This window comes from Corvus moneduloides, chromosome 10, assembly GCF_009650955.1.
Source record: "Corvus moneduloides isolate bCorMon1 chromosome 10, bCorMon1.pri, whole genome shotgun sequence".
NCBI classification, from domain to species: domain Eukaryota; kingdom Metazoa; phylum Chordata; class Aves; order Passeriformes; family Corvidae; genus Corvus; species Corvus moneduloides.
The window spans coordinates 17,909,350-17,970,297 of NC_045485.1; the positions used below are offsets into that span (position 1 = coordinate 17,909,350).

General features: G+C 52.1%; 3 protein-coding genes across 3 annotated transcripts; 1 reads left to right on the plus strand and 2 right to left on the minus strand.

Moving 5' to 3' along the window:
- Positions 1-15,066: 15,066 nt before the first annotated feature.
- MASP1 (mannan binding lectin serine peptidase 1) lies at positions 15,067-40,982 on the plus strand. The gene is given in 13 exon segments (XM_032119932.1): positions 15,067-15,102; positions 15,104-15,202; positions 15,205-15,341; positions 17,316-17,541; positions 24,311-24,488; positions 24,749-24,880; positions 25,357-25,553; positions 25,859-26,006; positions 26,502-26,620; positions 27,471-27,549; positions 34,735-34,872; positions 35,862-35,936; positions 38,404-40,982. Coding segments are annotated over 13 exon segments (2,445 nt in total). The 5' UTR covers positions 15,067-15,081; the 3' UTR covers positions 39,300-40,982.
- Positions 40,983-45,544: 4,562 nt separating this feature from the next.
- On the minus strand, positions 45,545-48,084 carry LOC116448960. The gene is made up of 2 exons (XM_032120028.1): positions 47,873-48,084; positions 45,545-46,807 (listed from the first exon to the last, which is right to left on the minus strand). Exons 1-2 carry the CDS (start codon positions 48,016-48,018, stop codon positions 45,847-45,849), a joined length of 1,107 nt encoding a protein of 368 aa, XP_031975919.1. The 5' UTR covers positions 48,019-48,084; the 3' UTR covers positions 45,545-45,846.
- A 6,868-nt stretch (positions 48,085-54,952) lies between these two features.
- On the minus strand, positions 54,953-60,228 carry PDCD1 (programmed cell death 1). Its single transcript, XM_032120230.1, has 5 exons — positions 59,942-60,228; positions 57,672-58,004; positions 57,222-57,374; positions 56,630-56,664; positions 54,953-55,806 (listed from the first exon to the last, which is right to left on the minus strand). The coding sequence occupies exons 1-5, from the start codon at positions 60,048-60,050 to the stop codon at positions 55,588-55,590; spliced, it is 849 nt and encodes a 282-aa protein (XP_031976121.1). The 5' UTR covers positions 60,051-60,228; the 3' UTR covers positions 54,953-55,587.
- Positions 60,229-60,948: the final 720 nt, after the last annotated feature.

A 60,948-nucleotide genomic window follows, 5' to 3' on the forward strand; every position in this document is an offset into this window, starting at 1 on the left:
AGGACAGCAGCTGAGTGGAGTGGGAGATATTTTCAGCCAGACTTTTGCCTCCAGGAACACTCAGCGTGTCCTGTGCTGGCTCCTCAACACCAAGGCAATGGCAAAATTAATGTCTGTGCTTCTGAAAGGGATTTAAACATTATAATGAAGAGGGGACACAGCTCTGCAAGGCACATTAGCAGCCATTCAGGGCTTCACTTGGCTCAGACGGTTATGAAATGGTGTGTATAACACCAGGGTCCTCTTGTGATGGGCATCCATCTATTGGGAGCGGGATGGAGATGTGAGAGAGCCTGGCATAATCTTACCTTAACTGTACCACGCTGATCCTGTCTCCCCTTCACTCCCTTCCCCTAAAGCCATAGTGGGTTGAGGTATTTGGTTTCTCAAGAGCATGGAAAGATTGTGCTAGACCCACATCTCCCCTGATGTTGCACTGCTTTCCAACTCATGCAGAGATTACCTGATCTGCCCCTAAAATTTACTGTCCTTCCAAGACTATGTTTGGCTGTTTGAAAGTACAAAAACATTTGTCTTGATCAAAACAGGAGAGGGGCCAATGCAGTTTTGTTTCCATCAGAGGAGCTGTCAAAGCTGTTCAGAGGAGGAGCACAATTTGAATCCAACTCACCCCGTTCATCTGACAACAGCATTGGGGCATAATAAAATCAGAAATTTGGTGGTCAGAGGGTCTGGCAGCTCCCACAACATCGTCCCCTGACGTCAGTGCCGAGTCCTTCCCCCATTCAGTGACACAAATAACCCACGCACCCCGTTCCCCTGCTCCCAGTAAGTTCAGGCTGCAGAGATGCTGCAGACAAATGAGCTCCCCAGGAGGCTGGTTCAGTCACAACCAGCTCACACCTCCATGTCCCCAGACATTGAGACACATTCATTATCTATACTGCACTGTGGCAGAGGTGTCCAAAGGCAAGGCCTCCTGGCCTGAATCTGACAAAGTGTCCTCTGAGTTCTCCTTACTCACATTCTGGTTGCTGAGCTTCTGAAGTCAATCTCAGGCCACAATTTTCAAGCTGTGTTCTATGATTATGAGGCATAAAACATCCTTTTTTTCTACTAAAAAGTTCTCTGAAAAATTGAAAGACTTTTGAAACTTCGGGCTCTTGTGGGACAGGAGGGTGAGTTCCCAGAAACCACTTGCTACCTTCCCATCCTGCATGGCATTCCCGTGCCTGTGGTACCGGAAGAACAGGAGCACTGCCCTTCCACCTTTCCTTCCCAAAACCTTCCCACCACTGAACTCAACACTGACAGCCTCAAAGTCTAGCAAGATTTACCTGACACATTTAAAATGTAAATAGCAAATAAACCGCCTCAGCATCACACGGTGTGCTATGGGGTGGCAGTGGAGGCTTGCAAGCCCTTACTCCTGCTGTGTAACCCTGACCACTGCCAGGACACAGCCACAGAGCCTCATTTACCCACTGGAAATTAAAGAGGACAGAGTCTTTCACCTCATCCTGAGGAATACCCTCGCACCCTTGGTCTCAAGCTTCTTGATTTGCTTTTCAAGGTGACTGCACCCGGTGATGGAGCAGTCCAAGGACTGTGGAACCTCTCCCTTCTCCCGACCTTTGGCTATTTTCCTCCCTCCAATAGGTTTGTGCTGCAAACAGGAGCCTATTGCCCTTGCCAGGAGCTTAATCATATCTCAGAGCCAAAACTGGCACTGAGCACCACTTTCCACACCTGCAGGAGCAGCCCTCCATATCTCCAGCCAAGGAGGCACTTGAAAACCTCATTCTCCTCTCCCAAATCCTCAGCACTTCTTTTCACCTTTGCAGCAGCAACCACACTCTCACACAAAGTCTTGCCTGGTCCCACAAGGAGATGTGGCCAATTTTGCATTATAATGAATGTACGTACATAAAAGTTCTGATTCAAACACTTTCATTAGATTTAGTCACTGGCTCCCAAATACAAAATGATGGTGACACCAATTCCTCCTCAGCCTGAGTGACTAATTGTGTCACAGAGGCAATTAGGCTTGGTTAAATGATCCATGTCCCTTCAAAATAATGGTCTGTCAGACTGCATTCGCCCAAAATAATCTGGGATTGACTTGACAATCAAAATATCTATTTCTTCAAAATTAATACAAGCCCAGAGTTCCTTTTTTCTCTGCGGTGCAGCTGCAAAAGGAAAGGGCTTCCTCACTGTGCTTTGGGGGAGGGTGGGCCACACCAGGGAGGTGGGAACAGGCAGTAGAAGGCAAGATAAAACAGCTATCACAAACTACTTGCTGCAGGCAGAATACAGCTGGAATAGAGCTGGATAGACTGCTTTGGCCTTTAGAAAACCTTTGTCCAAAGTCTCCAGCACAAAAAAGAGCAGGAACGCAGGAAGATGGAACAGGCAGGCATCTCTGGTCACCTCCACCAGACTGTTACAGAGCCCCCAAGCCACCAACATGAGCTTTGCTGGTTGCAGCAAACTCCATTTCTGGGAGTTTCCCTCTAAAGAAGGCCTGCAAATAAAAAAAACTGTGGCCCATGAGGTGATCCTGCAAAATCCAGAGCCCCTTCAGTCCTGGTAAGTGCATGGGACACCTCATGGAAACATCTTGCAGAGAATACAGTGCTGACAGGGACTGTGTGACACTGCCTGCCTTGGGAACAGGGACACTCAGGAGGTGGGAGCAGAGTCTCTCCAGGATTCAGACAGCAAATTCCGGAGCAACCCGCACTTCCTCATCCAATATCCTAACCCAGAGTTAATAAGGACCAACCCTCAAGTTTGTTACCTGTCAGCCTCCACAGGGAGCTCTTACTAATTAAGTATAGTGGGCTCATTGGAAGAACCCACACAGACCTCCCTAAGAAGCAAGCGCCAGGAATGAGCTTCCCCCTATCCCTGTGATTCCACACCATCCCATAAGACAGTTTTTTAGCACACCCACCAGAGGGGAGGCACCCACCTCCACAGGACCCCAGTGAAGGATGTCCTGGCAGTTTAACTAAGTTCAGCATCGCCCCCAAATTGTGCCAGTGCAATTTCCATCTGCTCTGCACAGCTCACTGCACCCAGCTCTGGAAAGAGAATGACAAAGTAATTACCCATGTTAATGGGAGCAAATATTCCATCCTTCCTGTTTTACTCCCCCTCCCCACCCCCGAGGGCCAATGGCAGAAGGTGCCACAGAGCCATCTAAGCACAGCTTTTAACTTGTCTGCATCTGCATCCCACTCGCTCACACCTAGTCTTCCACAGACAGCAGAGACATGAGGGTGGCTTTTCAGGGACTTTCCCAAGTGGATTCTCAAGTCTGATGCTGTTGAGTTCACCCCTTGGAGACAACAATTTAAGTCTTTCTCTTCCACCTTTCATTGAACTGAAGAGGAATTTAACATCTTTGAGACTATCAACTGGCTAAAGGTGCCTGGTGCTGGGGTGAGAGACAGGAGGCCAAGCCCCTTATCTCATTCCTGGGACATGAAGCTGGAAATGAGAGATTTCACACTCAGAGCAAATTATCACCTGGGAGGTAAAAAGAGTCACTGCTTCCTCCTGAAACATTGCTCCATCCCACACAACTTCCTCCTCCACACAACTGCTTAAATCAGTGTGGACTGAGGACTGATGTCCCAGGGGAGACTGACCCTTATGTTTGTGTGCTGGATGAGCCTTTGCCAGCAGCAGAAGATGGGGGAGGGACCCCTGAAGTCTTTGTGATGTTGTGCATGTGACAGAAGGGAGTCAGACCTGATGATGCCACAGGTCTCCAACTCCTGTTCTTTACAGTGAACTCAGCAGCACAGTCAGTAATGCACAGAAATAGCAACTTACTACTGGGAGAGATTTTTCACCAAACTGTCATTTCATCTGTGACTGTCTGGGCTGATCTGCAAATTATGAGTGTAAAATACCTCTGAAGAGATGTGGGAATAGAAACAGTTCTCCACTCTAAAACTAAAACTCACTGACCTTTTACGGGATAGTGGGGTATTCATGCTAGTGCTCATAGCATATTATAATCACTCTCCCCCAGCATCCCTTCCATGTCACAAGGAGATTAGTTACTTGTATTCCTCATTTTTCTATGAAGAAAATTGGCCTATTACTTCTGCTTTAACTAAGTCTCTCTGCTCCACAGGTACTAGCAGCTTTAGTTCTTAGGCTAAATGGATCAACATTTCCACTTCAGCTCAGGATGGTTGCTTTCAATTTATTCCTAACTCCAAGGCTTCCTTGTGACACACAGCGACTCAGCCAGGCCTCCTAGCTTTGGGTCTCCAGCTCCTGACACCCTGGGGCTCCTACAAGTTCCCAGACTTCTGCAAGGAGAATAACCACAGCTCCAAGCACAAATGGAGGTGGGCAGGAAGGTGTTAAATCGGGAGCTGCACTAGCTCTCCCCCTCCTGCAGTGGAGACTTCATCCTTTATTTATGGGCCAGCCTTCTCTGGATACAAGACACTTAAATTTTTCAGCAAGGTCTATGTCCCATCACCCAGGGCAGTTTAAATTTTCACTCATTATGCACAGACATCGGCGCAGGCATCAGCAGGGGGATAGTAATTACAGCAGGAAAAGGATGAAAATAAGAGTCAGTTTTGCAATGATTATCCCCTAAGTAAAATGGAATGATGTATATTTTACAGGCTGAAAATGATCGGCCTGTTGCACTCAGCCCAGCCTGAACGCAGCAGAGCAGAGACTTTAAAGGAGCTCCTCACTAAGGTGTTGTCTCAGCCAAAGGACATCGCTGCTGGAATCACCCACTGAACGTGAGAAAGCCCCGGGGAGGGGGAGCACTCAGCTGGTTGTGAGCAGGATGTGACCAACAACGTCTGATTCCTCACCCAAAGGCAGCCCGAGCACAGAAAGTTGTTTGGCACAGCAGTCTCCAAACAGAGCTGTAACATGGGATGCTCCCACATAGGGTGCTGACATCTAACTCTTAAGGGCTCAGATTTTCAAAGACTTGTGAAAACCCAGCTCTGAGACAGCAAGAGAGTTGTTGCAGTCCACAGGAAGTCCTCGGGCTTGCTGTCTTCTGTCACCAGCCACACCAAGAGCAGAAGCCACCACTGCCCCAGCTGCCAAGAGAGATGCTTGTAGCCAGACCATGTCTGATCATTAGGCACGCTCAGACAGATTCTGGCTTTATGTGTCAGAAAAGGTTCAGGCTCCCAGCAGAAGCTCCTGGGCAATTTTCACAGCTCAATACAACAATTTGCTCATGGATAATGTAACGGGAGAGAGAAGCAATGCTGTCTGAGTGCTGCAGAGGAGAGCTGGCCATTGCCTTGCCATCAAGTCATCACTCCACGGTCATTTTCCCAGATTTGATTTAAGTGGCTGTTACTGCTGGGGGAGAAGAGGCAGACTCTCTGAGCTGCACAAGGACACGTGTCCAGCCAGAAGGGAGGGGAGAGAGCACAAGGGTTCCAATTCCCACACACAGAGCGGGGCTGCTGCAAGGATAGAAGTGGAACTCCCACATCACAACCCCCCACCTGGGAAAGCCCGGCTGCTTTTGCTTCCATTCACAGCCACCTACTCCCATCCAATGGAGCTGCACATTTGCCTCCTTCCCATCTCTTCTGGACACTGTCCCACATTAGAGGCCTGCAAAAGTTATGGACTCCCTAATAGCACAGCCCAGAGGAGTCCTAGACAGAAGCTTCTGCTCACAGGCCACCATAGCAGAGGGAAAGGGGATGCCCCTGGGAACCCCACTTGGCACTTCCGGAAGTGGAGGCAAAAACACTGTTTTTCTTTCATGCACTGGAAGCCCTCTAATTGAGCTAGACTGTTTCTATGAGAAGAATGTAATTAAAAGTGAATGGCTCCAAGTCTTTTATTACCATGAATATTAAATAAAGATAAACACTACATCAATAATAATTTAAAAAGAAACAGAAAATGAAAGGCAGGACTTGAACCCAGCTGACACTTCAGCATTTTATAGATGAAATTACACAACCAGGGGGTGAAAAAAAGACTCCAAAAACCAATCAAACAGAAAAACCACAAAACATTTATGACCTTGGCATAAAACAGATGGGACAGGCTGGAAGTGACAGCCGCTCTATGCTGTACCCTCCTTCATTACCCTGTCCCCAGAGTTAGTTGCTTCAGAGGAAGGTACAGGACATTCCCAGGCTGACAGTTCCAGCACTAAGTGGTCCAGGAGCTGGGATTCAGCTCAGCTTTGCTCACAGTGCTGGTGCACAAGTGTGTGCTGGAGTCACTCCACAGATGCACAGTCCAAACTGGATGCTCTTATTGTCTATACCAGCAGCTCCAGTGCTGCTATGGGGTGATCCAAACCCTTCCGGGGCAAAAACTCCTCCCCTCACAGTCCTCTAATGTGTTCAAGATTTTTCTCACTTGGAAATGGATCTAAAGTCACATTTTCCATCCAGCTTCTTCTTCTCCATCCCTGCTCACACATTTTGCTTCTCTTTTCAGCACTTCCCCAGGACTGATGAGACGCGAAGCACATCTCACCACCAGCACCTGCTGCAGGCAGCTGGACGGTTTCTCAGTCTCTTGTTAAGGCTGCTGGAGTCTCATCAGTGGCCTGACTGTGTGGGTTTGGTATCTTTACTACTGTTTATAGCATGCTAGCACACAGAATCTTCACCCACCTACGCCAGCTATAGACACAGCTTATCCCCTGCACATTGTACCCTCTGGCCTCCAGCCATCACAGACTGGCTTTCCCCAGGGAACCCAGACTGCGAGCTGAACAAATGTTTGTGAGTCCCAGCTCAGCCCCCACAAGTACTAAAAGACACCATTAAGGAAAAATCGGACATAGCTGGCTTGGAGGGAAGTCCTCCTTGGCAAGCCAAGGCTACATCCTTCTCCTGTACAAGGTCACAGGTGCCCCCACCCTCATCACCAGGTTTCCTAAGGACCAGGCACACCACACCTCACCCAAACTGCTTCCCTCCACTTCCTGAGCAGCTTCTCACACCCCTGTGTGCCCTAAGCCTGATGGAAACAGCAGAGGAGGGAGACAGAGCAAAGGAATCATGGGGAAAGAAAGTCTTCCCGAGGTTCAGGATACCAACACGGTGCCCAGCTTCTCTGTAGCTATTTATGCTGTTTCTAACTGGTCTGAAGGCAAAACCAGTGCACCTGTGTCAGACCAGTGAGCACCATTAACCCCCCTCTTCCAGCCATGCTCAGCACCCTGTTCTGAGATGGGAGCACAGTCCCGAGCCATGCCCTGAGGCTACAGAGCTTTCCGTGAGGTGTAAAACTGATGTTTACATTTCTTCTGCCTGTAAGGAAGGGCACAGTGTGTCTGGGCCACTGCCTGATGGTGTCTCAGACAGACACTGGCTTCAGGCTTCTTCCTGCCTCAGTCTACCCCTGCCTCTCCCCTGCCCCAGTACCCTGCTCTGGGTACCTGTCCTCTGCCCCAGAAGTGGCCACGTCGTGACAGCAACTGAAATCACCTGTGTGCAATCTATTTGTGACACTAAAAATGTTCAATATCAATTTTTGTGCTCAAATACATCCCCAAAGAGCTCACTCGTGAATGAATAATGCAGAAATTGCTCTCCACAAATTCAGCCCAGGATACCATCCCTCTCTGCCCACTGCTGCCCCCAGGACTAACAACCTTCTGCTTTTCCCAAACCCATGGCTCATCATCAGCTGAATTTGTATGTCTTGGAGGGGTCGGCCAGGACATGAGTAAGAACCAAGATGTGATTTGAATGGCATTGTAAATGTGGTTGTCCATAAAAGCACAAGCCACAGCAGATTCTAAAGATAACTAACGGCCCATTGCTGGGTCTCATATATCCAGGTGAGTTGTTGAAACACCCTTGTCCCCCGGCACCCCTGTCTCCAGCTGTGTGATCCATAAGCTCTGTTCACCTCCAGCCAAGGAACACGTTATGCATTGCCTGCCACTCCGCACACCTCCGAACGACCCGCGGCAGGTGATTAACGGGTTGTAATGGGGGCAGAGCTGCTGCCTGTCGATAATCCTCCACAGCAAGACTCACAAAGCCCTCACGAAGAATGACTGCTCCCGAGCTGGTTCAGAGCAGTGCACAGAGGCAGGGAAACAGCTCACAGCCCTCTCCTGCATCCCTCAATCCCTGAGTCCTCCTCTACTCCCCTGTCTGCACATAGCCACGCGTTTCCAGTCTTCCTATCACTGCTCCAAGGGATGGCCAGTGGAAGGGATAAATATCCGAACCTTCCTTGAGTGGGAGTGCCCGGAGGGCTGGGACAGCTGGCCAGTTGGCCACATGGAAGGCAGCAGTTTGGGAAGCACATTTACCAGTAAGTGGCACAATGACCTCAACATTTTTATTGTCATTGTGTCCAAAGGCTCAGCCCTGGACAGTCGTCCTCACCAAGAGAAATTGAGGTAGGTGACATCAGGTCTCTGCCATGGATGTCACACTGTGTGAGAGGTGCAAGGTACACACCCAGCTGTGGCTGTGGGGGGCTGGCGGTCTCCTCAGCAGTAACATGGTGTGCACCAGTGTCAAAGGACTTGTCTGAGACACCTTCTTCTTTTTGCAACATCCCCATACTCCTGCCTTGCCTTCCAGCCTTAGCAGCTCTTCAGCAACCCAGCTGCCATGTCCCACCCTATGGGAAATGGGAAGCAAGAGGGATGATTCCTGGAGTGACTGGAAGGCCCTGCAAAGATGTGGGTTTCCATGCTGGCAGCAGCAGTTTCCCCTTGTGGCCAGGAGGAAATGAGTCACTTGGCACAGATGTCTGTACGAGCTGCCTCACCACTGAACCAGCCCCAGCACCAGGGCTTTCCCATTGGTTTTGGCCTCACCAAGTCCAGAGGCACTGGATGGCACCACGACACTTCTCCATACACCAGACCTTCTTTGGGTCATTTTCTTTGCAGGCTGGGTTGCTTGAGAGAGCAAACACTGTGAGGACAACATCACCAGCCTTAAAAATGCTTCCAACCAGAGGCACAGACGGGGCCTGAAGCATAAATTTGCATTGGTCATGGCACACATGGGCAGTGTCCCCAGCACCAGTGACACACAGCAGATTGCCAGCCTACCCCAGCTCCACCAAGGACCAAATGGCACCACCAGGAGTCACCATTCATGACAGATTGCTCCCCGGTCACCATCCTACCTGGTGGCACCACAACCTAGACCCCATGGAGCAGGTGGACCCAACACAACACTCTCAGGGATGGGATTGTTCATTGCTGCAGCTAACAAAGACCTGCAGGTTTCCACATCCATCACATCCTCACCACCACCATGTCTAGAAGTAACTACAGCCATCCAGGAGAGAGGGCTTCCCCTTGGGTGAGCTTTGGTCCTGAGAAAAAACAGACACTCTGTGGCAGGAAGCTTTGGGTTCCCCAGGACATTGATTTTCAGGCTTCCCAAGAGGAGAAATAGGCTGCATTTAGGGTAGAGAGCTACACACCTGCAGCAGGGGCTGCAGACCTGAATGCTGGGAACCACGAGCTACAGGGAATTGCAGTGAGCCCTGGGCATGTGAGCAGGGGCTGGTGCTATCAGGACCAGCAATGACTCACATCATGGTCCAATACCCACCAGCCTCAGCGAGGTCAAGCTTTTGGAAGTGAAAAAAAGAGAAGGAAACAATGCTCTGAGATTTTTCTGTGCCTTTTTTTTTTTCCCAGTGAAGCAAGGTCCTGCAGTCAAACTGTTGACTGAACTCAGTAAACTCATGTTATCTGTGCTTGGGAGCACAGCTCAGCCCCCTCCAGCGCCATGGATTTGTTATCATCCCCTGCCACCCACATAATCACTTCAGTCACACCACGCTCTGTCCCAATGCAATTTCACAGCTGCTCTGTCAGGGCAAAATCACAGTGATTTGGGCTTGTCTGAAAGCGCTACAACTGTGCGCTGCCTCTTAAGAGGACACTGGTTTGCACAGAGAGGGATTGGTTGTGGTGTGACCCTTAGAGGGTCCAGAGCTCCCCAGTGACTCACTTGTCACTAAGAAAAGTGCTTGGAGAGACAAAGGATGCTGAGTCTGGGAACCTGAGGATGGAAAACAGGGCCCTTCTCATGCCAAGTGCTCCCCTGGACTGGGGAGGGTGTGGGGCATCAGGCTATGAGTCAGGACCAGGTTTCAAAGCCTGTCCCTACCCCACATTTTCTTTGGATTGCTCAAAATAAATTTCAGAGGTCTTTTTCTCTCAAAGGTGTGGAAGAGATGCACTGCTGCTTGCTTCTGTGGGTACTAAGTGCCTCAACCCTTCACAAGTCCTGTGCCTGTCCTTTAACTGTGGTGTAGGCTCAGCCAAGCCTGTACTCCATCAGGTGGATGATGCCTCAGCACCTCAGCTCTCACACTCTCAAAAGCACTCATGGGCTTCCCTTCCGGTGGAATACAAAGGGGAGCAATGACAAAACGTCCATCAAAGTCAGGTCCAGCACACACGGTTACACAGCAGCACAAAGTCACAGCTCTGGCAGCTGTCAGGAGCCAGGCATGCAACAGCTGGGATCAGAGGAGAAGTGATATGTTTGACTTGGCCAATATATGACAAAACATCCTGATTTCTTTGGTTCTATTTCAGTGTTGCATGCATTTTTTTCCTCTTGCACCCTTTTGGGGTCACCCAAGCATCCCTCAGTTTCAGCAGAGAGGGGAATGGCTGGTTGCTGAAACAATCCTAATCTTCTCATGCCAGTCGTGAACACACTGTGATAGTCAGGGTGCCTCCTGTGACCTCACGGTGTGCATGTAGAGGCAGAGGACAGGGCTGAAAATGGGGAAAAGGGCTCAATATTTCCATCCACAGCACTATGGATCTGATTTTCTGTCACAGCCGAACAAAGCATCAATTTATTGAATAACCACTGGGCTGTGCTGAGAGTGCACTAGATTTTTTTGAGGTACCTTCCGGTGGATGCTGTGTGATACCTCAGCAGGTCATCACTGCAAAGGGCTGTGGCATGAGCCTCTCTGCAGGGCAAGTGCCGGAGGAGGGCCAGCACAGCCCGGGGACGGGAGGGAAGTATCTGTCCCAAAAACCATCTCACCTCTACGTTTTCTCCCCATCCAGCCCCCAGGGCAGAATCACCCGTGGGAACTGCTGCCAGGAGCATTTTGAGAGCCCCCGGAGCGCAGCGCATCCCCGGGACCCCCGCGCAGCTCCGCGCCGCTGCCCCGCGCAGAGGTTCAAGTGCCATCTAGTGGCACTCGGGGCCCCGGGGGACACACGGGCAGCGAGCCTTGCCCTGCCCACAGCCTCCGCACGCCGCCTCCCAGCCACTCTCCCCTCTTCTCTACAGAGACACCCTTTGCCATCACCCCACAGCCCTTTTTCCCCACCTTTCTGTAGCCTCCTCCCCCGACCTCCACTTTCCTTCTTTTCCCCACTGTTTTACCCTTGCCCCCTTTCCCATGCCCCTACATCCTCCCCTTCCTCCACGCCGGATCTGGGCTGTGGCCACCGCCCCCTGGGACTGTCACACGGTGCAGCAGGCTCCAAGGGCAGGGACTGCAAAGCCACTGAAGGACTCATCTCCCTCACAAAGCAGGGAGATGGCTTTGCAATGGGACAGTCTGCCCTATTCAGACTCCTGAGCGTCTCTGTTGTCACCTCCACGCCCTGTCCCCCCAGTAACATCCCCAAGGTGACTTTTGCTGCCTCCTGAGCACTGGAGCTGCAAGGACCCGCAGCAAGGATGCTGTGGGCCTCCCAGCAGCTCCCCAAGGGTGACTTCGGTGGGACCTTGTCCGTGGTAGGAACCACGAGGGGGCTCCAGGAACCCGTCAGAGGTGGAGGAGAAATGCCAGGAGCAGAACCTGCATCTCCTGCAGGATGGAAGAGAGATGCTAAGAGCAGAGCTCAGATCTCCTGGAGAATGAAGTCTTCTCTAGCACCCCGGGTGGAGGAGAGAAGAGGAGATGTCACAGCTCAGACCAGGAGCAGGATCTGCCAGCACTTTGGTCCCTGACACATACATCATCATGACAAGGAGTGGTGCACATGTTGCAGTGTGCCTAACACAGAGCCTGAGAGAGGCTGTGGTGTGGGCTGGCCTGACCCAGAGGGCAGCAGGGTCACAAACATTTGCAGGCTACGGGCTTTCAGTGTATGACCATTTACACCAGTCATAGATTCACCCCCCAGTCTTATTCCTGTGGGTCCACACTTATCCCTCACATCTGTTTTATCCCTAACTCCACTCAGTGTTGGAGAATTATTTCAAGGAGGTGAATTTGCCCCCAGCATTAAAGAAATGCTTCAGACAACACTGCTGATCTCAGTCCTTGATGAGCATCATGGACAGGTAGAAGTAACTCCAGGAATGGCCTCTCTAAGCATGGGAGATATTGGTGAGAAAGCAGATCCAAGCCTGTTTGCTGATCTGTCACAGTCTAACTCCACTGTTCCACCAGCACCTGTAGAAGGAAACACTCCTTCCTAAAAACACAGCATGCCCACTCCGGTCACTGCATGGTGGGAGCTCAGATAATATTTTTCAAGTGCCCCAGTAAGGTCGGACAAGGCTCCACACCCCTGGCATCACTGGTAGCTGAGAGGCAGCTGGATGTTTCAGGTAAAGAGCAGGTAACAGCACACATGAGACAAGGTGCCCCTCACCTGGCACCCTCCCTGGACAGCACCAGATCCTCCTCTGGTGACCTTTTTTGCCTTTACTCTTCACTGACACTTCACAAAGCCGTGTGAGTGGCCAGGCCTGGCTGTGGTGAACCCTCCTCTCTAACAGATGGGAGTAACACTGGAGGAGGCATTGCAGCCAGAGCAGATCCTCATCTGCCTCCTCACCAGCAGACTCTGCAGCATAGGGTCTATATTGCTACAGAGAACAATCAGAGCTGATCTGCTGTAACCCAGGGAGGCAGTACAATTAGACAGGCCAGACCATTAGGGCTCCAACAGGACTCATTTGGAGACCTGAGTCCCTTACTAGAGGATTCAGCAATGCAGGTGTCGGGGCTGGAGTTTGGAGCATGAGGCAATGGGGATGCAGGAGGCTGCAGGTAATTTTAGGCACTTGGGTACAGCAGAATTGAAGTTGTGGCCATGCAGCCACTGCCTCTCGAGTTTCTTTAGGGGGCCACAATGTCTCAGGTAAGATTTGGCCAGGAAAAAACTGAGTCCTGAGCTGGTCAGCATGAGTTTTCAGGGAGATATGATTCTGCACACCAATGGGGTTGTGGGATGGGGACAAGCATGGGGTCAATGAAAACCCCCAGGATTCAGCAACCTGGCAGGGAAATCAGCTCAGAGGGCTGCTGGTGGAATCTGCAGAGTCCTGCCTCTTGGGCATCGTCTCCTGCCTTCCAGAGCCTACACAGTCAGCATGGATGCTCTAAGCCCATGCTGCATCCACCAACATGTTCCAAAACCATGCAGAGCTTCTGTTAACACTTTACATTTCCCAGCCTTGAAGCATAAACACTGACTTTAACCTGAGGTGATCTGTCTTGAAAGAAGCACCAGCAGGCAAAGAAAATCTCACTTCAGAATTAACATTGCCCCTGAATTAGAGAAGCCATTCCAAAAAGTTATAGAAGGCTGCCTTGATGGAAAAACGAATGCATGAAGGACCCACCCTGCAGAACAGGCAGGGAAAAAATAGATCACAGTGTATTCAGGGCTCAGACAAGACCACACTTGCCTTCAAAAATAAATCCTTGCGTTTGACACATTGCTTACATATTAATTAGTTTGATCAGCTTGCCTGGGTGTGTTAGCATGAGTGAGAGCTCATGTGTGCTTAGTGATAAGCTGTTAAAACTTCCCAAATACAGCTACAAATTATGGCAGACTGAGATCTTCCCTGTACTCAGGGCCTTTCTCCTGTTTTTCTGGTGCTTTTCCACCCATATTTTTCTATTTTATTTCACTGTGTCTCTTAGGTACCATTTCTTTCTCAGTGCAAAATGAGAGACTCATGGGAACGAGAGAAGCAGCTTCTGCACGGGAAGCCAAGGAACCATAAACCCCCAAAACACAAAGACAAGAAATGGAAAAAGAAAATTCTACCTTTTTTTCACTCTGTCCCCTTTCCTCCCAGCTTCTCCAGGACTGCTGGAGGGGCAAAGCCCGTGCAGAGGCTGGAGGTACCATCGCCCCTTTAACAGCAGTGCCACAGCCTGACATCAGCGAGCTGTGGAGTCCGGGAGGGCTGGGAGCTGCTGCTCCAGGAGTGGTGCCAGCACATCCCTGTTTCCCTGCCTCTTCCCGGCTCTTGTTTTTGTGTGCCTTTTAACATGCCGCCTGTGTATCCGTGCCTGCCAGTGGATGTCTGCGGGGTTTACATTAACCAGCTCAAGCTGAAGTTGGTAAACAGCTATTAAAGTTTTGCTCCTCATGTGTCCAAGGCGATTTCTGAATGAGGGAGTCGCTTGCATCCTTTGACGTCCTACATGCTATTATTCCTTTATTTGCAGCCCAGATAGATCTTCTTCCCACTTAGCTATGCAGACAGGAGAGTTTGGGTTGGTTTGTGCCTGGCACAGGGAGGGGAGATAAATCTCCTGTGGCTTGGCGGGGAGTGTTCATGTTTTTACCTGTTTCCTGAAAGGGAGGGAATCAGGCTCAAAACCGGGAACTTAAGTGTTTAAAGTTCTCACTCCTGAGCAGAGTCCACATCTAAAGCTGCTCTTTTGCCCTGGGACAAAATACTGAATCCGGCAGTTCCTCAATTCTAGAGGAGGATGCAAATTAGGGCTTGATTTTATTTGGACTGTCACAACTCCAAAGTTTCTTGGAAGCCAGATCCCCATCCCAAACGCTGCTCAGCACTAAGCAGAGATGCTGAAAGCAATTCCCGAGCGCCGATCCCAGCGGCAGCACCGCCACTAAAGCTATTTATCCCCGCACAGGTTTTTTTTTCACACATTCTTGCCTTCTGTTTTTGCTGGAGCCTCAGACCCTATTGAGAGGCAAATTTTTGCCATCTGGCAAAGCAGGCAGTGAGGGGGGAAAAGAGAGAGAGAAAACACAATGTGCATGGGCATACACACACACACACAAAACTCTGGAGATTAGGGAAGACAAAAACTCCGCTGAATGCTGGAGCGCAGGGCAGCCCCGCGGCGGAGAGGAGGGAGAGGCGGGCGGGGAGGAGGGCTCGGATGCGGGCAGGTCTGCCTGCCTGCCTGCTGCCTGCCTGGATGTGGGGAACGGCTGCAGGCACGGGAAGGCGTGACCTGCATGGAAAATGCCAGACAGCTCCAGACGCACACACACATAGGCGCACACACGCTCGCAAATCTCCGGACAGAGATAAGGCGGACAGCGGAGCGCTAGGGAAGAGGCAAAGCCGTCCCCCGCGAGCGAGCCATCAATCCTCCGCACCAAACCCGCCGGGAAACTCTCCCAGCAGCAAAATGAGGTGAGTACCTCCGCGACGGGCTGACCCCGGGCTCCTGCACCCCGTGGTCCCAGGGCACGGCCGAGCAAGGGGGGCCGTCCTGCTGAGGAAGGTTTCTCGATGATGACCGCGGCTCCAGTTCCCGTATCCGTGAGCGAATAAGGCGTTGCTCATGCCCCAGCTTCGTGCCGCAGCCCAGCTTGCACGCCGGCATCCCGGCAAAGGCAAAGGGACATCCTGGCGTGGGCACCGCTCTCCCACGGCCGAGGGGAAAAGGTGCGAGCGAGGACGGACCTGCTGCACGGGCTTCAGGTTTCTGTGCACGCCACGGTCATTTATCACTTTCACATGAGGTTAAGACTTTCCTGTCGTGGGGAAGAAGTTTGACGCTGTTTTGCCTCCCCCGCTTAGGGGAAAGCAGAGCCACACAAGAAAACAGCCTGTTGAAATGGAGGAGGTGATGCCCATTTACACCAGCCCAGCATCCAGCCCCATGTATGTACTGTGACCAGAGGAGTAACAGTTTTTCCCTTCACACATTTTTGTGGTTTCAGAAAAGCTGTCAGAAAAGGGCATGTTCAATCTCACTCTGCTTGAAAGAAAAATCAACCCAAATTTCTCAGCTCCCATTTACTATTCTTTGTAATGAAGAGCTGAGAAAAGTGATGGCACTACACAAATGAACCCCAGAAATTTTCTGCCCTGGTTTTGAAGGAACACAGACAGGTTAAAAATAATTCACTAATGCAGCTTCAATTTCCTCACCGGAATATCTAAATCAAGCCCTGATTTTGAAATCAGGTGTACGTGTGTGTGTGAGTAGTTCCAATGTCTGTTGTACACACCTACAAGCCTTTGCCAGGCCTTAGTGCCTATTTTAGAAATTTTCATCTCTAATGGCTCTTATTTCCTGCACGTTTCTTTTCCTTTGTATGCTCTGCTATGTGTAAAGAGCCTGAGGTCTGCTCCTCTTTCTGGGTCCTATGCAATAGCACAGGCTTTTGTGTTCACACCTCCAGCACGGGTGGTGTTCTCTCCTTGCACAGAGTCTATGCTCCCTTTCATGTCAAATGAAGCTCGAGGCTGGTGGGAAGTCAGCTGGACCACCACAGATTTACCTGTTCTCTCTGTCCTCCTCTGGGATAAACAAGTTGGTAACAAGCTGGGACAAACTCTTCAGGCCGAGATTTTTTAAAAGATGGGTTTGATGACAAAACTCCTCTATGGATCTCAGCCCTTGTGTGCTTCTCCATTTGGAGTGAAAAAAAAGGGAAGAGGAAGAGGAAGAGGAATAAAAATGAAAGAAAAGACAAGACAAGACAAGACAAGACAAGACAAGACAAGACAAGACAAGAAAAGAAAAGAAAAGAAAAGAAAAGAAAAGAAAAAAGAAAAAAGAAAAAAGAAAAAAGAGGAAAGAAAGTAGAGTGTAACATGGTGGGTTGCACTGCTGGGGCCTGGTTCCATCCTTGCCCAGCTGCAAAGATGTGTGCTGTTTATTGAGAGTTAATAATCCCGATTTGGCAGGATGAGGCTAAGCAGTAATAATAATAATAATGATACTTAGCAGTTATTGCCATGATGTTTTCATTAAACCAATTTAGAAAGCATCATTATTTTATTAAGCATCCTTATGTTTATTTTTCCATTAAATGAAGATTTGCCCACCAGAGCTCCAGTAGTTAACGGATGTGCTGCCAATGGCTGCTGCTCCCAGAAGCATGGGAAACACTGAGCTCCTGATGGCACTTCAAGCTGGCTAGGGGCTCTGGAGGTGCCTTTGCATCACATGTGGCACCTGTGGCACCCACCTCTCAAAGGGGCTTTCCCCTCATGGGAGCCACATGCAGCTCCCACCTCCACCTCCCAGGGGCTGCTCATGGTGCCACGGTGCTGCACCTCCTCTCGCAGGATCCACTTGGGAAAGGAGATGAGCCTTCAACAGGTGCTGTCGCTGCCAGAATTTCATTTCATCTCCTCACATGTGTGTTCCAGGTACCCCCTGGCCTGGCCCTTCTGTGCCTTGCTGCTCTGCGTGGCAGATGCCGTGGAGCTGACAGACATGTTTGGGGAGATCCAGTCTCCCAACTTCCCCGACTCCTATCCCAGCGACTCGGAAATGACATGGAACATCTCTGTGCCTGATGGATTTAAAATCAAGCTGTACTTCATGCATTTTGACTTGGAGTCATCCTACCTCTGTGAATACGACTATGTGAAGGTGAGCTGTGAGATCTCAGGGCAGATGGTGGGGTAGACAGCAGAGCTGCTTGGCCAGCTGAGAAAGGGTAGTGCTGGAAAAGCTGGAGACAAGACAGTTTTCCCTCTTTTATTGGGCTCAGGAGTTGTCAGTCCAGTGGACCACAGGGAGAACACAGGTAAGCTGGCAGCATCCATTGGACTTACAGTGAGTGGGACACCAGAGTCAGAGCTTACCCACAGAGGAACAGATTTCTGAAACTATTTCAGCTCCTAATTCTTACTGCACCCAATGGGATTTTCACACCTATGGGCTGATAAAACACCTGTGGCTAAACACCAGCCTGTGCCACTCTGATGCCAGCAAGGAGGGCCCCTGAGCTGGGCACACTTTGTCAGGCCATGGCTGTGGGTGCCTCTTGCAGCCAGCCTGCATTCCTGGCCATGCCTTGTAGGCTCTTGGGACACCCTGTCCAGCCCCACAGGAAGCAAAAGGGAAAGGTTAGACCTGAGCTTGAGGCTGCTGTGCAGGTTTCCAGGGAGCTGTCATGGCTAAAACCTCCAAATATTTCAGTCTGCTTCACTCCTGGGCAGTAACCCACCCAGAACTGTGGTGGCCACACACTGCAGTGCCACAGACCAGCCTTGCCTTTGCACCACAGATTTCTCCAAGCAGGGCTCTCCTTCACATCCAGGACAAGGGGGGCTCTCCACATCTTTGAAAATGGTTAAGTGTGGTGCTTCTGGCAGACCAGCAGCAGCAAGCAGATGCTTTTTAGGGTTGCTTGGCTGAACATACCTTACACCATCACCCAGCAGAAGCTCCACCCTCCCCCTCCTCACAGAGGCAGGTGGAGCTTGCTCCCAGGTCTGCAACCACAGAACTTGGCCCTGGTGCTAGTTGCCAGATAATTGAAATTATTTTTTTATTCTTGCCCTAAGGAAACAAAGCAAACATTTGTGTGTTTTTTCCTCCAGGATCTGTTGCTCCCTGCTTTAATTTCCCCTTTGTGCTGGCACTTACTCTGCTACTAACAGCTCTCACTGAGGTTTGATTAGTTCTTTCTGCTTCTCCTGGATCTTCTCCAAGCACAAGGGCCAGGGACATATATAGAGATATATTGCTTTAAAACCCCAATAAGCTCAAGGAACAGATTTCTTGGAAACTTTCCCCATTCCAAGCTTTACCCCTCCTCCCGCCTTCATCCCCTGCTCTTTTTTCCTTTTTCATAAGGCTCCCTGTTATTTGGCCATGGTGCCAACTTGGCACCACAGTTCTCCCTGCCGCTGGATTTCCATAAGAAGGCGGTATTTTTCACAGGGATTTAGATCTCAGCTGTATAAATTTGCTCAGGGCTCTAACTCAGCTTGCGGAGCCTCTGCCACAGAATTACATTTGAGAAGTGATGAAAATGGATGGATTACGGGAGATCCAGAGGTTACTCTGCTGGGTAAGGGTGCAATCTTGATGCTACTAAACCACTGGCTTAGAAAACATTAAGGACAGCAGTGAATGACTCTGTGGCTGTTTTCCTCCTTGGGTTTGTGTGTCCAGCTCTGTCTGCACCAGTACAAGGTGTAAAAACAGTATCAGCCCACTCTTTGACACAGGCCACAGTGCATGGCTATAGAATGTGACTACAGACCTGGTACATACAGGTGATTCTCTGTAATATTCTGCTGGTCCCAGTGAGGAAGCTCAGAAACACAGGCAGATCTCTGTGTTCCACAGTGCTCAATGGATTCCCCATCTATGAATTTGTACCATTGCTTTCTGAGCTCATGGGTAATTTTAAACTCTGCAACACCACATGCCAGAGAGTTGCACAGGTTAAATATATGATTATATGCCTCTGTGTGTGAGAAGAAACACCTTCTTGCTTGTTCAGGGTCTTCATCATCTTGACTGCCATAAGAAGGTTAAAAAGGGGCTGAGCAGGTGGGGACTCAGCTCAGGACAGGCAAAAAGCCCCTGTGCCCTGGTCTTTGCTTCCCTTGCTCCTTGGCTGCCCACACACCGGAGCTCCAAAGCAGTGTAGAAGCTCATCCCAAGTGGCAAGCTCAGGGTGATCTGAGCTGTAAACTGGCATAGACCTCTGCCTTCGGGGTGGTCTGCAGAAGGGAACAGTTTCCAGAGCTCTGAAACAATGGCTAATTAAAACAATAGCTGTTTATTTATATATGTGCACATGCACGCGTGCGCGTGTGTATATATATAAAAAGAACGTGGCTCCTAAAGAAATGCTCACAGGATGGGAGGCTTGTTTGTGCAAATGGAGATGGCAGAGACGGGGAGTGGCACTTCAGTAAGTAAGAGAGCCAGGAGGAATGGGAGGAACAGCCATCCCCAAAATACCCACCTGGAGAAGCCTCCCATGCAGGTAGAAAACACCAGTCACATGCTGGGAAGCCAAGCTCTGGCCCTCAGCACGTTGGATACAGCCTCTCCTCAGGTTTTGCATGGCTCCTCTCAGCCACCTGCCAGGTTCGTGGGAACAGGGATGGAGCAGCCATCCACCCTGGGCTTACAGCTCCTGCCCTCTGTCATGCTGCTCAGCAGGCTCTGCCCAGCTCATCACTGCCCACAGGGAACTGATTTGGGGGTTCCTCATTTGCAGAGGGTCTCACCATGGTTTGACCCCCTTTCTGGGATCACCCAGCCATGAACACTTTGGCACACAAGTCTCCAGCACTGGCCCAGGACATCCCAAAAGCCACAGCCCTGACCAGGAAATCAGGTTAAGTGACTTGAATAGTGTCACTGAGGAGCATTGTAGCAGAGGCAGGGACTTGGGCGATGCAATCCTGGCTTCTGAGGGGCCTTCATGAGTAAATCCCCAAGTTTATTAGAGGAATAACCTGTTAATGAGGTTTTGCACATCGCTCAGTCAAGCCCTGGAATGAAATCAGCCCCCAAGAGCTTGGCAGCCATCTACAGCAGCTCCTTGACTGGAATGAAGATGGGGGGACACCCTGACAGTGATTGATGAGGCACTGGAGGGGGACATGCAGGACCAGGGAACAAGCTTGGTTTTTCATTCAGGGCAGTGCGTGCCCAGTCTGAGGCTGCAAGAAGGGTGCACAGGACCCATGTACACCTTCCTGTGCTTAAACGAGGGAGAAAAAGCACAAATCAAGGTCTGGCATGAGCTGTGGGTTCAGGAGGAGAGCATCCTCTTTTGGTCTTGCCAGCCAGCCCCAGCCAGGGGATCATTCATTCCCTGGGAGCGTGGGGTCCCAAAAGGAGCACTGAACCCCAGGAGGCAGCTGGAAGGAAGGGAGAGCTCAGGACTTTTCTGCTTGTCTCTCCCCTCCTGGTAGCTCTGTGCAGAGGTGTCTGGTGGCACTGGCCATTCCCCTGTGCCACTGGGGACCAGCTACCCCCAGTGCAGGGAAAGGAGTAGGACCAGTCATGGGAGCAAGCAGCAGCTCCTGCAGGACCCCAGCATCCTGCCTGGGTCTCTTTTCACCCTCAGCCCCTCCAAGGAACAGGCCTTGCCCAGAAATAGGACATGTGGGTGCAGCTGCCATGCGGGAGGACACAGTCTCTGGACACCAAGCTAAATCCACAGGACAGAAAACCAGCCACCCTCCTTTGTCCCCCATGGCAGGGCTGCCACGTGTGTTCTCGCGGAAATTCAGGGCAATTTCATGTTTGCATATGAAAGGACCCGTGATGTATCTTGGGGAGAGGATCTCCAGGAGACTTAGATAGAGGCTTTTGCAGGGGCTGTCGCTGCTTCATTCCCAACAGTGAGTAGCAGCAGCATTGGGGGGAAAAAAAGCCCCGTTGCTCTGGGTGTTGCCTTTTGCCACGCTTTGCGGGGCCGCTCGGCGGGGGCCACTTCATGCCCTGCCCTGGCTCTGAGCATCTCCTGCCCATGTCATGTTCCCAGTGTCTTCAGCCCAGCACTGCGATTTCTCTGCCTAATGAGCCATTTATATATATTACAACTGGTATGTTTGGCCTTCACGAGTCCAATTAGTGCATTCCTGGAGGGCTGGAGAGGGGGGGCGGGTGGCGGCTGTGTTTCCGTATTGCCGACTGCCTGCTCCTCTCCGGCAGCAGACACCAAGCTGCCGGGCCAAATCCCTCTCGGTGTTTCTGGCATTTCGTTAACCCCATGGCTGCAAGAGGCACCTCCGGAACATCAGTGCATCCCCAGCAGCCCATGCCCTGGGGCAGCCCTTTTTCCTGCCAGCCAGGGCATCCCAGCTCCTGCCCCGAAGGGCGGAAATCAGGGTGGGGCAGAGAGGGGCCCCACAGCCTGGGACACCCGTTCGCCACAGCACCAGCCAAAATGCAGAGGGACAGGGCAACAGTCAGGGAGGAACTCCAATCTGCCTCCATCCAGAAGGGCAGAAGTCATAATGAGGGACTGAGGATACAAGAAGAAACAGAGAAGACAGCAGGAGACACTGGCAAGGATAAATTTAAGGCACAAGGGTGTCACTATATTTTATTTTTCAAAGGAGGATTCTTTCAGCGTATTTTTATAGGGAATTTCTCTGTGGCAATTGATATTTCCCTCAGGGACACATCTTCTCTAGTGAAAACGTCGACATCGTGACCCGAGAGGGAGAAACTCCAAACAAACAACCAGGATTTAATTACCAGCCTGCTCGCTGGATGTAAATGATCTACAAAAAAGTATACAGTCCCCAGCAGAAGCAGCAAATATTAACCAGGGATGATGACCTCTCTGTTTAGTTTACTGCTGAAGGGCTGCCTCTGCTCCCTGTGGCTCGGGGCATGGGACCCGTCTCAGATAAGGGGCTGTGATACCTCCAGTGAGGAAAGCACAGCTCTCCAGGGCCCCATCCTGCCGCTCCCGGGCTGTATCCAGGGATGCTGGGGGCAGCGTTGGGGCTGGCCCCATGGCTGGAGCATCCTCGAGATGAGACACAGGGCACCGGGAAGACTTTCCCGCACTTCAGGAATGCTGTGCTCCAGGTCCTGCGCTCTCTGGGGCTGAGGAAGAGCGATGGGAGCTCACACGGTGGCTGCTGAGTCCTGGCAGAGGTGACAGCCACCAGCCCCACACAGAGCAGCTGGCTGGAAATTCCTCCTTCCCACAGATTTCCTTAAGAAAAAGCATTTTCTGTGGAAGAGGCTGTGTCCTGTGTGCTGGCATGGCCAAGTCTGAACGACAGGGCTGAAATGCCTTTTTCCTTCACTTTTGGTGATGGCACTCCTGTTTTTCAGTCTGAAACAGTATTTCATCTCAAAACAATCTTTCAGATTTAAAAGCAATTCTAAAGCACCACAGTATATTTCAAACGGATTGAAACCAGATGGAGCACAAATTACTTGTTTTCTTTTTTTGCCCCAGAATGCTGTTACAAAAAATAAAAAAATTCAATTGGGTTTTTGTCCCCAAAGCAGGGTGCGTGTTTTTTCTTGAAATTCCCAAAATTTATCATCGGAAAGTGTCTCTCTTTTCTGGCCAGCTCCAGCTTGTATGAGAGGATGGAAAATATCTGGAGGCAATGTCAAGGCATGCTGAGTTGCCATTTCCATGTTGGCTTTCCCTGGTGTGAACGAGTTTCCGCCTGTTTGTTCAGCTCTGGGAAATTTCCCTTTCAGCCCCAGACCCTCCCCAGCAGGCACATCCTGAGGGTCTCTAGGTGACAGGGATGGAGTCAGAGAAGGGTCTCACCTTGCTGAGGCCAAGCCAGCTGGGGACAGCATTCCAACACCTCCAGGACCCCATGGGCCCCGAGCAGATGACTGTTTTCCCCAGGAATGTGCTGGGGGGGTGCTGGGGGGCTGCAGACTTCATCACAGCCTCTATAGCGGTGGCTTGGCATGAGCGGTGGCAGGCTGGCTGGTGGTGTCCATCACATTCCTCTGCCGAGGCTTATTCATATTCAAATCCCCTGGGGCAAAGCAGGCAGGGTGCTGGGAACTGCCTGGGAGAGGTCGTGGTTGGGACAGGGGTTGGGATGGGATGTGTAGGAGAAGGAGATGGATCAATGCAGGAGAAAATGGTGAGGAAAAAGGAAAGGAGGAGGTTTCCAGGGAAAATTGGAAGTTTTCCTGCAGGGATTACAGTACTTTAAGGCACAGATAAGGCTGTGTTTTAAAGGGATGTACATAGAGAATACTGAGTATGCTGATACAAAAACGGGGCACCCTGGCACATCACTCCCCTTCCTCAGCCCTCGGGATGTGTGGTCAGAGTCCCAGCAGTGCCTGGAACCACAGGTCTGGAGCCAGACAGAGAGCCTGGGTGGCAGGGACAGGACCAAGCTTGTCCAAAGGCAGCCCAGGGGACAGAAACAAATTACAGCTGCTGCTTTGAGCTGATGCAAAACCAATAGGCTGGGACTCCTCTAGGCTCCTCACGCAGATGCTGCTATGTGGATCAGTGTTTGAGCCATGGAAAGAGGTGAGGGGAAGCATCTCAGGTACCAACAGCTCTGACTGGGAATGACACAGCTCAGGGCCAATTTTCACACCCCTTCTTCTGCACCACCTCCCCATGTCCCTACCCACCTCCCAAATGGGCTCCAACCCTGCATCCTCCCCTTACACCCCCCAGCTCTTCCCTACATCCTGGATGCTACCTGCTCTCAGCATCTGCTTCAGAGGTGCCTCCAGGCAGAGCAGGCAGACCTGAGTCCCTGTGTCCCAAGGAGACACTGGTGAGTCCTGACAGGGGACAGGCTGGGCAAGCACAGGCAGAGGTGTGAGCTCCTGGATACAGAGGATGACTCCAGTCCCAGCCTGACCACCCCAGGGAACACACAGCAGGCTCTCTGGGCTCACCCTTTCTTTCTGCTAACAGATTGAAACTGAGGACCAGGAGCTGGCAACCTTCTGTGGCAGGGAGACGACGGACACAGAGCAGGCTCCAGGACAGCAAGTGATCCTGTCCCCAGGGCCCTATATGGGGCTCACCTTCAGGTCTGACTTCTCCAATGAGGAACGCTTCACCGGCTTCGATGCCCATTACACCGCCGTGGGTGAGCAGCATCTGAGCCTGCAGGGCCAGCCTGTAGGACAGGGTAGCAAACTTGTAACGATCACAGTCCAGGTCAGCCTTGGGTTCCCTGGCAAAAGAAGAACTCCTGTGCAGCCCTTGGGCCATGTGGGACTCACTGGGTGCCCATGTGACCCACCACATAGGATAACAGATTTCTCAGTGTAGTGGCAAATGTCCCCACGGGAAGTGACGTGTGGAGAGCTGCAGGGTGACCTGCCTTCCTTGTTATCTCCGTTCTAGATGTGGATGAGTGCCTGGAGAAGAGTGATGAGGAGCTGGCTTGTGACCACTACTGCCACAACTACATTGGCGGGTACTACTGCTCCTGCAGGTTCGGCTACATCCTCCACTCCGACAACAGGACTTGCAAAGGTACCACAGGCACAGCCCAGACACAGGGATGGGCACACAGAGGGTCCCTGAGTAATCTCTGAAAAGGGCCTACCAAACACAAGCAAAACAGCCCTTTTTTGCTCCCAGGAGGGATGAGGTGCCTCTTCCCCTAGAAATCAGTAGTCTGGGACTCCTTCTCCCAGGGGCTGTGCTTCTCAGCTAAGCTCTAGAGACCTCCTCAAGTCAGAGAAATTAAAAGGTTTAGTCCCTGCTCTGAATCTGTATTGTAGATTAGCTGGGACTAGCCCTCAGCCCAGGGCTTCTGTGCCATGGGCATATTTGGAAGTTGGCTGTGTGAGATTCTCCTTCCATGGACACATATTTGGGATCCATGCACCAATATGTGGAATCCATGGATCACCTAACAGACCCCACTCCACTGGGAGGATTCCTGAGTATGGTCAGGGCTGGAACATGACTGCCAGGGCCCTGACAGAGCCATGGCTGTGTTTCAGTGGAGTGCAGTGACAACCTCTACACCCAGAGGAATGGGGTGATCACCAGCGCCGACTTCCCCAGCCCCTACCCCAAGAGCTCGGACTGCCTGTACCGGATTGAGCTGGAGGAGGGTTTCTTCATCACCCTGAACTTTGAGGACAGTTTTGATGTGGAAGACCACCCCGAAGTGACCTGTCCATATGACCACATCAAGGTGAGCTGGGCTCTGCACACTCCTCCTCTCTCACTCGTCTTTTGCGTCCCCAGTGCCCTGGTGATGGGATCAAAATCACCCCAGTCTAAACAGGGGTGATGGAATCAGCAGGAGCTCTGTGCTCTGTTGAACCCTGTGTCTTATCACATCTGCTTGGGACCCTTTTAGCCAACAGTGACCCTCTTTCTGTTTACATCCCCCCAACACATGGTGTTAGAACCCCACTGACCCCACTGCAGGCTCATCCTTTGCCCTCAGGGATCAAAGAGCCCTTTCAAACCACCCACTCATCTTTGCCTCGGCAGATCAAAGCAGGCCAAAAGGAGTTTGGACCTTTCTGTGGAGAAAAGTCCCCAGGACGCATTGAAACCCAAACCAACAGCGTGCAGATCCGCTTCCACAGTGACAACTCTGGAGAGAACAGGGGCTGGAAATTGTCGTACACAGCAATTGGTAATTACTGCTGCTTTCCTCTGTTTGCTGGGCTTGGGAATGGGAAGGGCTTTATAAAGCCTGCAGGTGGACACCATGAGTTTGGTGGTCCATGACTCTGTCTCCAGAAAGGATCTGTTTCAGAAATCACAAGAGGAGAGACATAAAACAACACAGAGCCCTCCTTCCAAAGGGTTCTTTTTTCCCTACAACAACTGGGCTCTGAAACAAGACCACATTGCAAAGCAGAGCAATTTTGGGCAGGATAATTGCACAAGCTACTGTTATTAACTCCCAGATTTGTAATGCTCAAAGCCAGAGAATTACAGACTGAAGGAAAGACCTGGAGCCTCCATGCCTTCTAGAAGAGCCTGGCTGAGCCATGCCAGTGTAGACTAAGAGTAAAAGCAAGGCAGAGATGCTCAGGTTCTGCTACGTGGGCTGTGTGGAAGAGCTGGGACTTTGCATGTGCTCCATTTATTCCTCTGTTTATCTTCATTTGCTTTTTATTCGAAGGAAACCCATGCCCACTGGTGCAACCTCCAATCAATGGGAAAATTGAGCCTTCTCAAGCCAAGTACACCTTCAAAGACCAGGTTGTCATCAGCTGCAACACTGGATACAAAGTGCTGAAGGTAGGGATTGATGACATGGAGATGGGAATATGGGTAAGAAGAAGAGAATAGTTCCTCTGAAAGCCATTGCATCTCTGGGAGAGTGAACACAATCACACACCATCCTCACCCCCTTCCCAGGGGCAAGGAAAACACCTCCTGTGAGAGCCAACACCTTTCCTTTCCAAAGACACAGAGGAAAAGAGGAGATGGCACTTTTCTGAGCCACCCTCTCAGCATCCCTCCGGAGCCAGCAAGGTCATAGAATATCAGGCCCAGCACCTCTGCCAGAGAAAAAATCAGCAAAAGCCCTGAGGGAGCTGCCAGGGCTCTGCCTGCCCCCCATCTCAGTGGGCACTGTCTCAGCAGCCCTTCAGAGGCCAGCCTCCACTGACTGGGAGGTCCTCAGGGACTTGGGGACAGCTTCAGCGAGTCAAGAGGGGCAAGATTTTGGCAGGCTCTCTCTGGGAAACAGCTGAGAACCACAGGGAGCGTGGCTGACTCACAGGGTGGCTGTCTTCCCTCCAAGCCAGTAGCCCATTTTGACTTCCAGCACGGACTTATGTATTTCTCTGATCTCCTCCCAGTTCCATTCTTCACGCAGAGCTGCCTCCTTACCCATCCCATCATTTACAACAGGAATAAATTACTCCAGTTCTTTGGCTTTCAGCGTGCCACTTGCTGGCAACAAGAAAACTCCTGAAGTTTTTCATTATGATTTTATTGCAATTTTTAGCTAAAAAAGTCCTCTTCCAGGGGATGTTGGATATGACTTGACTAAATCACTAAGAAATTCCTTTTTTATTGAGAGATTTATTTCTTTGCCTTGAACATTGATAGGGTTTTTTTTCCTTTGGTACCTTCTGCACAGGATAACGTGGAAAGCGACTCCTTCCAGATCGAGTGTCTGAAGGACGGCACATGGAGTAACAAGATCCCTATCTGCAAAAGTAAGGACGCCCTTCCCTACCCTGCCAATGTCCTTTTCCTGCTAAAATCATTTCATGCTAGCGGGAGCTGCCCTGCCAGAGTGGAGTTCCTTACTCAGAGACATGAACCCAGCCAGAGAGGCTACGTAACCCTGCAAAGCTCTTTTGGCTTGTTCTTGGATAACATAACGGGGCTCAGGCCAAATGCCACAAGCAGGAGATCGGTGCTTTTATTTAGATTACTCATGTAACTTGATTTGTGAGCCACTTTGCTGTCTCCCTGTCAAAGAAAGAGTAAGCCTGACTCTTGAGAACTGCATCTGTCAGAAAAACCTGGGACGATGTGGGATAATCTAGTTCCTGGTCCAAATTTCCTTCCCAATGGAGGCTATTAAGATGCAGGGCATTAGAGAGGTTCCAGGTACTAGCCTAAACTGGGAACTGCTCAGATAAGTGAGAGGGGAGAGAAAACTGTGCAAATATTTACAGCCCATAAAATGGGAGAAAAGGGGAGAAGAAAAGAAATGCCATTTGAAAGGACAGGTGATCATTTGAATCATCTCTCTTTCATCTAACCCAGCTCTTCTCTCAGCTCAGGCTTGGGAGATGTACCTGACCACACCTTTTCCCTTTCTCCCAAACCTCTCAGCACTCAAGGAGGCTCTCACTGCTGCTCAGTGCTGTAAGGCTGGCACAGAGAGTAGAAAAGCAGCAAACGTGGTCAGAGATTGTCCCAGGTCCTTCCAGGAGAGGCAAGAGGGAATGCTTTCCAGGGGTGTTGGGATCCAGGCTCTCCTCATCTGGGCAGACTCTTTTAATAATATTGTGTATCTTACCTTAGAAGAAAAAGTATTTCTGGAGTTTTAGTTCATGTTTTCTCAAGCCAAATGGAAATTGGGAGGCTCTCAGACTTGCTAAATAGATTAATATCTGAAAGGGCTCCTTTAAAACTGTGGGGTCAGTGATGCCTCTGCCCTACTGCGGATCTCCCCACTCCTACACTCTCACTACCACAGTTTCCCATTGATTTTATCCAGCTTGAACAGTGATCAGATAAATATTTGCATCGTCTAAAAATTAGAACAAAATTAGGTAAATACTTTTAATACCAAAAAGAATTATTTTTTTGAGAAAATTGAAATTATTACCTGCATTGTTCCAGCTGGGCTGGAACTGATCCCTTCTTGTGTAATATGACTCACCACACTAAATTTCTAAGGCCTTTTTGGAAAGCCAAGAAGCCCCTAAATGGACAATTTAGGCCTCCAGACTGCAAAGACTCCCACCTCCCCGGGATGTCTGTGAGAGGCAGGGCACAAACAATGCAGAAAATAGAAAACTTCTCAGCAAAGTGGATAAAATCCAATTCCATAGCCTGGAGAGGCTAAACAGAAACCTGTGAAGCTTCTCCCAGCCGCTGCCCCCAGGTTGCCCTGGCTGAGCAGAGCGAGGGGGTCCCCAGCACGGCCACGGCTCTGCTGGCACCCACGGCACCCTGGCACGGCTCACTGGGAGCTCATTAACGATTTCTGGTGTTTTAGGGGCTGGGTTTCCTGCATGTCTCTCTCTGCTCATCTACTAATTGGGCTTTCTCTCTCTGCTCTCCTCCTTCCCCTCTGCTTTTGGTGCAGCTGCAGATAGAGCCGACAACCAGACAGAGGGAAGAGCCGGCTCGGAGCAAGTGGCCGCGTGAAGCTGGCGCTGGCCATGCCGCCCCGACGGGCAGCCTGTCTCGATGCCCCTCTGCTCTGTCCAGTACCCAGGGCCGGTTCCCTTTCCACTGGCCTGGCTGCCAAATCCATCTCTGTGGCTTGTCTAACCGGCATGGCACTCTTAACCCCTACGCCTGGTGCTTTCTTAACTCCGTCTCGAGAAGGGTGAAGGAGACTGGCGTCGAGCCCCCCTTTCCCACTGACACGCTGCCCCACGGGAAGGGGGCCCAGCTGGCCCCAGCGCTGCTGCCTGGGGACCAAGTGATCCTGCTGGCTCCCAGGTTCTGCATCCCTCCCGCTCCACTCGGACTCCTGGGCCACCTCGGCCCCCCTCCAAGTTGGCCCTGCAAGGATTGCAGCACAGCTGCCCGGTTGGTTGGTTGGTTGGTGGGTTGGATTCAGTCTCACACTGTCCTTCCTCAGTGGCCCAGCATCGCAAATAAGAAACACTCCTTCCTCTCCTCTCTCCAAGAGTCTTGGTGCCTTTCAGACCCTCCCGATAGGGAGGCCTGGAGGATGGGTTGGCCAGCCCTTTCCTGCAGGCACCGAGCCCTGGTACCAACACAGGGGGATGGATTTTCCTCCACTTCCCCTTTGCTGCCCTCGGCTGGCCTGGCAGAGGTGAGGATGGACTGGTCTCAGGATGACTGCAGCTGAAGGAGGTCAGAGCCTGGTATCTGGCCCTGTTCTCATCCCCAGGAATCATGGGCATGCACCCTGTACTCCCTAGGGCATTGGAGGCTTCACTAGGAGGATATTGGGATGTGGACCAAAGGCTGGGAGCGGAGGAGGAAGAGGAGGTGTGTTTTGGGGAGGTCGGTCCACTTCTGGTCCTACAAAGACAGAGATGCTAAATGGCCCCTTTCCTGAGGGAAAACTCTAGAAGGGCTCACTGAACAAAGGTCCTCCCCTCACCCTTTCAGCAGGACTTGCAACACTGGTGCAGCAGCACCTCTGTACAAGAGCCCATTCTCCAGGAATCAGGCCTGCTCAGGTCTGAGGGACAAACAGGGGGGAGATGGGCTGTGAGGGACAGTGAATGCTATCCTGCAGCCATAAACAACCACAGAGTAGAGGTGCAAGCCAGGATGGTCCCCCGACATTCAATCCCTCTTTCCTGCAAGGAAGCAGGTATCCAGAGTCTCCACCAAGCCTGCCTGCACCCACACACTCATCGCATCACTTGCTGTCTCTACAGAAAGTTGAAGGGATCCTGGTAAATGGTGAGCTGCAGTATTTTGCCATAAACCAGGCTTTTTTCACCCAAGCAACCGGGCAATCCTGAGCAGTGATACATATCCCTGGCTTCAGCTACTGCATCTAGTGAATTCTCTTTTTGTTAGCCTGGATCAGTTAGGACTGTTGTTCTCATCCCCTTTGCATCCTGGAGCACATGGAAACCAATAGACCTCACATCATCCCTGATCCACAGGACCTGCTTTCTGCAAAGGCACCATTTCCCTACTCAACTCCTCATCCTAAACATAGCAGAACCCAGCTCCACAGCACTACATTTCTTGGCAGGATCAGACCCTGGTTCCTGCCCTCCACTGGAGCAGGTCGCCCAGGATGGGGTAGGGGGAGGCTGCACAGCATCACATGGCAGGGAGGCTAATCTCCAAGGAGGTGACTCCTGGATTTGGCAGATGAACCCTCTCACAGCCTGGGATCCTCCCTGGTGTGTTTGGTACAAACCCAATACCACAGACAAGGTGGGGGGAGAGGCTGGGCAGAACACTCTGAGGGATCATGGGGAGGAAGGGGATCATGGACAGGCCATGGGGAAGGGCAATGGCACCCCAAAACTCTTCTCCCTCCATCAGACCCTGAGTCAACACCAGGGATGGGTGAAGCAGATTGTAGCGGGTTGAGTTCGAAACCGGGCGGAAACACCAATTAAATGTAGTGGTTTTGATTCAAAATATCCATTATTTACTTATTTTTCTTCTGTGAGATAAGAATTAGGAGAAAAGCAAAGCAGGCACAAACCTTAAACAGTTGCAGTACAATGAAAGAGCTTTATTACTAACAGAATTAAAAGTAAAGAGAAAACAACAAAACAAAATTAAAGTAAATTCCCCCCCCCCCCCTTTCCAGCACTTCTCTCCTTTTATCCAGCTCACACAAGGGATAACAGAACATGGGATGTTAGTCAGTGTTGCAGTTCTTGAAAAGTCTTTTCTCTTATGCTCAAGGAAGAAAGGGTTTTCCTTCAGTTGCACGTGGTTCCCAAACTGCTACCAACAGCACACCCGCCCGGAAACAAACAGTCTGCTGTGTGTAGAACATCTCTCCCATGAAGAATTTCACAGTTCTTTCATACTACAAAACATGGGCCATCACATGGGGTTATTCATCTTTTTAAGGATAAGTTATTTTGGCCTGCACACAGAGGCTTTTCTTCGCCACAAGTCTCTAACAGCCTCTCACTACTTCTATATAGCCTGACATAGGCACTCTTCACAAACTTCATAGGCACACGAGGATACTCCATCCCCCCATGTTCTTCAAATGGATTAAAGAGACAAACAGTTTGTGGTATTACGGTTTCTTACCACGGCATGCAAGAAGGTTTCTTTTAAGCTGCGCGCCAGAATCGCGGCACCGCCCTCTTCTCTCCTGTCGCCATTTCCAGCTCCGTCCCACGTGACTCACTTCTCTTTCTCTGACTCTGAAACCGCCATGTTGAAGGGTGTTCTTGTTCGGGCTTGACGGTGGAGAAAGCCTCGCTCCCTCTGTGCTGCTGGCTGCACGGTGTCCTCTTCAGTTCAGCACGAAGTGTGCTGGCTGCAGACAGGAGGCTCGGCCGGCTCCCGCTGGCTCCGCCGGCTCCGCATGGAGAGGAGAGGGACCCGCCTGTTCCCAGAAGCCACGCTGGATGGGTTTAGCTGTGAGCAGTCCATGGCTGGTTTGAGCTGCCTGCGGCTCTGGGACAGTCCCCCCCAGCGACCCAGGGTCCGTGCCGTGGTGCTGAGAAAGGGGGAAAGGGGCAGTGGCCCCGGCCCGGCCCAGCGGGGCCGGGAGGCTCGGAGCCCCCCCCACCTTCCAGCAGGCGAGCTCCGACCAAAAGGGGAAGTCCCGCCTTTCTGTGCGGTTTAAATATGTAAATTGTGAGAAGCGTAATTGGTCTTAAAGACTGTCCATCAACTCAGGGTCAACCCAACACATTCCACCCCTCGCTTCTCAAAATTTACATATCCAAAAGTTACTTAAAATAGCAAAACCAGAGCTAAAAGAAAACAAATTCCATAAACCTCCACCCCTAGAATTTTTACTACTACTACAAAGCAAATTTCTTCTATTATTCTACTTAATGTTATAACTTTCTACTTGCTCTGCTTATTATTTTCTCCTAATTAATCTTCATCTCACAGCGCTCATTAATTGCCCGCATTCTCCACCATTGATGTAGCGGGTTGAGTTCGAAACCGGGCGGAAACACCAATTAAATGTAGTGGTTTTGATTCAAAATATCCATTATTTACTTATTTTTCTTCTGTGAGATAAGAATTAGGAGAAAAGCAAAGCAGGCACAAACCTTAAACAGTTGCAGTACAATGAAAGAGCTTTATTACTAACAGAATTAAAAGTAAAGAGAAAACAACAAAACAAAATTAAAGTAAATTCCCCCCCCCCCCCCTTTCCAGCACTTCTCTCCTTTTATCCAGCTCACACAAGGGATAACAGAACATGGGATGTTAGTCAGTGTTGCAGTTCTTGAAAAGTCTTTTCTCTTATGCTCAAGGAAGAAAGGGTTTTCCTTCAGTTGCACGTGGTTCCCAAACTGCTACCAACAGCACACCCGCCCGGAAACAAACAGTCTGCTGTGTGTAGAACATCTCTCCCATGAAGAATTTCACAGTTCTTTCATACTACAAAACATGGGCCATCACATGGGGTTATTCATCTTTTTAAGGATAAGTTATTTTGGCCTGCACACAGAGGCTTTTCTTCGCCACAAGTCTCTAACAGCCTCTCACTACTTCTATATAGCCTGACATAGGCACTCTTCACAAACTTCATAGGCACACGAGGATACTCCATCCCCCCATGTTCTTCAAATGGATTAAAGAGACAAACAGTTTGTGGTATTACGGTTTCTTACCACGGCATGCAAGAAGGTTTCTTTTAAGCTGCGCGCCAGAATCGCGGCACCGCCCTCTTCTCTCCTGTCGCCATTTCCAGCTCCGTCCCACGTGACTCACTTCTCTTTCTCTGACTCTGAAACCGCCATGTTGAAGGGTGTTCTTGTTCGGGCTTGACGGTGGAGAAAGCCTCGCTCCCTCTGTGCTGCTGGCTGCACGGTGTCCTCTTCAGTTCAGCACGAAGTGTGCTGGCTGCAGACAGGAGGCTCGGCCGGCTCCCGCTGGCTCCGCCGGCTCCGCATGGAGAGGAGAGGGACCCGCCTGTTCCCAGAAGCCACGCTGGATGGGTTTAGCTGTGAGCAGTCCATGGCTGGTTTGAGCTGCCTGCGGCTCTGGGACAGTCCCCCCCAGCGACCCAGGGTCCGTGCCGTGGTGCTGAGAAAGGGGGAAAGGGGCAGTGGCCCCGGCCCGGCCCAGCGGGGCCGGGAGGCTCGGAGCCCCCCCCACCTTCCAGCAGGCGAGCTCCGACCAAAAGGGGAAGTCCCGCCTTTCTGTGCGGTTTAAATATGTAAATTGTGAGAAGCGTAATTGGTCTTAAAGACTGTCCATCAACTCAGGGTCAACCCAACACACAGATCCAACCCTGCTGATGTCTTGGGGGATGGAGCAGGTTTGGTCTCAGCCACATGCACCGGCCTCATCCCTGCCTGCACACCAGCCAAGCCACACTCTCAATGTCCTTCATCTCCTGCAGTCAAAGGACAGCCAGGACCAAGGGTTGTTCCACCTGATCTGGAAATGCTCATCAGCACTGTTTGCTGAGCAAGACCAGAGCAGGAAGGACAGGGCTGTGCTCTCAGCAAAGCCTTGTGCATAGAGGAGCACCCCTGATGCACAGCTGGTGAATCACTGCCTGCCTCTCCCTGCCCACTTCTACAATGTGAAGACACACTCTGGGACCATCTCAAAACAGACCTAACCTGCCAGAGCAGGCTTCTTCCCCTCTCATTGGTATAGCAGAGATCTTGCACTACATGGAGGGGCTCCCAGCACTGGGGTCTCCACCAGTGAGAGGGGTGTTGGTCACACAGCCTGTGGGTGGGACATCCTGCTGGTGTTCCATGGTGCCACTCACATGCTCTCACATGTGCAGGGTGGCCGTGGGAGGGTTTCACAGTGCCAGGCTGCCCTGCCAGGACAGAGCCTTCTGCTGCCACCTGAGTCCATGTCAGGATGTGCCTCCTGCAGTGCCGTAGAGAAAAGGGATACAAGCATACATACAGGCCCTTGGTCTGCCCCACAAGACCACTGTCCCATGCCAAAGCCCAGCACTGCCTGCCTGCTGGCTGGCTGAACACCCAGGGTTCAACCACCACAGGGTTCAACCCCCCTTCTGTGTTGGCTTTCAGTTGCTGACTGCAAAGCACCGCCGGAGCTGGAGCACGGCTTTGTCACCTTCTCCACCAGGAACAACCTGACCACCTACCAAGCAGCCATCCAGTACCACTGCCAGCACCCCTACTACCACATGGCCCCCAACAGCACCGGTGAGCAATGGGGCCAGGCCACATCCCCATGGCACAGGGAGGGTGGGCACACGGGATGCAACTGGGGGGAGCTTGGGATGGCAGCTCCAGGGTGTTCTGCAAACAGCAGGCTGTGGATGTAGCCTACTCATACCAAACCCTGTGTCTGCCCTGCCTGGACTGTCAGACTGGACAAATCCTGCTCCACAACGAGGTAGGATGGAGTTTGCCCTGCTGGCTGCTTTGCCTGAGTGTTTCACGGCCTCAGCAGAGCAATGTGGGTATTTTGCATTCTGCCAGCTTACCCTGCCATCTGCTCCCTGCAGACTATGAAATTTTCTGAGTCTCTGTGAAAGGAGCTGCTGCTGGAGAGAGCACCAGGTCCAGCAGCCTCAGAAAGGGCTCTGCAAGGCTCCTCATACCAAATGTTCAGCGTAGACAAAGCTGAGCAGATAGCAGTGGGATCATATCACTCTGAGCTTTTCCTGCCATCCCCCTTGGTCCACAACCGCAGAAAAACCACAAGGTGGTTTATCAAGCACCACAGGTCTCTGTACCCCTCAGACCCAGTTCTGGGCTGTAGAAAGGGTGCATACACAGCCTAGCCCTTCTTCCTTCTCCTCCCTCAGCAAGCAAAGCCAAAAGAATTCCTCGCATTCTTGTCTCCTTGTTTGTATCTCCCTGCACATGGTCCCAGCATCCCGTATGAATTAGCAGAATGGGCATTGGCAGCATTTTTATGTGGAGGCAGCTGCCAGCAGAGACTGAGGCCATAGCACAGCCCTGCAGACAGCTCAAGGCAATGAAACTGAGGATGGAGACATGTCCCTGTATGGGGGCAGGGCTATCATGGCCCCCCTGGCAATGGAGCACAGAGGGCATTAAAAGGGAGGTCACCTCCTGCTCTGAAAGGTTCAAAGGGCCCTGACAGCTGGACAAGGTCTCCTCACTGGAAAGGACAATCCCTCATGCCAGGACCAGAGCCCAGCTAACACTTTGCTCTCTTTCAGCCACCTACACATGTGATGCATCGGGGCAGTGGAGGAGCGAGGAGCTGGGGACAAAGCTGCCATCCTGCCGACCAGGTACTGCTGCTGGGGTGGCTGGTTCCTGCAGGGAGGGGTGCAGAGCAGGGACATGCAGGGAGGGGATGCTGCCGTGCAGGAACTGTGCTCCTGGTGACAGTGCCACACGCCTCAGCTACACATATCCAGGTGCCACAATGCATGGCCAGGAGGGCGGTTGGGACAGAGGCTTCCTGCTATCCCAGCAGGCCCAGACGGTCAGGTTGCAGTGGTGGCACGGGGGTCACAGCCATCCCAGCTGTCAGGGCTCCCCAAGCTCCCTACTCCAGCACACAAGCAAACCAGCAGCCCACTGGCCATGTTCAGCCCCCAGCATCCCTGGAGATGGCTTTAGCCAAGGGCAGAGCATTACCTGGCTATCAGCTCCTCTTGGCAGTGTGTACACATCCAGTAGCAATTATCACCTCTTCAAGCCTTGCAGAAAAACCAAACTGCATTACAAGGAAGGAAACATCCCAAGTCTTTGAGCAGTGGCAGAAATGTTTGCAGCCAGCAAGTTTCCAGGCCAGGCGCCCGCTCAGGATTAAACAACAGTCTCTGGGACAATTTCTGGCCATAGCCAAGCATGAGGCCAGGCTGACTGGCACGTCACGGGCCTGGAGGCAGTTTGGGTGTGGATTTCGATGGGTTGTGCAGGGATGGCTCTCCAGAGAGGTGCAGGGATCCAGCTGCCGTGCAGCAGCTGCAGATGCAACCACCCTGGTGTTCAGACACTGGCCCAGTCCCATGGAGGGTATCTGCTCTCCAGCCATGCTGAGCCACTGCAAGGCTAGAAGAAGGACTCCTAAGATTCCCTGCATCTCACAAAACTCCCAGACCAGGGCTGTGGCTGCTCTTGTTGTGGCAGCTGCTCTCTGCATCTCTGCTTGATGTTTCAGCCTGAACTAATTTGAGCTGGGAGCATACAGGGACAGCTTTGGGGCCAGAGCTGCTTTCATGGGCCATTTCCAGGCCTTGTGATTAGTGACAGGAGTCAGAGAGACTTCAGGAAAATGGAAAATCCCAGAGAGAGGGTGACGCTCTCCTGAGATCGGCATCTGCAGGCAGCAGCTGGCCAGCTGCTCTTCAGATCTTCCCCTATGTCTCACGCACCTCCCCATCAATAGGAACCTTTCTTCCAGGCCACTCCATGCCTGCCTCTGCCATTAGTGGGAGCATTTACAGCCTGGTCAGCATTTTTGATATGTAATTTAATAGAATAAATATTTGGCTGGATGCACTTCCTCTAAAAGCATCTCCCTGGGACAGCCGTCGGCTTCGGTGCAGCAGAGCAGCTGGGCTGGGACAGAGGAATTCTTTTCCTGAGCATGTTTTCTATTCCTTTCAGCACTGGGAAGGACAGGGGTACGGAGCACATGCAGAGACACATTCACCATATTCCCTTCCTACTAGAGTTGCATTTTTCCTAGAGACAGACCCCAGCCTCAACAAATCCACATCAGCAGCTCCCTGTGCTCCTGCACTGGTTCCAAGACCAATTCTCGCCTTGATCCCATCACTCTAAGGGGTCAGGTTTGTGAGGCTTTGCATCCTCCCCTCACAGCACAGGTGGCATTGAGTCAGAGTCCCAGCACTTTCCATGGAGGACCTCAGAGGAAGGAGACCAGCACCTGAGTTGCTGTGATTTGGGACTCTTCCAGATGTCGGACAAGCCCAAACAGGCTCCCACAACCTCCCAGTGACATCAGCATCCCCAAGCCACCTGGGAGTCCCCCTCCACAGTGCTGCCATAGGCAGGAATCAGCCCCACCACCAACAGTCATGTCCCAAGGGACAGGATTGTCCCTCCCCACTCTGTCCAACCTCTTAGAGCCACCTTCAGCACCCTGAGCCCCTCATTTTCCTAACACTGTGCCTGGATAAAGTTCCTGGAAGCAAACCAGGCACCATGTTAGGGCTCTTCAGGCATTCATTCTGGGTCTGTTGAAGAGCTGAGCAGAGAGGTTCTGGTTTGGCTGCCAGAATTGTGGGTGATGAGATGCAGGAGGAAAGCCCATGGTGCTAGGCAACATCCCATGGCCAAGCCTTCTCCAGCCACAGCAGCTCCAGGAGGGCAAATGCCATGGCTGTGAGAACACAGACCTCATGACAGGTCTCAGAGTGTGGGGTGAGACTGGGCTGATGTCAAGCTCCAGTCCTCCCACCATCATTCCCCTGGGTCTCTCGGCACACTGAGCAGGAGCCAGGCAAGCGCCTAAAAGGTCTGGGAAGGGCTGGGTGAGCTCACAGGTCACACAGTGAGGCTATAGGATTACTCATTTGGCCTTTCTGCTTTTGAAGTGGTGTAGATCCAGCCAAATCACTCCAGAAACTGAAAATGGAAAGAAAAACAAAACCAAAAAAGACAAAAGAGAGTATTTGGTTGGAAGATAAGCAGTTATGTGTCATAATCTACAGGGATACCCCTTTTCATTTGTTCCCTAGATAAATAAGCTGGAAGTAACTGTCCTGTCCCTTCTGTCCCCAGTGTGTGGCCAGCCGGCTCGTCCTCTGCCTGGGATCATCAAGCGCATCATTGGCGGGCGGAACGCGGAACCCGGCTTCTTCCCCTGGCAGGCCCTGATTGTGGTGGAGGACATGTCCCGGGTGCCCAATGACAAATGGTTTGGCAGCGGGGCCCTGCTCTCAGAGTCCTGGGTGCTGACGGCCGCCCACGTGCTCCGGTCCCAGCGGCGGGACAAGACCGTCATCCCCGTCTCCAAGGAGCACGTCACCATCTATCTGGCCCTTCATGATGTGAGGAACAAGATGGAAGCTGTCAACAGGACGGTGGAGAGGATCATCCTCCATGAGGAGTTTGACATCCAGAACTACAACCACGACATCGCCCTGGTCAAGCTAAAGGAGAAGGTGACCATGGGGAAGTACGTCATGCCTGTCTGCCTGCCCCAGTTTGAGCACGAGCTGGAGGGGCCTCACCCCAACACGCTGGGGCTAGTGGCTGGCTGGGGGATCTCCAACCCCAACATCACGGTGGACGAGATCATCAGCTCGGGCATGAGGACCCTGTCTGACATCCTGCAGTATGTCAAACTGCCCGTGGTGCTGCACGCCGAGTGCAAGACCAGCTACGAGTCACGCTCAGGCAACTACAGCGTGACCGAGAACATGTTCTGTGCCGGCTATTATGAGGGGGGGAAGGACACTTGTTTAGGAGACAGCGGGGGAGCCTTCGTCATCCAGGACCCAGGAACACGGAGGTGGGTGGCCCAAGGGCTGGTCTCATGGGGTGGCCCAGAGGAGTGTGGCAGCAAGCAGGTGTACGGTGTGTACACCAAGGTCTCTAACTATGTGGACTGGGTGGAGCAGAAAACAGGCTCCTCAGAGAGGTGGACATTTCTGGACCCAGAGCTGGAGAGATGAGTGACTAAGCAGCCTGCTGCCACCGCGGCTCCCTTTCTTGTTGTTGTTGTTATTGTCTAATGTGCTCCAGACTTGGGTCTTTCGCAAGCAATAGCCACGATACTCCACGCACGCCAAGCCCTTGCCAGGTCATTTGTTTCGCTTGGTCCCGCATCCCTTCGCTTGTGTTCTTAGGAAATGCTTGCTAGGGAGCTGGAGGGAGGGGGCGAAGGACAAGATTTCAGCTGGTGTCCTCCGCATGTGCTGCCCATCTGCAAACCTCACCCACGCTCCAGGGAGCCTCCCTCCAAGCCAGGAAAAAGGCACAGCAATTGAGGCAGTGTTTCCCTGACACCAAAGCTTTGTGCCGCACACAGGGAATTGCCCCCACCCCCAGGACTCTCTAGCCAGATCTGTCCATCAGAAGATGCAACTACAGAGCTTCAGAGCCGATGGACAGTGCAGGAAACTCATGTGGGCAGGACTGGGACTCACAGGTTCCCACACTGGGGAACTCCTTTTCTGTGCAAGGAGTAGTAAGAGTCCTGGGGGTTTGCCATTATTTTTATAAGCAAATAAACATCCCTTCCTGGTGGCATCTCAGATGATGCCCACCTGGCCCCAAGGATGTGAGAATGCATCCACATTTAGCCTGAAACTTCAGCCATGGCTGCCAAGACATCACCAGCCCAGACGGGATACCTGTATCCCACCATGTGGGATAAGTGACCCACAGAGGACACGAGGACACGGAGCAGAGTTTGGATTCAGCATCACCCTCACCTCCAGCCACAAAAATTTCTCCAATCTTCTATCATCTCAAGCCCTCTTCAGTCCCACACCCAGATTAGCTCTGTGGTTTCCAGCCACAGCAGACCTCCCAAGGAAACTTTTCCAACATGAGACAGCTTCACAGTGGCTGTATCTAAGCAATACTTATTTTCAGCAGAATCATTTCATTTAAAACAGCCTTCCTTGGCTTTCACTTCTTTCTCAGGGGCCTGGTTAGTCTTGCATGAGAGTTTATTCATTCTTCCAAGAACCTAGTCCCTTTTAACTGCTTTTGAGACCACTGATTTAGCTGATTTACAGGTTACCAATGGTGTTCAGTGTTTGTTCATGGCTCTTGTGGCCTATTGCACGTGTCCAAGTCATTCTAGACTGACTCAAACCCACCTAACACACCAGAAGTATTCATATCTCCCCAGCTTACCTCCATGGCCCATGCAGACAAGTCCCAACAAGGAGCTAGGTCAGGTGAGCTGACCTTCCTTCAGCAGGGACACCTTCTCCTTCACTTGCCAGCAAAGCCCACCTATAGCTGTAAGCAACATGCAAAAATTGCCTGCTGTGCTCTCTGCATGCCTGTAGCCTCCTTCAGGCCTCTCTTTCTCCTCCTCCTCCTCCTTTGGTTTTGCCATGAAAGGAAGAAGCCAACAGTGGATGAGCCACTCTGACATTTTGCTATCATCCAAAAAGCCATTTGTAGACCTGGTAGAGGAGCAGAAGGCCTAAGGAAGGTTAAACTTGCAGATACACTATGAACTGTACTCTTGGCTGTGTCATGTAGTTACTACAAGGTATTTTTTAATATATATGTATTTCTTTTTTTTATATTACATTCTGTAAAATATCTGGTGTCATGTAAGGATGGTTCTCTCAGTCTTCCTCCTGAGAACAAAATAAAACTTTTGTATGTACAGAGCTTGTGCCCTGTGGCTTTTATTCCAAGAGGAACACGGTCAAGACTGGTTGCTGATGTCTGCCATGCACGCCTGCACTCCCAGGAGAATCCTCACACCATCCCTCACTCTGACAGCTGCTCAGCCATGGCCTGTGCAGCCTCTTGGGCTGAGACAGACCCTGAGCAGCCCTGAATACAAATCACAAAAAAAAAGGGCACAACAGAGGAGATCCTGCCTTCAATTATTTATAGCCTTAGCACATCACTGAAGATGGGGGTAGTGGCAGGAGGAGAGGGCAGCAACCTGTTTGCTGAGAATAGCAATTAAGTCTGAGTTCAATTGACACGAGGAAAAAAAAATGAGGTATGTGACTTTTGCTTAAAAAGGGATGAAAAATCAGCCCATCCCCACTAGCTGTTGGACTGAGAGAGCACGTTCTCACAGCAGAGGCTCTGCAGTGAGCTCAGATATGAGCTGAGGCAGGGACAAAACTCTGCCGGGCATCTCTGCATCAGAGACTGTGAGAATCTAGACTCTGAAGAGAGCTTAAAATCATGGGGAATGTTTCCTCCAATGTGCCTGGATCCAGGGCTGAGCTGGGTTATTGATCCCTATTTTCCTATGGCACAGAACTGAAAAACAGCACCAGGCTCCTCTGCGTTGATGGCAGGCAGGAGGGCAGTGGGTCTGGCTCACTCACAGGTCTGCTAACACATCCAGAGACATCGCAGGAGTAAAGGAGATGAGAGAGAAAAAGCGAAACAAAGGCCTGGTCCCCTGAGCATTAAACCATCATTTGTAGGATGTGAGCCTAGACAGCCCTGGGGCACATTAAAAAATACTGCTGCCCTTTAATAGATCACTGGTAAATACAGACTCTCCCCGCTTCCCGTCGATAGCTCTGCCGGGAAATCCCCGACCCAGCCCAGCCCTCGCCCCCTGCTCACGAAGCTGCCGCTGCCGAGTGCCAGCCCTGAGCGCCCCACGGGCACTGCAGTGGCTGCAGGGTGGGCTGGGAACAGGCAGCCGAGGAGAAAAGTGACAGCAACAATGGGCTTTGCATTTTCTGGCACCTCGCAACCTGCCAGAGTGGTGAGAGGTTCTCTCCAGGGAGACAGGCGCAGAGACAGCTATTTATCAGGCTGGCTGTGGTGAAAAGCCAGCAAAACATCCCTGGGTGAAGTTTTGCTGTCCCTGGCTGCGAGTGCCAGGCGTGAGCTGAGAGTTGGCTGTTGCAGAGCCCAATCTCAAACAAACCAGGGGGGACAACCAGGACCTGCAAAGAACCCGCAGAGAGAGCATCCTTCTTCCCTCATCCCCTGGGATGGACTCACTGTTCCCATGCCAGCTGGGGGCCTGACCTGGCCAGGAGTGCTTGCTCTGGACCCCAAAAGTGCCAAGAACCACAGAAAGCAGAATTTTGAGGGCAGTTGGCTATGAAAGTAGCAATGGGAACAACTGCATGTTGGACAGGGGTATCCTGGAAAGGACCCCAAAAATGAGGCCATGGCTGAGAAGCCCATGTATGCACAGGAGGCTCTGAGTACTGGGGAGGGGATGAAGGGGCTGCATGAGGGAGGGGACATGCTTGCACAAGGTGAGGACACAGGCAGGCAAGAAGGCAGCAGTGAGGAGGGGACCAGGGGAAAAGGAGCATATTCACACAAGGCCATGGATGGGGGAGCACAGCGGGCATGTAAAAGACTTGCAGGGGAGCAAGACGTGGATCTGCCCTTGCAAAGGAGCAGAGAGACTCAAGCAGGAAATAAGGACCCCTGCAGGGATGTAGTCTCCACCAGAGTTGGCATCTCAGGCAGAGACGAGGGAGTTCCCAGTCAGCAGCTGGGTGGTTGGGAATGCTGCAGACAGCCCAGACATGATGACTGGGGCTGGGAAAACCTCAGCATGGAAAGAAGAGGGCTATGGGCAATGGCAGCAAGAAACTTGGCCGTATCTCTGCTTCATGACATAACGCCGGCAGGGAGAGGGCGGGCTGCTCCCAGCACAGGAGGGAAGGGAGCTGGTCCAGGCTGGAGGATCAGCCTCATCAGAGCTCAGCCCCGGCAGAGCCCCAGCAGAGACACTTATCAGAGCCACTCATCCACAGACCAATCCCGCACCCACGTGAGATGGGCTTTGGGGGGACCATGCTACAGGGAAGCAGCTGGCCACAGAAATAGGAGGGAGGGCATCCCCCATGGGGGGAATGCTGTCCCGACCCAGTGCTGGCGGGTCACTGGTCCCAGTGGTTCCCAGCGCAGTGCCGGAGATCTGCAGCTCCATCTGGTGGCTCCGTGGCCAGGGCTGCTGAGGCTGCAGAGAGAAGGTGCTGGTGAAGGGAAGAGTTGGTGGGGTAAAAGCAGGTTAGAGCACTTTAAAAAACCAAATCCACATGGCGTCTGGACCACACGGAGTTTTCTTGTTATGTTCATTTTTTTTTTAAACAATAGCCTGCAGGTTGCATATATGAAAATACAGAAGAATCTTACAGTAGCAGAAGAAGTAGCATAAAGGGCCCTTCAGGATACAGCAGGGAGGAAAGAACAGCAGCTGGGAAGCTGCACGGACAGAGGTTGATGCTGTGTGAGCCACAGTGGGTCTGGTTATTGTTTATCCTTCAGCCCATCATTCTTCCACTAATTCAGTCATGAAATTTTTGCTATCATACCCATCTTCAGCATCAAAACATTTGCAAAGTCAGGAGAGAATGGATACAGATGCCTCAGTGGTTCTGCAGGTCTGTTCATTGTCAGACTAATTTTACAGACAGGCCTAAAACCAATTTCAGTACCCGAAGTAGTTTAGGGGTTGTTCAATTCAGCTCTCGCTACTCAGGTAAGCAGCAGGTCCCTTGGTGTCTGTGTTTCAGCTCCTCCACCACACAGGCAGTGCATGAATCCCAGAGAAAACAGCAGAGAAGAGGGAGCCATGAATGTGCTGGAAACCCCCACTTCATCCCAGCTACCAGCATCCTAGCACAGCAGGTGCCTGGGGCCACTAAAGCAGTGTAAGTTGGGAAGTTGGAGTTAACAGAAGTCACTCATCAGCCAGGACCACTGGCCAGCATCTCTGTGAAAGGTATCAAATGAATACAAAAACTATGATGAGAATGGCACAAGGACACCAAGGGGTGCTGTCTCCCAAATTGTTCCTAAACCCATTCAGGGCTCAGCAGTGAGCTGGTGACTGCATGCTCGTCACTGGCACCTTGTTTCGCCAGGGAATGGCTGCATCTCCTGGATTCTCCTGTGGGCCCATGGAGGCGGATTTCCCATGGCATCCCTGGTGTCCCCAGTGCATCCCCCAGTGCACTCCCAGGTGACAGCCCTCACAATGGTCTCTCTCACACGGCACATCATGCCCCCCCACCCCCACTTGCTCACCCCAAGATCCCAGAGAAGACAGACTTTGGTAACCATGGTTGTATTCGAGGCTTGTGATGTACAGGCTACAAGCTATTTCAAGTTTTTTCAAGTTGCTGTGGCTTAAGCCCAGCCAGCAGCTAAGTACAGCACAGCCTCTCACTCAGTCCAACCACCCTTCCCCAGTGGGATGTGGAGGAGAATCAGAAAAGGGTAAAGTCTGTGAGTTAAGAACATTTCAATAATTGAAACAAAGTAAATATTAATAATAATAACAGTCATAAACAGAGAGATAAAGAGAGAGAGACATAAAACTCAATAAAGACAAGAGATGCACACTACAGTTGTTCACCACTGGTTTACCGAAGTCCAGTCCATCCCCCAGGAGCAGGCGGCCCCTCCCAGCCAACTCCCTCTGTGTATCCACTGAGCAGGATGTTCCATGGTATGGAATGTCCCTTGGGCCAGTTCTAGTCAGCTGTCCTGGCCATGCTCCCTCCCAGCTCCTTGTGCACCTGCTCCACTGGCAGAGCACGGGAAGCAGAAAAATCCTTCACTTAAAACAAGTACTACTTGCAACAACTAAAACATCAGTGTGTTATCAATGTTATTATTCCCATACTAAATCCAAATTACAATGCTGTAACAGCTAAAAAGAAGAAAATTATCTCCATCCCAGCTGAAACCAGGACACAAGCACTTACAAACCAACTTCACCTTGTTTTTCTGGGCCAAAGTCATGGCCACAGGACATCCTGTCCCCACGTGTAAGTTCTGCAGGAGCCCAGCTCCCCTGCAGGGAAGGTAAGAGTCAGGATGTCAGGCTGCATGGGGACAACAGGTTCCCTCCCAACCTTATGACACCCACCAGGTCCCTAAAGCCCTGCAGGGTGAAGTAGCAGAAGGCAAGAGTCTGCATCTTCCCTTTTGCCCAGACCCTGCAGCCCAATATTTGCAATTTCCTCATAATTGGGGCATAGACTTTGGACTTGCTGCTGCAGCCTTCTTGCACTTGCCAAGTTTGGGCACCCTTTGCCCCCACTGCAGGGAACTCAGACAGCTGGCCAAAGACAGGGCAGACTGGAGATGTGCCTCCCTGGAAGCAGAGCTCAGCTGGCGGATAAAAACAACCCCCAGCTTCCCTCCGGGCTGCCCACACACACACACACCCCTAGAAAAGGCTTTTGAGAAATTAAAAAGCACAAATGCACCCTTGGGCTGAGGAAAAAGGGCTTGTTTTATTCTTGCAAGTAATAAACCTCCTCCTGTGCGTGGGGTAGCTGAGAGATTCATCTTCATACAGAATATGTCCCATAAGAAACCATCAGACCCATCAGTTTTCCAGAGGCTGTGGGACAAGGTGCCTGGCTGAGGCATCCTGATGTGTTCCCGTGCCACCAGGAGCTGGGGAAGCCTCACTGAGCCGAGAGCAAGGGCTGACCTTGGGTAGCCAATTTTCCAGGCACTCCATCAGCTTCCCTAGCCATCACCCCAGTTCCTCTTCACGATCCCCAGGCCCCTCTACATCACGGTCAAATAAAGCACAACAAAGATGATCAGTGCCAAAACACAGAGCAAAGAGCTGCCGATGCAGAAGCAGCGTTTCCAGGGGAAGCTGCTATTGGAGGGTGAGGGGTGGTGGGTCGCGGCTGCATGGGGCCTTAAGCCCTGGTGTTTCAGGGTCTGAGAGGTCCTGGACACACTTGCATTCCCAGCAACCCGTGCCGGGGCTGGCTGCAACCCAGTGCGATGGGTCCTGGCCTTGCCCACACCAGTCAAGGGTTCACAGTCATCTGATCCCAGGAATGATTCCAGGGATGACTGCAGCTCAGTGCGATGGGTCCTGGCCTTGCCCACACCAGTCAAGGACTTCCAGTCATCTGATCCCAGGGATGATTCCAGGGATGACTGCAGCTCAGCGCGATGGGTCCTGGCCTTGCCCACACCAGTCAAGGGTTCACAGTCATCTGATCCCAGGGATGATTCCAGGGATGACTGCGGCTCAGTGCGATGGGTCCTGGCCTCCCTCACGTTTGCCAAGGACTTCCAGACACCTGCTGCCCAGCCCAGCCATGACTCGGTGCTGTGCATCGTGGCCTTGTCCTCATCCATCAAGGGCTTCCAGGCATCCGGTGCCAGGGCCCACTGTGACCTGTTACAAATGCCCAGCTGGCAGGCCTCGCAGTGGGCACTGTCATGTGGGCCTGTCACCGGTGTATCCACCACAAATTCCAGGAGGTCAGAGGGCTGGACAGGCTTATTGTAGAAATACTGGAGGATCTTTATCACCAGGTTGTGCAGAATCATCTCCAAAGTCTCCAGGCTGAAGTCAGGATCCTCCAGCCGGGGGTTGGGGCAGTGCCTGCATTTCTGGCGAAAGATCCGCATCAATACCGTGCCCCAGCCTTGGCACTGGCACATGTGGAACAGGATGTGCACTTTGGCAGAAGACCACTCATGAAAGCACTGGGAGCACTGAAACCTGTCAGGGCAAAGAGGAGACCAGCTCATGCCAGGCTCCCCATGCTGAGCCAGAAGCTTTCGGCACAGTAAGTAGGGACCAGGATTAACACAGACTATGGACTAACTTCACTCATGCAAGCTTTACACCAGGCTGTCCTCCCCCTAACAGCATGATGCCAGTCTGGGAAGTTCACCACGGATGTGAGCTGAGGGCTGGTCCCAGCACTAGAGATTTCAGAATCCAGGCTGTCTGCTGGGATCCTGGTCCCACTGCCAAAAGCAGGAGCCCTTGGGGTGGGAAGCATCAGGTCCCTATTTGGGACTCCAGCCCCTCACCCGTGCTGGCTCACCACAGCTCAGTGGAAAGCCAGTATGAAGCCCAGGACTGGATAAGACAATAAAAAGAAGTAAAATAGAAGGAAGGTGTGGGTGGAGGGTGCAGGGCAGGTGAAGAGATATCTTGAGGAGCCAAAAGGTGTGCAACCCGCAGCTCTTAATCTTGCACAATCTGCATGGGGGCTGGCAACCAAGGTCTCCATTTGCTGCCACTCAGGCAGGGTGTCTGATCAATGCCCAGGGTGGAAATGTTTGGGATGAGGCTTCTCATCAGCAACACAGAGCCACAGTCTCTCTCTGTCCAAGACCCTACAGCCTGGTGCAGGTGCAGGGGCTGCTGAGGCACCACCCCATGTCCCAGCACACAGTGGCTCTCCCTCTCCTCATCCTCTGGGTGCAAACCCAGAAGATTTGGCTCCGCTATGGTATAACTCCCCCTATGTGCTGAAGGAGCTCTTTTCATTTTGACAACAACATGGAAAAATTCTGGCCAATTACCAGCTGCCCTTTGGCCCTGCGGACCTGCTGAACTCTTCTCCCCTCCAATTATCATGTTTTCCAGTTTGGCAATAACCCACTGAGCTTCAAAGAAAAATGGAGAAACCCTTCACAGCCCCAACCACCTCCAAACTTCCCCTTTTGCTCAAAAACCTGTTTCCTGAAAACAAATTTTGAAAAAGGAAAAGGTCCACGTGGCAACCCATCAATCCTGATCCTGCTCCAACAGGGAGTGCCAGCAGCCCCCTACCTCCCAAGAGCACGGCGCTGCACAAACTCCTTCCAGCCAGGCCTGCACGCCTGCACCTGCAGGGCATCATCCTCCAGAAGTTTCCATGAATCTGTTATGTGCATTTCTTCAATCTTCACTGCAAAAATGTGCTGCCAGGTGCTCATAGTTCCACTTGGAGCTGGGGAAGAGGTAGCAACCAAGCCTCCAGGTCAAGCTTGCAGCTTCTGAATGCTAATACACATGTACAACTGCCTTGTCCCTATGCATTTCCTCTTTGTACAATGTCTTTGTGCTTGGAGAGGGGAACCTTTGCTCCTGCATGGGCAGCACCGCCCCATCCCAATCTCTGGGTCAACAGTCTCTGCTGACACTGCACCAGGTCTTGGCCAGGTGAAATGTCACCCAAAGCAAGGACAAGGTGGGTTTCCTCAAAATATGTACATGAACTCGTGACCTTGGAAAGCCACGATGCTGCTCTGTCCATAGAGAGAAAGGCTGGAAACAAAACCCCCTGCTAGGCTGCCCATGCCCATCACATTCATGGCAGTGGGGTGAACTTACAGAGATTTGCCCAGCTTAGGAATAATGAAAGCAAAACCCATCGAAAACACAAGACTCAGCAGCTGATACAGCTCCAGATAACCGTATCTGTCTCAATAGCTGCCACCAACCATGGGCTATTTTTACCAACGTTCAGTCAATTTGAGCAGAAAAAGGCCTAACATGAAACTGCAGGGTGGAAAGTTGGGGAGGACAGCATGGTATGTAAAACCAAAACAGGTGAGGTGTGCTCTGAGCTGAGAGCACCCAGGCAAGGTTTAAACAGCAGGGCTGGAGCTGCGTGCAACCCTCTGCCTCCCAGCTCACCCCTCGAAGGGTGCACAGGTCCCCCAGGGAATCCCATGGAGAGCACGGAGAGCAGGTTAGATAAGATGCCAAAAGAGAACAGGTGTTGAGTTTGAGAAAGATCTTGATAAGGCAGGGTCAGCTCCAGGCAGTCCATGTAGGTAAATCCCAGGAATCACAGCCTGGCAGGGAGGCTCTGATCTTTGCTGCTGGAAGGGAAAAGCCAGCAAGTCGTTTGTACCAAGAGCCCTGTAACACCTTCACAACTGCCCCTCCTGCAAGAGCAGAGGGAGGTGACAAGATCCCAGGGCAGAGCAAACCTTCAGCTTCCACGTTCTTTCCTTCTTTGAGGTTCCTTCCACTCTCAATTACACCTTGATACCATCAACTGGAGCAGGACTGGAAGGAAACAGAGTGCTCAGAAGCAGAGAAGCCAAGACAAGGTCTTCAGAAGGCTTATGAAGGGGTAGAAAGCCCTAACCTATGGACAGAACCTGAGTCACCCCCTTGCTGAGACCCCTATCATGGGTACATTGGGTCCTGCTTGGGCTGGGCCAGTGAACTACAAGCAGGACAGTGAAGCAAGGGTCATACCACCAGTGTTTTCAGAGTTCACAGATGGGGCTGGGGACATCCCTGGCTCAGGGCTGGTGCCTGAGGAAGAGAGGAAGCAGCAGATCTTCCTGGCCTCCTCTCATTCCTTTCCCTGGACCTCCCATTTCTACAGGTTCACTATAGAAAACCCCTTCATGACCCTGCCACAGAGAGGTCTCCAGGGCTGCAAATCTCACGGTGCAGAAGGTGGGAGCTAGTAGGGAAAGGGATGGCCTCACAGCTGGCACCAGCATGGCATGGGGACCCAGCCAGCAGCAGGGTGACCAGGATGGGGCCCCCACCCTGCAGCATCTGCCTGTCCCCTTGGCCACCTCTGTGTTACTATCCAAGAATTACCCTCGGGAGGTTGAATGCAGGAAAGACCTAAAGGTTTTGACACCTTCCCTTTATATCTAGGGCATGCCTGTGTTAGACACCTCCAGCTATTTTGAGGAGGAGGAGCCCCCCTGGGACACAGCCCTGTCTCCCGATACTCCCATATTCACCCAAACAAACCGATCGCTTCATCTGGGGGATCTGTGGTTCCAGCCCACCTCTTCCTCCCTGAGGCTCCTGGCACAGGGCAGAGGGATGCTCCTTATGGGACAGGCACTGCTCCCCCCACTTCCCACCCCAGGGGCCAAAACGCTGCCCCTCTGTTCAGCAGGGAGCCAGCAGCACACCTGGCGTGGGAACAGGTCCCTGCCTTCAAAACCTGGCTGTGATGGAAACCAGTCCCCTGTTACGTCATGGCAGCACAACTCAAATCGCGACCCACAATGCGCTGAGCCCTCACAGTCATCTCTGAGACAGCCACGTGCTGGTCCATCTATTAAAGCTTCTGACGTGCTTTTACTAAAGGGACTTTCCTAGAACAACCCACAGAGACGAAGCTGCTTTGACATCCTGTTCCATTTCACACACACCTCCTGGCTCTGCCCAAGCACCTTGCTGCTTATCAGTACCTGCCTGGAAATAAAAGCTGTTCCTACAGGATCTCCCACAGCCTGGCCTCAGCAGGGAGTGGGGACAAGCCCTATCCTGGACACAGCATGACCTCGCTGGGCTGGCAGCCCTTGCCAGGGTCACACCCTGCCAACCCTCTTCATTCTGGCATGCTGGTCATGGCTTCTCCGTGGGATGCATGAAGGAAGCACACAAGGTGCAGCCTGGGCAGTAATTTCCCTGCTGTTTTTGCACAGCATGAAACTATTTTTTACTTGAGCTCCCACCCCTGGGTGAGCCACCTCGGTGTGCGCAGGAAGGTTTCCTGAAGTTCTTTCTCCTCCTCTTCATCTCTCACTATGTGTCAGCCTCCACATTCCCCACTCTTCCAGCCAAGGGACACATTGCCCGTAAGGACCCTCTTTGGCCCACATGCACCCATTCCTGCTGGGACATCCATCCCTTCCTTTGGGATGGGTCACCCCATACCCTGGTGGCTCCATCCTGTCAGCAGTCCCTGGAAAGGGTAGAAAGGGACATTCAACCCCAGTCCCTAGGCAGGACTGCAGAGAGGAACATCCCCTCAGCAGTGGGGATGCTGTGTCCATGGGCACATCAAGATTTGCAGGACAGATGAACTGACATCTAAGCAGCAGGGCAGAACCCTAAACATTTCTCACTGCTTGCTTCATATTGAGGCTTTTTCCCAGTCATTTTTTCCTGTGCTGAACACACCCAATTCTTTTCCATCAGTCATTCTTTCTTTTCTGTTTTCTTCAGGTCATCAGGGCAAATTCAGTTTCTAACCCTCCACCCTAACAGCCCCTACACCCTCCTTCAATAGCATCTTGCTTTCATGTGAGCCAGGCTTCCCCAGAAAATCTCTGTTGGATGTGTCTGCTGCACAAGCTATTGATAACTGCTCATGGGATAGAGCTTCTTGAGAATCCATCCACCTACAGTGGCAGAATTTCCCATTTCCTCATTTGCTTATGAGAATGTAATGTAAGGCAGCACAAAGATAGCATCACTCCCACTTTCCCTGTGGTACCTGCCACCCTAATGAAGAGAAAATGAGGATGGTTTGACATGAGTTCCTGCTAAATCCGTGTTCTCAGCCCCAGCACTGTCCTGTCAGTGTTTGCCACTGGGTGGAATTTGCTCCAGCGGTGTTCTGGGTACTGAGGCAGGCTGACTCATCTAGAATTTCCCAGATCCTCTTTTTTCCACTTCCATGAAGCAGATGGTGAATTGGGCATCCATATCCTCCTGGGAGATGGCTCCACGACAGCGCTCTGTGCCTCAGTCCCCCCCCAACCCTGATGCTGTTGACAGTGCATGGTTGTCATCCCGTGGTGGTAAAACTCACCAGCTCTAGGGACAAACAATGGCTACATTGGGATGTTCCCTTCCATGCTGGACTGTCTGCACAGCTGAACCCTTGGAGGAGAAGTGTCCACCCGCCCAAGGGTGGACTTGAGGAAAGGAGGATCAGTTCCTCTGGAAATGGGGCTATGCCCAAGCTGGGCTGTAGAGAGGGCACACTGCCCCATCATCCAGGACTTCTGGGATGGAGAGGAATGCTGAGCAATGGAGAGAGATATAAGGGAGCAAATGGATATGAAGATGTGGGAAGGTATCACCCCACATGGGTTTAGGCTCCCTGTTCCCCTGGTGAGCCTCGTGGTGGTCCCCTCAGATGTAAGGAGAGAGCTTAACCCCCTCCAACAAGGCTCTGCTCCAGTGCCATGGGCAGTGGGTTTGGTCTGGGGACAGAGGAGCTGGCAGGCACAGGGCTCCTGCCTGGCCCTCCAAGCCTCATGCACCCGGATCTGGACTGCCAGCTCGCTCATTGAGCATCACATCCCACCAAAGGGAGGAGAGAGGAGAAGAAATTCTGGAGACAACTCAAAGCAAAACTAGAGAAAGCAGAATGAGGGCGGTAGGAGGAAACACAGATACTCTGCAGGGCTACAGCAGCTCAGTGACAGCTAGGGTGAGACTCTTGGTGGGACAGGATGGAGGAGATGTTGTGGACCCAGACCCCTCAGGACACACCAGAGCTGTGCAACCTGGCCATGGTTAGGGGTCCAGGCAGCCTGCCCAGCAGCTCACCCCTCCCACAAGCCACCTCATTAACCCAGGGGACAAATAACCCACACAACTGATGCATCACCTCCAGCCCAACCTCTCCCAACCAGAAACCTCCAAGACCTCCCAGTGACCAGGACAGTGCTCACTTGAAACTGACCCTACTCTCCCACGGCCTGACCATCTCCTCTCCCCCCAGCATCTGCAATGCCCTGGTTTTCAGGAACAGTGCCTTGCTGCTCCATGGCATGGCTCTCCTCAAAGACACTGCTGAAAAGTGCAGTAGAGGATTTCCTTTCCATCTTCATCTGCCTGCCCAGTTTTCCCAATACATGGTTTATGCATTCAGGTTTCTTGAAGAGATGCTTGCTCACACGTTGTTCCCAACCACCTTTAATCAAGGCTGGGGTATATAGGGAGCCAGGCTGGCTCTCAAGCACCATGTAGGGGGTTTTTGCTTCCTTAGATATAGCCCACATCCAGCTTTCTGCAGATGCTGACAGGGATCGGTCCCAGCTCTCTGAAGTCTCCCAGAGGGCTCTGGCTATTCCCCATCACCAAGACCTCAGCATGGGACCAGGGTGAGCCTCTCCAGAGGTCTCAGCTGGTGTGTGGTCTCAGGGGACTGACGAAACATTTTGGCACTGACAGTGGTGGCAGCCACACCTCGAGGGAGGGCTGGGTGTCTGCAGTCAGAAGAGATTGCTTTAACTGCCAGACCAGACTGTACAGGAAACACCGCAGCTCCAGCACCCACAGCCTCCCCCTTGGCTGGTCCTGAGTCCCAGCACAGAAGAAGCTGTGGCACACAGATGGGGGGCCTGAGGGGATGTGTGCCTGCAGTAGGGGGTGGTATTTGGTACAGTAGCTGTGCAAATCTGGGGGTGTGCACACAAATTTGTATGGTGAGTTACTTGCACATCTGTGTGTTCATGAGCATTTGTGTGTGCTTGCACATGTGTGCATAAAGACTTCCCATTCCCAAGCAGGATGCTGGGGCATGGGGCCTGACACCCATCTCAGGGCACTGCTTGGTTTGGGGATGCTCAGCTGGGGGCTTGAAACCCGCATCCTGCTCAGAGCTCATCTTAGCCCTGTTCCTACTCTGGCCAGCACAGCCAGTGCCATGACAGGTGCAGGGGAGTATAGCTCATGTCTGTTAGTGCTGGGCATCCTGTGCTCCAAACAGGGATGGGAGATGGTGTCTGGCAGACTGGAGAATCCCCACCGCTCACCCCATGCATTTGAGGCCCCAGCCTTCATCCCTGTAAGGGGCAGGATTGCAGCCAGACTGATGGGGATTGGAGGGGCACAGGCACTGGTGCAGGCTGGATGCTCTCCTGTCCCAAATGGCAGTGAGAGATGCTTTTGCTACACCTCCAACCCCACTGGATGGCTTGGGAGCCTCCGGTCAGCTGCAGACCACCATCCAACCAGAGAGGAAAGGACTCAGCCCCAACTGCTCCTGGAGGAGTCATAGCTGCAGCCAGGGGGTGCAGGAAGTGCTGAAGAGCCGGCACCTCTGCTGCGTGAGAGGTAGGATGGAAAATATGAAGCAGGGTCCACCCTCTTGACGATGTCAGTGTTGTGTCTGACGGGAAAGGCAAATGCAAAACTGCTGACTGAGCTCCCAGTTCTTTCCTGCTGCAGCTGCCTCCTGCCTCAGTTTTGTGGGCCCTGCTGGCCACAGCAGGTCTCTGACAGAGCTGTTGGGGCAAGGAGCAGGGCTGCTGCTGGCAAAAAGCCCCAATGGGCTGAACCATGAACTGGCATGAGTGAATGTCATGGGAGTTGCAGCACTGCCCATGGAGGCTACTGGGAGCCTTCAGCAGCACTGGGGACCAAAAGGGGCACCACATCCACTACCCTACCTTGAAGAAAGGTGTGAGCTATCCCAAATGGATATTTATCCCATCTACTCCCCTCTGGAGGTTTCTCATCAACTTTCCAGTCCCCACAGAGTACAAGATATGGTGCCTGACTTGCCTCCGCCCTTCCCCCAGTGCCCAGGTTGGCTCCCACAAGGCTGTGCTGGTTTTATTGGGGATAAGGGAGGAAGAAACCTGCTGACAGTGCTGCCAAAGTGTGAGATGCAAGTGACTGTTCTCAGTTTTTACTGAGTTTCACACTCTCCTGGCAAGTCTTTGCTGCCTCCAAAGCCACTCCTTACTGGGGTTTCTCCTCTCTCGAGCAGCTGTCATTTCTTTCCGCTCTGGTTTCTGGCAGGCAGCACAGCCCCGGCATCTCTTTCAAGAGAGAAAGTGGAAGCCAAAAAGCTGCACTGAGCACCACAGTGTGAGCTCTGCCCTGGGTGATGGCAGCCAGACCCCTGGCACAGCAGGGATGCTCATCCCCATGGACTGAGTGCCCCGAGACAAGCCTGATTAAGGGGGGGTATTGGTTTGCAGCCACGCCTGGGTGACCAGCTCAGACAGAGGCAAGGAGAAAACGAGCATCAACCTCTCTAAATTCTTAAGAGCATCTTTGTGAAAGAGAAGCTTGCATATCTCACAGAGAGGCCCAGGAACCACAACAGATGCTGCCACCTCCCAGGTCTCCCCTGCACTGCAAGAGCCGTTATTTGCCTGCCCACGCACTTGCCATCACGAGTCAACAAACTGCTTGGATGCAAAACTCTTTATTCACCCCCATGGCCAGATCTGACTCCTGCTTGGGGAGGGAGGGACACAGGGGTAGATCACCCCTCTTGCAGAGGAGGAAAGTGCCTGGAGACAGGCAGAAGACCAGCTTCCCATGGATTTCTGAATAGGGGTACACAAGGCAACCTCTGCTCCAAGCAAGGAGAAGCCCACAACCCTGGGCTCCCATGAGCAGCATCTCACAGGATTCACTCCAGCTCTGACCTCCAGCATTTTCTTCAACAGTCATGCTTTGATAGTTGGTTCAGACCTGGGGCAGGGAAGCAGCATGGCCACTCCAGAGAGCACTGGGTGGAGGTAGCAAACCGAGGCATAATGTAAATCACCTTTGGGACAGACCTGTTGGCATCACTGCTCTGCCCCAGCCCATCCTCCCTGCCCTGAGAGAAGAGGTAGCACATGGAGCACAGCAGGGACCTTCCTCATCCTGTGGTACCCACCCCATGGCCACAATACCACTGTGGCCAGGACTGTTCAATATCGACTCCAGTAGCAGCATCTCTGTTGCTTCAGTCCTGATACACTGGATTTTTCCCAGAGTGAGGGACTGGGGCAGCCTGTTCATGCCCACACCCTGGTGAGGAGGGACCCTGACCTTCAGCAGGGCTGTGAGGGCAGCTGTCGAGTCCTCTCATCCAGGTGTTTCTTGCCCCGCTCTGGCGTCACGGGTTTCTCCTCTGGGAAGATGATGGTGGCGTATTCAGTCTGCTCAACCGGCTGGGTCTCGGGGGGCACCGGGGGGCGCTGGTCCCTCTGGAACTCCAGCACACCATAGTCCACAGTGGATATGGACACCACGGGGGGCTTCTCTTCCTTCTGCAAGGTAACCCCATCGTGGTGGTTCAACATCTGGAGGTACCCACCACCCGCAGCACAAGCCCCTTCTTACAGCAAGTGCCAAAATCAGCTCTGAAGCATCCTGGGAGGGTGAGAGTGATACACAGCAGAAAGATGCACAGACCTAGGATAGAACATGCACGGAGGAACCACTTAATGAGCCTTGGGGTCTCAGCTCTCTGCCTCAGCCTCTGCAGGCAGGCTGGGCTCTCTGCCTGCCCAGCCACAGAAGGTGGGACTGTGCTAGGAGCCCCTTTTCCACCTCTCCATTGGGCTCCAAAGTGGCATGGTGTGCATGAGAAGACCCTAGGGCTGAGTTTGCTCAGCCCAGAGAGGAGAGAGCAAAAGGCAACCTAGTCACTGCCTTCAGCTACCTAATGAATGGGGTTGGAGAGAAGATGGAGACAGATCCCTCCGGAGGTGCCTGGCTAAAGGGAGAAGAAAACAGGCACCAGCTGCAGCAAAATAAATTTTAGCTTGATATATTGCAAGGAAACATCCTCCTATTTTCTACAGCAACACAATCCACTGTCAAAGATAAGCCTGCTTTGAAGAAAAATTGGACTAGAGAGTGCCATCCTATCTTGGGTAATTTTATTTTGATTTTGTGATGGGGCTGAGCTGCTGCAGGTGCAGAAAAGCAGTTGTAGCTGTGCAGAAAAGATCAAGCAGCAGCAGAGAAGACAGAAGAAGTGAGATGCTTGTGAAGAGCTGATAAAGGGAGGCCCAGCACCCTCCTCACCCCAGCAATGCCACGGTGCTCTCCTGCAGCACAGCAGGGAGACAGAGGCAGAAAACTCACCGCTGGCATGTTTTCACTCGGTGGTTTCTGCACATCTGCAAAGTAACACACTTGGTTAGAGGAGGTTTGTGTGCCACGTAAGCTGGCCCAGCCTCACCCTTGTCCTAGAGAGCACTGGACACCACAATCTTTTCACCACACCTCCTCCTTGTCTGTTCAGCATCTAACACCCTGAGCATTACAAGAACAAGTGAGACACCAGCCCAAAGTCTAGGGTTTAATTTGGAATAGTGGAGTGCAGGGGAATCCTCTGTGAGTGCCTGTGGCATGGCTGAGGCGATGCCCTGTGCTGCAGCAGGGCAAGGTTCTCCAAAGGTACCTGGGCAAGGTGCATGGGAGGGATTCAAGTGCAGCTTTAAGGCACCACGCTAACGAGTGGTATAGAGCTACTGCATGTGGTCTGTGGGCTCTACAAAAGGCAAGCAGGGCTTAAAGCACCCCTCTCCCCCAGGCATGGAGATATCTATCCCACAGGGATATGGCACAACTGAGATTAGCACCTGGAACCAGTCCATGTACCCCAGGCAGCTGCAGACATCTGGCTGAGCCCAGGTCCCAAACTGGGTTTGCATGGCCTACAGGGGGATCATACCTCCTCTCCTGTATGTGAAGGTGAGGTAGCCAAAGATCAGCAGCACAACCACTCCAGCCAGCAGCAGGATGCCCAGGAGCATGGCCTTGATGTGCTCTGAGGGGTTGCCCTCCTCCATCTCCGGCTCATCAGTGGCATTCATCTGGGGGGCTGCTGCAATAGCCATTCAGAAAAGGGAGAACAAAACAGCAGGTCAGGAGTGTAAAATGGCCTCTGCAGTCCTTGTGAAAGGCAGCAGGGGAACATGGGGGTTGTCCTCAGAAAGAGCTCAGTGCCGGGCAGGCTGCCACAGCCCCACTACCCCTCTCCTACAAAGGAGAAGGGACAGGGTAGGGCTGTGCTCTCCTGACCCATGTCAGGTCCTCTGCCAACAGGTTACTGCCTGCCTTAAGTCCTGGAGCTACAATGAGCTTGGGACCTGTCCCCATCAGCTCAGCCCCTCAGGCTGACCTGTGACCATCAGCTGGGACCGGTTGCTCTCCATCACTTTATCGGGCTCAAAGATGGTGATCAATCCACAGTAGTAGGAGCCTGAGTCATTCTGGTGGAGGTTCAGGATCTCAATCTTAAAGACAGGAGCGCTGTTGATGAGCCGGTACTTCTCTGTCTCCGTCATGGTCTTTCGTGGGCTGATCTCCGCAGTTTTTTGGGCTTGGCTGTGGTTGGTCTCCTTGTACCAATTGAGGCTGTACTCTGAACCAGAGTCATTCTCCATGGAGATATTGCAGAAGAAGGTGGCTTTGTCATGTTCAGGGAGAGTTAACAATGCTGGGAAGATGGTCACTATTTGGGAGAGAGGAAACAGGGAGCAGACATAGTTACAGCAAGCACAGATCTCAGAAACAACCACTTCCCTGTGTAGGAGCCAGTGATGCAAGCCCAGTCCTCATCATCACACTGGGACATGGGCAGGTACATCAGCCCATGTCTCTCCTGTTCCAAATGTGTGCCTGGCTGGAGAGGCACTCTCAGAGGTAACAACAGTACTGTGAAATGGTTTCAGCAGACCAAATTGTGCTCTGGGTTACCTAAAGTTAACACTGAACACCTGTACCAGGGAAAACAGACTTTTGGGGTTGTATTATTTTTAAATATATGCTGTATTTTAATGTCTGAGTCATCCTCTCTCCAGCTGAGGCTGACTCTGAAAGTAAGCAGAGGGACAGAGTCCCAGGTCAGGGCAGTGTCCTGTGGTGCAGCCCATCACATGCCTGGCTGCCTGCTGGGATGCTCTGGCTCTACCTGCCGCACCATGCTGGGAGCTCAGAGCAGGCAGGGGCTGCCCATGGCACAATATTTGTCATCTCCAGCCTGAGACCACCTGGCAGGGCAGAACAACCGGGAGCTCATAGTTTCATCCCTTTCCAAGGGCCTGTCCCCTCCTTATGTGTACAATTGGCCTTGCCAGGCCATTCCCAACACAGAATCCAGTCAGCCACAGGCACAAGCTCCTCTGCTTTAGCACCAGCCCTGCTGCTTCACCTCATTTCCCTGCCCATTATCCTGGTGGGTTCATCCATCCTGCGCAGTGGGGATGCTGCGAACACAGGCCAGCCACACAATGTCCTGCCTCAGTCAGTCCCACACAGCAGAACATGGCAGCTCTTGCATTAAGTTCTGTTCAGAGCAACGAAAAGTAGAAAGAAACATTTTTCACATAGGTCACCCGACCAAGCTATTCAAACCACCAAGGCTTTGTAAAGTTCTTGTCCAAGGAAGTTCACCTTCCCTTTTCAGAAATCATTGATAGCGGCCCCAGAGCCTGCAGGCAGAGTCAGAAAGTCCCTCCCATCCCTCCAACTCTGGCCTGAGGCCATAGGACCATAACCACAGCATCACCAGTTAGAAAAGGAACCTGGAAATTCTGTGAATAGATACAAGACTAGATGGAAAACTGGGCTGAGAAATGAGGGATGAGACCAAACTGGAGGAGGGAGGGAGAGAAGTGCCCCAGTTCCCACAGGCAGCACTGGCTGTGGCAGTGTCCACACCAAGAGATGGAATTTTTGCCATGTTTTGGATTTCTAGTGTTTAACAGAAAATATTTGGCAGGTTCAGGGCTTTGTTTCCTATTAGTGCCGCTGCCAACAATGAATGAAGCATTTGGAGGACTTCTGAAAGCAGATGTTGTGTTTACATGTTTTCTTGTATCTTCCCAGCTCCAGAGGTAACATCTGCTCCAAGGGACACCCAGCCCTCTGCCCACCCTCGGGGCAAAAAAATACACGAATCCACCAAAGAAACAGTGGGCTGGAAGGAAGGGGAGAAACAGCTTTACCAGGGCTCTCACTCACTCTGCCCAGACTCACACATTCCCCTCAACATCTCCTTCTCCCCCAAATTTCACCCAGACCAAGGGCCCTGGCTCCCGCAGGATCAAGTTGCAGCCCAAGGGCGCAGACTGAAGCCATAAGAGCCAGAGAGGAAACCCCAGATGCCACTGGCAAACCCATAAGCTCAACACCAAACTCCAACCACCGTCACTGTGCCACAACACAGCTCTGGTGTCAGCACTGTGGGCTGGGGACCTGTCCCCTTCTCCATCCTTTAATCCCATTTCTACCCCAAGAATCCCCAGATCCTTTGCTTCAGCTTTAGGTTTTCTTCCTTCTTGATGCCAGAGATGATTTTTAACTACAACGCTCCCAGCCCTTAGACATTTTCCACCAGCTGCAAACGACATAGCCATGCCAGTGAACACACCACACTCCTGTACCTACCTCGGCGGCAGCAGGTCAGCATGGGCCCACAGCAGAGCAGGATGGCACAGAGGTCAGCCAGGGCTATCTCCACGCTGCCCCACATCTTCTTCGAGGCACCTGGAGCCATGGTGAGCCGGTCTGTTCCCTGCCCAGGCAGGCGGGAGGTGCTGTGCCGTGTGTGCTGTGCCGCTCCCGGCTCTCACCGTGCTTCCTTCCCCGCAGTGGCAGCTTGTTCTCTGTCGTACACAGCAAGAGCTGGGTGGAAGTGAAACGTGCCCATCTCTTCCCCAGAGGGAAACCCGGGCTGCCTCCCGCCCCCAGCTTCCTCCCCACGGAGGCAAAGATCAGCTGAGCCAGACCTGGCCCCTTCCCCTCCCTGAGCGCTCCTAGCATGTTCCCACGCAGGTACCCAGCTGCCAAGCAGAAGGGACAGGCACCTCTGAGCCTGCACCCTTTTTGGGGAAAGCTTCCAGGGGTGGAGGAGGCAGGGACCACAAGGGACATGTCCTCAGCTCCTCATAAGTAAAAGCTGATTTGGGTTCCCAGGCATCCAAGGTGCTCCCACTTGGTGCCCAAGGCAGTGGGGATGTAGGACATGTGGCAGTGGGTAGATAGGGTCTGAGCAGCCATGGGGCACCTATTGGTAGGCTGCTCCCACCTGGATGGGATGGGAGAGGAGAAGGAGGAGGGGGGGGTGGAGAGGAGTTTTTCCTCTTTAGGTGCGTTACTTAGCAGATTTGCAGAGAGCAAGGGCAGGTGCCCAGGGCGAGAGTGCTGTTATTGGGGCGACATTTGCAGGAGACTTCTGTAATTTTTCTCCATCCATGCTCCCTGCTCACCACACTGACTAATACTGGCATAGGAAATAACCAGCGGTGAAAGCGCGCTCCTCCGCTTCTCTAGAACACAGCTTCGGTGCCCCGCAATTTTGGAAAGTGTCAGGGGAAAATTAATAACTGGGGAGAAGGATGTGATTCTCATGATGACTTCATTATTTTTCCAGGCTTTAAGAAACAAGCTGTGGG

What these genes read in the sequence shown, in the direction of transcription:
- PDCD1 (XM_032120230.1), bottom strand. Translation starts at nt 60,050, where the DNA reads ATGGCTCCAGGTGCCTCGAAGAAGATGTGGGGCAGCGTGGAGATAGCC. An exon ending in GTCCCAGCTGATGGTCACAG is followed by an intron (nt 57,375 to 57,671) that starts GTCAGCCTGAGG and finishes TGGCTATTGCAG; the next exon opens with CAGCCCCCCAGATGAATGCC. An exon ending in CTTCACATACAGGAGAGGAG is followed by an intron (nt 56,665 to 57,221) that starts GTATGATCCCCC and finishes GTTACTTTGCAG; the next exon opens with ATGTGCAGAAACCACCGAGT.
- LOC116448960 (XM_032120028.1), bottom strand. Translation starts at nt 48,018, where the DNA reads ATGAGCACCTGGCAGCACATTTTTGCAGTGAAGATTGAAGAAATGCAC. An exon ending in CAGCGCCGTGCTCTTGGGAG is followed by an intron (nt 46,808 to 47,872) that starts GTAGGGGGCTGC and finishes TTGCCCTGACAG; the next exon opens with GTTTCAGTGCTCCCAGTGCT.